This window comes from Protopterus annectens, chromosome 9.part0 (assembly GCF_019279795.1).
Source record: "Protopterus annectens isolate FY-2018-M chromosome 9.part0, PAN1.0, whole genome shotgun sequence".
Classification (NCBI taxonomy): Eukaryota; Metazoa; Chordata; order Ceratodontiformes; family Protopteridae; genus Protopterus; species Protopterus annectens.
The window spans coordinates 1,513,192,328-1,513,264,416 of record NC_056743.1 but is presented as its reverse complement, the minus strand read 5'-3'; the positions used below and the strand labels follow the sequence as shown (position 1 = coordinate 1,513,264,416).

Sequence of the window (72,089 nt, the reverse complement as noted above, 5' to 3'; positions counted from 1 at the left end):
AGGTAAAAAGGAAAAGAAGGGATACAGCATAGACCCAGCTGACAAAGAAAGGATATCCAGGTCAAGGTGCAAGCAATACCACAGCTGACAGCAGGGGACCAAATGGTAGGACAGAATGTCCAAGTCAAAATGTAACGAATACCATATTAACATTTCCACTGCAAATTTTAATTTTTTCTAGTTCAGACTTAAGCATTTTTCAGTACTCTACTTGAAATGATTCCAAAGCTTACATGTAGCAAGAGAGTAATGAACATTACCAGATTTACTTTTTATTTGTTGAATTCTGACCAGCTTACCACAGATAGCCTAAATGTGTGCTGCATAGTCCTCCAACCAATAACACTGGAGAGGACAGTCATAAAAAGAAAGATATTTATCAGAAAGGATTAATTGAAAAAGAGAGAAATGATGGTTAAATTCTAAGCAGTACAAATTAATTGTTCATTGCTGTACAGTGATGGCTCTTCCTGTGATGCCTTATAGAAAAATGTGCTACTTTATTGTAATGAGGGGTGGTAGAAAACCTGCAAGAAGAGGGCATAATGCAGATGAGATAGAAGAAGGAATTAAATAGATGTAGACAGCCTGGCATTAGGTGAGACATACCTCAAAATCAAACAAAACTGTATGGCATCTTTCCTCAGCCTATTTTGGAAAATCATTAAAAAGATTGCTTATTTCACCAAACATAATGCAAATAAGACACTCAAACCACTTCACACTCCTCTCCTTGAGCAGATTAAATCATTATTTAGCATCCTACCTTCTCCTGAACCTGCTACTGCCCTCAGCAGCTTTCCAAGTATTCACTGGCCTTCTTTCTCAACTTGCAAGCCACGCAAAATACATAAAAAGCCTACACAAATCTATAATAAGAGCCCAGCATTTTCCAGTAAATATTCCCAAATTCATTAAAAAATTATATATGGAAAGCAAATCTCTCTCTAACCACTACACAAGGTTCCACTTTTTTCTCCAGCTGCCATTCTCCTTAAAAGTAAGGCCATTTGCCCATATATTAATTCTGTCCTTATTCACAGGAATAGCCTTCTGCATTTTAAAAATCACATATTATTCCCATTCTTAAACAAAAACCCTCACCATCCAAACCCGAAGGATTTAGGTCCATTTCCATGCTTAATCCAGTTACCAAAACCTTCAGAAAGTTGATCTGTAATCAATTAATTGAACATTTAATAAGTTGCTGTTGATGTTTGTCTTTCGGCTTTTCCCGGTTAGGGGTCACCACAGCGGAACTCCGGTCCGCTAATGATTGGCAGTAGCTTTTTACGATGCCGAGTTGCCAGCTCGACACCCAACCTTCAACGAAGGCACACCCATTCACGCATATCTTTCGGAACGCCACTCAACCGCGGGGAGGACATGCAGACTCCACACAGAAGGCACTCCCCGCAGTCCAGCCGAGAATCGAACGGGAGAACCTCTTGCTGTGAGGCAACAATGCTACCGCTGCACCACCACGGATATACAGCTTGCTAACTGACACCTAATTTTTTTTGTTTTTTTTTACTGCTGGACATAAAACATTATTTTGTGTGTGTGTGTGTGTGTGTGTGTGTGTGTGTGTGTGTGTGTGTGTGTGTGTGTGTGTGTGTGTGTGTGTGTATGTGTGTGTGTGCATGTGTGTGCGTGTGTGTGTGTGTGTGTGTGTGTGTGTGTGTGTGTGTGTGTGTGTGTGTGTGTGTGTGTGTGTGTGTGTGTGCGTCTCTCTCTCTCTCGCTCGCTCTCTCTCTCTCTCTCTCTATATATATATATATATATATATATTATGTATAGACATATTTATACAGCAACAGGCAAGATCTAACTTAACAAGGAAAAGGCTTAGCTCTCAGGTACCACTTTCATCGACTGACTCATTTTTCCAAATTGAGCCTAGGTGTGCATTTGAAAGTGCAGACTATAACTTACAATAATGAAAATGGATCACCCAGGGTTTAATAACAGCATATTAACTTGGTTCAGTAGCGGCTTAGCTAACAGAAACCTTAAGATGCAGTCTTACCAAACTGTCACTGAAAGAATCTCAGTCTGATCTGGAGTCCCCCAAGTATCTGTCCTTGGTCGACTGCTATCTTCCTTCATCATTAATGATATCAGCACAAAAACAAACCCTACATCAATAACATTCTATGCATATTCTATCATCGTAAACAGATATGACCCAACTCACCAAAAATATTCAGACTCAGTTACAAAATGACTTCAAATAATGTCATTGGTCCGCAGATAATCATCATAACATGAACACCACGAAAGCCACCTCAATGCCCATAAACACCACGAAAGTCACCTCACTGTTATTCAGTATCCAACAAAAACCTAGTGAATGCCAATCCCATAGTCATTATAACCCTTTGCAGTAAACATGCCTGGCAAAATACTTCAGTTTAATACTGTATTTGACACTGACTTTCAAACTATACAGACAAATCATTACAAGAATAGTAGGCAGGCAGTTAAAATACCATAATTTATTCCCAACCACATAACTGACAAAGCAAGATGATCATTATGAATAACAGCAATAAATACTTTAATCCCTCGCCTTGAAAATGTCCTATCGATAGTTCTCCTCAGCTCAGAGCAGAGAATGAGATAAAGTTCTGACTGTCACCCAGGTATCATTAGCTTCATGAGTACCTGATGGAGTTGGCAGGAGGGAGGTAGAGCAAAGCTGGCTGCAGAATGCCACAGTCTTCTTAGAGGAGGGGTAGATAATAGACATAAGGAACCATAAAAAACTTCACAAAATTAACTGAAGCTGAAACTACCAAGCAAGATTTGGTCCACAAATTTATTCCAAGGAGGAAATGCACTCAACCACCACAACACAACACTAATCACGAGACACATAACTCTCGTAAACAGTGTGCCACTCAACCAAAGCCCCTAATGCAAAACAGCATGCCTGCTCAATTTGGTCGACTTCTCTGAGTCAGTCACCAGAGCTGTGGATGAAGGCAAGGTGGTTCATACAGCCTACCCTGATCTGGCCAAGGCCTTTGATACTATTCCCCACTCAGGAATCATAGAAAAACTCACTAGGCTAGGCATCAACCCCTATATCACTAGGTGGGTTGCAAACTGGTTCACAGATAGAACCCACAGTGTGATAGTAGCTGACCCCAAGTCAGACTGTTGACCAGTCACGATTGGAGTCCCACAGGGTTCGGTCCTGGGTCCTCTCCTGTTTGGTATCTACTTCTCTGAAGTCCAGGCCAACACAAAGGGACTCCGTCTGACAAAGTTCACAGACGATTGCAAGTTGGAAGCTGTTATTAACTCCCCAAGTGATGTTTACATCCTACAGAAAGGCTTCAATGAGACCAACAACTTGTGTAAGAACTATGGCCTTAAGCTCAATGCCATAAAATGTGTCATCATCCCCCTTGGGAAAAGCCCAGTTCCCTTAAATTACCACATCGATGGTAGTCCACTGAACACAGAAGGTGTTATAAGAGATCTAGGAACACAGGTTGACAGCAACCTCTCTTTTGACCACCACATTGGCACTGTGGTCAAAAAGTCCTTCTACGTGGCACATCTCATTACTAAGGGTTTTGCATCCAGAAAGAAAGAGGTCAGTGTCTCCCTCTACTCTTCCCTCATTAGGCCAATCATCAAGTATAATGCCTCATTTGGCATGTACTGCACTAGACAGTTGGAACAACTGGAGAGGCCACAAAAGTACCTCGAAAAGAGGATCCTAGGCCTTCAACACTTGTTCTATAAGGACAGACTCAAAAAGCTCCAACTATTCTCTGTCTCATATCGCCTACTTAAAGGCAATCTCTGCTTGACTTACAAAGCCATGTCTGACCCAGCTCTGTTAGAAATGCTACATCTAAAGAAATCCCAATCCCTCTACACCACATGCTCCAGAGACCTCAACTTTATTACCACAATCAACAGAACATGCTGGAGGGACAGGTTCATAACCCAGAGACTGCCCATGTTATGGATAGACTCCCCATACATGTCAAGCAGAGCACCTCACTGGCCGTCTTCAAGAAAAATCTTGATGAGTGGAAGGGAAATAGAAAATGCACCCCAGGGATCACTCCAGTGGCTCTACTCGACAGAGGTACTAAGAACTAAGGTTGGGTGGCATGATGCCAGGGTAATCCTATGGGCTAGGCTTGTAAAGGCTCCAGGGCCAGTAGCCTAGTACACACCTAAGAACCTATGAACCTATGAACCTGTTAATAGCTTAGCAGTTTCTTCCATAATGTGTAATCAGGACTTTTTAGAACTATTAACATAAATTAAAGTGACATGTAAATAACTTAATCTAAAATGTGATAAATTAATTTAAAGCTATACAGCATTGGTTAATTTTGTAATTTTTTCACATTTCTTTCTGTTGTTACTGCATGGACACCTGTTTTTATTTCTTAGTCAATATTAGACTCACCAAGCCACTGATGGGTGGTAGTCTTCATAGGGGCATGCAGGAATGGGCATCTACACTGGGAAGGCTTTGTGAATCCTAAAATGATATGGTTTGCGTGCCCCTCCACAAGGTTTTGGGTTATAGCCACCATCATTTTTTTCATGGCTGGAATGCTGGTGGGGACAGAAGTAACCCTAATGTTTGGCTTAAAGATCCCCCACCCAAATATCTGTCGTGCAATTATAGGTACTCTCCATCATTGACAAATGAATGGGCTCAAGTCCAATTGAGAATTGAGGGACTTCTGATGGTCAGCAGGCACAGGGGCATAAACAACACCTAGTAAAAAAAAAAAAGAAAGAAAAAGAAGTTTAGTTGATTATTTTAGTTGATTATGAACTATACAGCCAATGAACTATACAACCAAGAAGCTTAAGAGTACAGGTTATGTGAGGATGTAAGGCTGATTGATTTAATGTATCACCAACATCAGTGACACTGGAAGAGTAAAAGGCTAAAGCCTGCGAGTCCTTGGAGGAGAAAAGTATTTGCTTAGTCGGAGAGATATTCATGAGCAACCACACTGCATTAAGTCATAGCTGCAGTGAATGAAGGCTAGACCGCAGCCATAAATTATCACAGTCAAGAGTAACAGCAATGACTCCGATAATGGGATCATGTGCATAAGAAATGAATAGGGAATCTCTGTAGTGGTTAAGCATTTCTCTCAGAAATAGGATGTCGGTCTTATACAGTGCCAAGTCTTACATCAGTGATGCACAACCTTTTTGTGGAGAGGGCCACTACACAAATTTTTAATGCATCTGCAGGCCTCCTCAAACATAGTAAGTCGGTAGGAGTTAACAGTAGGTACAGGTGACTGGTATTTTTACTTAAGACAGCAGTCATGAAATTGTCTGTTTTCTACATCAACTTTGCATTTAACTTTATTCCAGCTTGCAGCCATGACTTATTACAAACTTTTCCAGAAAGTTACTGCTGTTTACAGACTACAAGTTATAAACAACAAAGAATGGTTACTTCCATAGCTAAAATTAGAGATGTGTGCAACTTCAGTCAATTAGGTAAGTAAGCACGTGCTGTAAAGTTTGCGTGACTGGAGTAAGGCATAGCATTTTTTCACTTTTTTTTTTAATTTTTGGTTACTCTCTGGGGGCCGGATGGTGTTGTGTCGAGCGCCAGATTTGGCCCCAGGCCCAGACTTTGTGCACCACTGTCTTACATGAACTGGCAGGAACAGAGTGGCTGACTTGTTCTATTTATGTCTGCAATCTATGTGTCATTTAACTAGAGAATCACCTCTTAGAAGTAGAAGTTAAACTGTAGCCTTCAAGGACCTGCTTCAGCTCACAGTGGCATAATGTGTCCAGCACTTTTAACAGGTGCAAAATGTAGCCAGTCACCAACCTGCTGCAAATGACTTTGCTGCAGACATACCCAACAACTTGCAGGAGGGCAGAACAACAGCATTTGTACTGTTCCTTGTTGTGAAGCCATACTGCATGCTGGAGACTAAGTCTGAGGTGCAGAGATATTGCATAATTTGAAAGTTGACATATTTTCTAGGATTTTAGAGTGGAGACAGTAGTGCTGTCAGATAATAGTTGATCAAATTAATCACATTAATGTCAAGCTAACATATTATCATATGTAAGTATGTGTATAACAGCCTACATACACTATATTTCCTTACTGTTTATGTAATGCATACAATGTAGATGACACTCTGAAACTGTAAATAAACAGCAAGGCTCCTACAAGTATGAACATTGTTAGTACAGAGGCCTGCACTGCCACTAGATGGCAATATGACAGAACCATATCAAAAACCTAGAGACAGCTTTAAAAGCTGTAACATACTTTGTACTGCCAAATAAAAAATAAAAACACAATGCGGCATAGGCTCAGACAACATTTATTACTATTAGTTAAAAAGATGCACACTTTCTGCCCATCATTTGCATGACAACACAACCTATGTCACAGCTTTTAAAAGTGGCAGATACTTTGCCATCCTACACTTTTTTTAACTTGTAGTACATTAGGGCAGCTGAAACTCTACATATTTTATGATAAGGTCGCCAATTATAATCATTAGTTAATATTTTCACAAAACAGATTCAAAAATTTACCTCTCAGGATTTCTCCCTGAGGTGATTTTCTTGAATACATTTCTCAAATATGTTAATACCTTGGTTATAATGAGTGATCCAGTCATAATCAAATCCTCCTATTAACTCACATGCATGTGCTTATCTTTCATCATATGTATAATTACTGTATGCTGTCAGTGTTAAGTGACTCAAACACCTATGTGTAAAATTACTGTGTATGATCATACTGAATGAAGCTAGCGTACCTACATTATATCCATGCCTTGAGGTTTGGGTCATGGTTGAAAAGGGTGATGATAACAATCCAGTAACCCAATTAATGAATGAAAAAAAACCAAAATAAAATTAAATGGCCAGCTTTGTGCAATTGAACAGTGAGTATCTGCTTCCAAATAGTGAGGCCATAACCTTCTTGATAAAAGAGTTTAATGTGAATAGAAACTGAGTAATCAGTAGAGTTAGCTACACTTTCAGGGATTTCGTAGGTAGATTATCAAGGGAAGATGACGAGGGTTTAAGTTTAACTTAGTGCTTCTATACACTAACTGTATAATGAAAGATAAACAGTTGTGGCGAGAAAGATCAAACATGCTGAATGTCTCTGGGCCTGACCTAATCCATTTTAAATAGTCATGAAATGCTGCACAAATAGGTTAGCAATCTCATCATCATTCCAGTTCAGTTCTTGGATAGAGTCCTTTCCATGTGGTATTAGCACATCCTTCCTGTGCCCATGTGAGCTACTGATACTTGTTTTGGTTTCCTTCTCCTTTTCAAACACGTTGCAAGTGAATTGACAATTTTCCAAATTGAGGCTAGGTGTATGAGTTCTAAATGTGCGTGCATCTGTGTCTGAGGGTGAGAGTGTGTGTGTGTGTGTGTGTGTGTGTGTGTGTGTGTGTGTGTGTGTGTGTGTGTGTGTGTGTGTGTGTGTTTATCCTGGGATAGGTTATTAGCCTCTCCAGGGTTAATTTATGCTTAATTTATTCAGGCTCTAACATGAGCCTGAATTGAATTACATGGTTAATTGCAGAATGAAAGAATGATTAATAATGATCTTGATGCCAATGAGCATCTCCCTGAATTTGGCCTGATCAGAAACCAGCTTAATTTCAATTAACAGGTATTTCCTCATCAGCCCTCTCTCTGCCCCCACCAGTTCCTCCAGTGTCCAGGCCATTAACTGAACCTGGAATTTCCAGGCTGTATTAAAGCATTTATCTCTCTCTAGGTCATAAAGCTGGCCAATAATTCTATAATCTGTTACAAGTAAGGTTCACTACCAAAAGATAGGCATCAAGAAATTGGGATGAAGGGGCCAAATGGTTTAGTCTGTTACAATTTTTTTCTGGGGCATACACTGACATTGTATGTTGCTTTAGCTGCCCTGAAAGGATAATTTACCATTGTTATGAGGTGGGGCACAATCAACCAACAGAACACAAAAAAACAAGATATCTCTCAGATACATCAACAGGTTCACTAAGAGACAACTGAAACTTTGGTTACAGCCATAGTAATTAAACTTGAATTACTGCCATATTACACCTCACCCAGCAACACAGGCAAAATGTTCACACACAGAATTATCTAATTGAAGGACCTCAGGGATTTTGGGAAGAAAGTCCCTAATAATATCAGGAATAATTGCAAGTGTGGCACTGGTCTACACGGTTATTGTTTACTGCTATTAAAAACTAATGTGTATGGTTTTTAATTAATTAAAAAATGGGTGCCTGTTGATATTCCAAGGATGATAACTGAGACCCTCAATTCAGCAGGCCTAAATGCAAGCAGGGGTATATTTAAATTATGCTGTCTCTGAGTATTACTTTGCGGCAGAGCAGTATCATCATTCATATGGAAGTAGCAGCGATTTTGGAAGCACATACCCCTATGTTTGTTTTGTGTGTGTTGGGGGGCGTGAACCTTTACAGGTGCAACAAAGAGTTTTAATGGTGTCATGCGTTGCTTGCTAGAATTGCTCTTCATTTTTCAAAATTGCAGGCCTCGTCATTGCAATCAATACCTTTCCAAGAATAAGACCAAAATATAAATCTGTTAGTAAATCTACAGATACCTAGTGGTCAGAGATTTGGGAGAAGAAGTGAAGGAAAACACATAGTATTATAAGGAAATGGTGCGTGTGGCAATAGCAAATCTATTTCCTACCATTAGTCAATGCAGCTTAGTAGCTAACTAACCAATAATAATAAAATGAAAGAGCAATTAAAGAGAGAGCATATTATATTTACAATTAATTATCAGCAAGAAACTATGGGTGAGTGAAAGGAAACCAAGAGGAACTATATGGAAATCATGAATGCATTATTAGTGGCCTTTCATACTAGTTTTACCGAAGGTTATAACTGAGCAGTGAAGTTGTGAAAGATTCATTTTTAATAGCATGTGTACCCAAGGTTTACAGTACTATTACTAAATGCTGTTCATTTATATACTATGTCGTGGTGGGGGGGTAGGTAAATGGCAGCTGGATATAGGGCAGGAGGACTCTGGATCTACAGATTAGCAAAAGAGACCCACGTGGATAAAAGTTCAGAAAAAGGGACATGTTTAGCCAGTAGATGTCTGAGCCAATGTATACTGTAAGTGGAGACAATGGCAAATGATGCAAACATGCTCACAAAAGAACAAGCGAGAGAGTATAAACAGTGTAACTGGGCATGCAAGTTGCTTCAAATGTAGAAATATTTCGGAGATATGAATGACAGGAAGGAAAAGAGGAAATGGGAGAAGTACTGCAATTATTTATGTATTTCTATTTGAAAGTCCGACTCAGCCTAAAATACCCCTTTTTCAGCAGAGGCCTGAGGAGAAAAGCTCCAGAGAGTACAATGTTGTAACTGAGCAATATTCATATAAGATACATAATACATAAAGTAAAATGTCCGTATAGGATACAATTTAAAAATCAAATACAAAGTAAGTTTAAGGAAAATGGAAAGCATTAGACAAAAAGAATACAAAGTTCAAGAGCTTAGAAAGCAGTTATGGAGGAGAAGAGGGAGTATTGGGTGGGGGGTAAGTTAGGTGAGGATTAAGGAGGGTAGGGAGAATAAGTAAGGGGTAAAAGAAAATCAGGGTTAGTGCAACAGCAATGCTAATTTTTATTGAGATATTCCCTCAGAAGTTGTTTGAATTTGGTAGAATTACATGTGTTGAGCATATTTTGTGGTATATTGTTCCAAACCTTGTTTAGTTTGTGTGAATACAGGGCATCTCCATAGCAATTATTTGACTTACTAACCTTAAGAAGCAATTTATTAGATGACCTTAATGTTCTACTGGTGGTGTAGGGCTGTACAAGGTTTCTAAAGGATGGACAGTTGTCTAGTTAAAAAAGGGTAGAATGAGTTAGAACAAGTTGTTTAGGGGTTAAAAGGCTATGGAAGTTCCATCCAGCTGAGTTGGTATAGTACTCTGCAGTGATGAATTCTTGCAGATTGGTTGGTAGCAAATTTGGCTACTTTATAATAGCAGGATTCTAGTTTGTTTAAATTATATTTTCTAAGTTAGTGAAAATGGGTGAGGCAAATAATAAGGATAGAAGGTGAGTTCTGCAGATTGCATGTCTGCCAGAGTCAGTTAGGAAAGGGTTTATTCTATAAAGGGATCCTAGTTTGAAATGGACTTTATAGCTAGGGCTAAGTGTGCATCAAATTTGATATCCTTATCAATGGTGACCCCTAATAACTTAATATGATCTACTGGTTGGATAATGGTGTTATTAGTTGAAAATATGGCAAAAGTAGAAGGATTAATAGTTTTTTTGCAACAGGAAAAGAGCATTAATTTTGTTTTTGAAGAGTTTAAAATCAATTTCTAAGTTGGAAAGAAAAGTTTCTATGGTAGAAGGGTTAATAGTTTTTTTGCAACAGAAAAAGAGCATTCATTTTGTTTTTGAAGAGTTTAGAATCAATTCTAAGATGGAAAGAATTTTTTCTATGTCCAGAAAGGATAGTTTTTTTTTTTTTTTTTCTTTGAGGAGAGCAGGAAGGGATGGAGCAAAACATATGAGGGAGGAATCATCAGCATATTGCACTATTGTAGTGTGTTGGGTAGCTGAACAGAGTCTAGTAGTGAAAATGGTAAAGAGTAGAGGACCAAGAATAGATCCTTGGGGTACACAGGCAGAGATGAGGAAAGTAGATGAAAATTCATTTTACCATTTTACACCTTGTTGATGGTTGGTTAGGTATTAATGAACCAGGAGAGGGTAGGCTGAGCGAGGTTAAGGGAGGCTAGCTTGTCAATACGTTGTTGGTGGGAAACAGTATCAGAGACTTTGGAAAGGTTGAGGAATATAGAGGAATTGAGTAACCCATTGTTCCTTTGTTGGTTGTGTTAATGAAACTAATTAGAGCTGTTGTTGTACTATGTTTAGGTCGGAAACTATGTTGAGCAGGGGATATAATGTTGTTTTTTAAGAGATGGTTGAGAAGTTGGATGTGAATACATTTTTCCTGTATTTTTGCTAAACGGGAGAGGATGGAAATGGGTCTATAGTTAGAAAAATCAGTGGAGGTATCACCTTTATGAAGAGGAATTACATGGGACACTTTCCATAGTGAAGGCACATATTGTTCAGTGATTGGCCAGTTTATAAGTATGGATATGGGGTAAGCAATGACACCTGCAGCCAGTTTGAGGTATTGGTTGGCCAACTAATCAGTACCAGTGGAAGAGTGTTTAAGTTTGGATAGGAGTTTATGTGGTGAGTTTGTATGGGATGAATGTGGAAGGAATCAGGATTTGTTAATGAATTTATGGGCACTACTAGATGAAAATTATTATTGTTTTTTTACTAATGATAGTTTAGAGTTAACAAAGTGATTGTTAAATTGAGTGGCTATGTTGTCAGAGGAGTTAGTTTTTGTTGGACTTGGGCTAGTGGCTTGACCGGTTTGAGCAGTTGATTTATAGTGCCCCAGAATTTGTTTTGCATTATTTTGATACCTTTCTGCATTACATTCATGGAGACCATTATTATTAATTTAAGAAGAGATCAGTCTGTAAAACAATGTGGTTCAGAAGTACATAGTGCAGCTTTTCACATTAGTGGTAAGTACTGTGCAATGGCATCAAGTCCCGTAGTCTAACAAGTTAATAAACACCTCATGGGCTGCAGGTGAGCACCTGTACGCCTATTTGCAGAATCATTGAACCATAGACAAACACCCAGATGGTGAACTGTTGAAAGTGGGCAAATAAAGCTACATGCGCATGCTAAATAGTGCCTTGGTAAAATAACATCCCGACAGGGGGTGCCAGGCTTCAATGTGCAGTCTTTTTTAATCACACTGGTGCAATTGCATCTCTATCATGGGGCTCATAAGACAAACTGAGAGATTAAGACACAGGTAAAGAGCAGACATTCATTGTTATAAATAAAATACAAAGTAGAAATACGGCAATATTTTATCTTACAGAAGCAAAACTGACTTCAGAATATGACACTGCACTTTCAATGCACACCTGCACATAGGCAAAGGGATCTGATAGTCAGAATTGCTTTACATCTGAAAACAGAAGTGTACCACAAAAAGAACAAAATGGAAACACAACATAGGATTAGCACCAACAGACACTGTTGTGCTATTTTGTGAAATGCTAATTTTAACTAAAATATGCTACTCCATGTACTTGACAAGTTTTTTGAAAACAGGCAATGGTGTATTTAGGCAGCTAAAATAAACGATAAACTGCCCTATAATAAAGTGATGTCACATGAATCTAATAAGAATATCATATAAAAATAAAGAAATCAAAGTGTATGCAGAAATACAAATAAATAAACTAGCATTATCTTAGCGTCCTGATGACTATGAATCTGTAGGGACAGGAAACAAAATAAAAGGACACTGATGGCATTTCTTTATACATCTTTGATTTATTGTGGTGAGAAAGATGACAAAGTACCACAAGAATAGGAGAGCTGAAATTTGGTCCCCATGCATGGCAAGAAAGCTTCCTAAAATTTTATAAGTCACTCGGATCCAACAGGTGCCCAGTAGGACTTGTATGTAGTAATGATGTTTTTAGCTTAAGGTAGTTACTGTATAACAAAGGGACATGTAGAAATGGAGGTGCCATTTGACTTGGGGGGTTTCAAGTGCTTTCAGTGAGCCAAGGTAGTTCACAAGTATTGGCTGAAGCAGACAAGCTGAGTTTCATACACTAACTTAAGTGGTGTAAGTCTCAGGTGCATATCTATTTGTTGTAGGTATCTGTACAGGTCTCAGTAGGGGCTGTGCAGCAGCCTTCTTAGTATTATATCATTAATAAGCAAATAGGTTAGTGAGTCAGATGCTCTGCTTAATTCTGAACTATGGTTTTAAGCAGTTTTGATTTTATTTCTATGAATGTTACAGAGGGCAGTAAAGGTAGTCCACTTTGTTAAAATGCCTTTGTGTAGATAGATATAGAGAGAGAGAGAGATAAAAGATAGATAGATAGATAGATAGATAGATAGATAGATAGATAGATAGATAGATAGGTATGTACAGGCGTATTATTGATCAATAGGGTGAACTGATGCATTACCTATGAAATGTTTTTCTAACCTCAGAATATTGTTTCTTCAAATAGAAATGGAGGCAGAGGCAAACACTCAAAACAGTATACATTATATTGGGGCAACCTTACAGCCCTCTAGACACCCTCCTAATTATGTTAATCATCTCTAAAAATATTCCCACTGAAAGAAAGTAATAAATCTCCTAAGCTGCAGCAATGCAGAAGTCTACATAGCACTTTTCAACGAAATGTTGTTTGCCTGCATAAAGAACTCACATTATCAGTGAATTGACTTGATATTTTACACACACACACACACACACACACACACACACACACACACGCACACACACATCCAACCATCCACGACCCCTTTTCCCATTTTTGCACATGGGGTCAGAGTGCCACTTCAGCAGTGGCAGTCATCAAGAGCCAGTGCTCACACTGCGGTGTGGCTAGACGTAGATTCTATTTACTTTTGTTGACTTATCAATTTTTTGTTGACCAGTATAGATACTGGCTGAAAACTACTTTCATTCTTTCAAAACACTGGAATGGGCTTTAACATGCGTCCTGTGGGAGAAAAGAGGCGTCTTCCTTGCAAAACCCATGCCCCAAAACAGCACAACAAGTGTTAACATGGGTTCTACAGGGGAGAACAAATCCTATTTTCTGACTCAACAAAAACAAATATTCAGTAATTCCAGCAAGTCAACAAAATGACAAGCTGACTAAAGCAAATACACATATATATATATATATATATATATATATATATATATATATATATATATGGGTCTACCTGACAACACCGACCCATCACAACACCGACAACGAAATCACCGACACCACATAACCGACAGTTCACAAACACGAAACCTCACATGCCCGACACACCATAATACCGACACTCAACAAACAAAACAAATCCCCTGTCCAAAAAGCACACACACAACACAAGCACACCAAAATGCTTACAAACCTACACTAAACCTCACATACACAACTATCTACAACCTTAACCCAAACCCTAACCCTAAGGTCCGTCACTATCGCACACTCACCTAACCCGCGCCCTAACCCTAACTCACTTAACCCACCCCTAACCAAAAGACTATCACTACCGCACACTTACCTAAACCGCGCCCTAACCCTAACTCACTTAACCCACCCCTAACCCAAAGACTGTCACTATCGCACACTCACCTAACCCGCGCCCTAACCCTAACTCACTTAACCCGCCCCTAACCCAAAGACTATCACTACCACACACTTACCTAACCCGCGCCCTAACCCTAACTCACTTAACCCACCCCTATCCCTACAGACCGTCAATATCGCACACTTACCTTACTCGCACCCTAACGTCCGTCACTACCACATACTTACACAGCCTTTTCCCATGTCGGTGTTCTCAGCGTCGGTGTTTTTATCCATCGGTCTTCTCAGTTGTCGATCTTCTGGCGTCAGTGTTCTCAGTGTCGGCGTTCTAAGCTGTCGACGTTGTCAGGTAGACCCATATATATATATATATATATATATATATATATATATATATATATATATATATATATGGTTCCCATTCAGAAGCCTGAAACATCATAAGCCTGAAAATCAAAATCCTGAAACCAAAAGCCTGAAAATTCAGAATCCTGAAAACTCAAAATCCTGAAAGCCCAAAATCCTGAAAGACCAAAATCCTGAAACTCAAAATCCTGAAAACACAAATAATGCTAATATGTCACTATAAAGACACTAATATCTACCAACTGACCCTGACCCTAACCCTAACCCTAAGGTCCGTCACTATCGCACACTCACCTGACCAGCCCTAAACCTAACTCACTTAAACCGCCCCTAACCCCAATATTTGTCACTATTGCATACATGCCTAACCTGCGCCTAACCCTAACTCACTTAAACCGCCCTAACCCTAAAATAAAACCAACCACACACTTACCTGACCCCAACGCATGACCTAACACCACAGGGCTAACAATAGCAAAGCCACAATGACATCAGTATGTCTATTTTGTGTTTTCAGGATTTTGAGTTTCAGGATTTTGGTCTTTCAGGATTTTGGGCTTTCAGGATTTTGAGTTTTCAGGATTCTGAATTTTCAGGCTTTTGGTTTCAGGATTTTGATTTTCAGGCTTATGATGTTTCAGGCTTCTGAATGGGAACCATATATATATATATATATATATATATATATATATATATATATATATATATATATATATATATATATATACAGAGAGAGAGAGACAGACAGGGAGAGAGATGGGTGTATGACCCTTAATCGAGAAATCACAGTAGCAAATGGCAAGTGAGTGAAAATAACTTGTCAATCACCAGTCGATCAAAAAAAAAACTTTTAATCTATTTTTTGCATGTGGCAAACCCCCACCCCCACCCCTGACACCCCACAGCCCCTGCACATTATATATACCAACTCCAAGACTGCAATACAGTGTGGAAAGGGCAAATTCCTCAATCCCCACTATATCACAATCTATCACTGAAAAAAAAACAGAATGTGAGATCAGCTGTGTTTTGATCAAGTGTACTGGCTTTTTTTTCTTTCACTAATTAATACTTTCTACCAATTGTTGGTAGATACCTATACCATTTCATGAAATACCTTAATTTACATACTTTACTGAGGGATGCTAATTTATAATTATTAAAACAAAAAAATGACATTCTGTTCTCATGAGCTGAAATCCTAGAAATGTATACCCATAAGTATTAAGTGTAATTTCTGAACATTACTGTGATTCTGTATTATTGTCTTATATAACCAAAACTGAAACAGATTCCAAGTGCACTGAATTAAGCAAAGTGGCAGTTGTACCAGTAGTGAAGACAACAAGGAATACAGGTTATACTGAGAAGAATTCTACCAAAAATGCCAAATGTCATGAAATGTGGCATCTCAGTATTCAGGCGGTCCAAATTCTGGAACTTTACAAGTATTTTTTTTCCTGGAAGGCAGAATCTCACTGCTTCGGGTTGCATTTCCTTGCCTGAACATACTTGAATAATACATAATATTAGACAGTTATTTATCTTTCTAGTGCTTTCATATCACCCCAGGAAAGAAAAACTGGTCTTAACTGGTTACCTGTTTAAAAAAAAACAAGTAGCATTTGTTACTAATCATCGAATAGTCAAACTACATTTTAATGCTTTTCATCAGATAAATAACTTTTAAAATATATGATAAACAATTAGTTCTTCAGGTGAGAACCAGAAGGTTTCATTCTGAAGCTACAACAGGCATTTTTGTTATCATTTTAGAGAATAATTGGGGAAAGCCGTGCTTCACTGTCCTTATACACAAATGTAATAAAAAAAGAAGAATTGTCCAAATGTTTTGAATGACGAGACTCATGACCAGATTTCCTCCTTTTCCTCTGCTTCTTTTTTGGTATTATCTTTCTTCTTTTTATCTACTTTGTATTTAAGACGTTGAAATGGATCTGTGGCGCTCTTCAGGGGAAGATCATCAAAGTCGTCTGGCAACAGGAAACTGCGATCAATAATGTCAGCCACTTCCTGCCAGTTCTTGAAGCAGTCTGGCCCGAGTCGTTTAATTTCATCGACAGCATTCATTGTTATTACATCTCCATTTGGCTTCAGCACAACCACAGTTGGAATATCATTGACATTGAACATGTACTCTAGGTCTCTGTTAATCATAAAAATAGAAGTAAAAAAGAGCTTCAGTACCATGCAATCAAATGAAAAATTTGTTGTGCATGCATACAGAAAATATGCCAGACAATAGCATGACGATGCAGTACTTTGTTTCAGCGGATACATAAAAACATGAGAACATTCCTTCATATAATGTTATATACCGCTATTATACAACTACATAGATGCACAACATTCATCCAATGCTGTCAAATCACATTCGACTCCATGAATAGCTGTCAACATCCACAGAGTTTACTAGGCAAACATTATTAATATAACTCTAAAAGAGTAAAAAATGGAATGAGAGAGACAGAGTATGTCTAATGGTACATATGACAGCTTAATAAATATTTTCAATGAGTGTTGCTTGACCTTGGAAATCAGCAAGTTGTGAAACCACAGTTCACTTTCCAATGTCAGAATGCAGGAGGAAAACTTTTGTCAAAAATTCTGTTTATGTAATACCTTTGAGTTGGAACATCAAAAATACTGTCTTTGAGGAAACACAGAGCAAGTCTAAAGCACCATAGATCTTTTTCATTTCTTTGTTAATAAAATAAAACCTGAACAATATAAGTGAATAAAATACCACTTGTGTTATATGCTGCTTCTACTTATAATGCATCCTTGTCATGTTTTGTATTTTTGCACATTTACAAAACAACCAGTGGGCATTTATTTATTTTATTTTATTTTTACTGGGTTAGTATTACTGGTAACTATCCCATTTTAAAAGGAGACGCAGAGAACCCCTAACACAGAGACAAACAAAACTATATAGATAACAATGTTAATAAAGCATGAGTTACAACTGCAATATAAAGTCCAAAGGCACACACAAGAATCATTCATTTTAAACAAAAAAGTAGAATTACAGCAAATACAGTGTCTGTGAACATTTCTGCTCAAAAGTTATGAAAGTTATATTCACAAGTGTCTCATACTATGAGCTGAGAACATTCTGAAAATGTAAAAGTAAGGTAGTTTGTGAAGAAGGGGGATCAAGTGATATTGCAAGAGTTGCACAAGAAAACAGGTGCCAAAAAATTGCTGTGAATGATTCTGAAAGAGTGAAAACTTGGAGCAGCTCATATTTTTGAGGAAGCTGGTTTCAGATAACTGTTAAAAAGATGTTAGTACTGTTGCCAGCATTGTTGTTGTTTTATTACCTTTTAAGTGGAATTTGTTAAATATTCTAAGTTCTCTGAAAGGAGAGTAGAGTGCAGTGCAAACATGCTGCTGATATGACATAGGAATTAGTTCATCAGTAACTGTAACTTGTATGCACTTGATCTTATTTTCTAAGAGATCGTTAATTTTAAGTTATTTAGAATAGTGTAGGGGTGTGCACAGGATGACTGATTTTATATAAACATGACATAAATGTTGTTGTTGTTTGTCTTTCAGCTTTTCCCGGTAAGGGGTCGCCACAGCAGAACTCCGGTCCGCTAATGATTGGCAGTAGATTTTTACGAAACGCCAAGGTGCCAGCTCGACACCCAACCTTTAATGAAGGCACGCCCATTTATGCACGCATGTCTTTCAAACGCTACCCAACCACGGGGAGGACATGCAGACTCCACACCGAAGGCACTCCCAAGCCCAGCCTAGAATCGAACGGGAGAACCTTTTGCTGTGAGGTAACAATGCTACCGCCGTACCACCGCGGCAGCTCATAAAAAATATTGTTGTGTTATTCTAAGTAGTATATGGAGTGTCATGATTACTCTCTGAAACTGGGAAACAATAAACTTGTTAAATGATTCCCCAGCCTGAGTCCCAGTCTTAACATCAGTTAGTGTTCCCTAACAAAAGATTTGTTAGGGACACCTTGCGCTGTTAAGACCAAGTCTAGGACTACGGACTGACAGAGGAGACTGACAGCTAGTGAATAACAGTGACTGAAGGTAAAACAGCTTTTAAAAGCTTTTAGAACTTCACTCTGCCGTACTTACAAACAGAAAATGTAGCAGAAAGAGGTGTACAACAACATTTAAAGCTGTTAGTTCCACATTGAGGTACTTCACTTCAGCCTGCTGTCACAGTGATAAAGGGTTTTACTGGCTTTCTCTTGTTGCTCCTATACGTTTTTTTTTCTGCAACAATCGATACATGGGCCAGGTAAAGTTTCATGTGCTGCAAAGAATTATGACCTAGTCTCTGATCATAACCCACAATTATGTGTACTTAAGATGGATGCCAAGATTCACCTCTCAGGCTTCGCTCCTGAAGTGAAATTCTTGGTATCCATGTCTTGAACACATTATAAGCTGGTTATGATAGCGGCCATAATCAAAATTCTTTATATTTTTTGATTTCCCATTATTTTAGTATCATAAATCTATTTTGAGAGTTGTAGACTTTTAGCAAGTTTCTGTTTTTTTCACAGGCAATACAGATGGGCTCATGCAGTAGACAGCTAATCAAATGATAATTTGTTGTTATCAGTGACAATTCCTTGTGTACGTCCGGTGAGGCACACTTTTTCTGCTATCTGATGCTCCTTTCAGACTAAGATATTTCAGAGAGAGATTGATTTGCACAGCTGGCTACTAAAAATAATCATTTTTAGTTTATTTTCATTGATAAAAGGTTCACTTTTAAAGTCTGGATCTGTGGCTCAAAGGGATAGAGCCCTTACTGTGACTGCAGTGACAAGGTTTGACCAGTGGCCCCAGCACTGGAGGAGCCAGGCAGGGGGGTAGAAGAATGAAGGACTGTGTCTCCTGCTACCATCACCTGGGGATTACAATTACTGAAGGAACTTACAGGGAAGTGTGAGTTCTCCAGTGAAAACTAGGGAAACCACTTCACATGTCTGAGTGGGAGGAACAGGGCTGCTTTGCAGATGGGAGGTATGTCCTGTGCATGTCCCCCTTCTGCTCCTTGAGTGAAGTATCCACTGTGAAAAGTAGGGCTAAGTTAAAACTCTCAAACCACCCCAATGTCAGCCTGAACAATGGCCTCTTCCAATTCAACCTCAACCTGCTGAAGGGAAATAAATGGACCAAATGGCCAGGAATGGGCCACAAAAAAAAAAAAAAAGTTGATTTTGAGTAATCTAGTCTTTGAGCATGCTGAAGGAAACCTGAAGTACTCTTTCCTGGTAAAAGTCTGGGTTAGTGTTGAGTGATTTGCATACTAAATTAAGGTGATTTTATTTGTAGGATTTTGCAAATCATTTATGATTATATGGAAAAGTAGTGATGCTAATACAGGTCTTTGTGGCGTTTATTCTGCTGATACAGGTATGCTGACCGACCTTCATACTTACAGTGCTCTGTTGTCCACTTTTGTTATCATACCTTTTGTCACAACATGAGTGTCTGTCCTTCTGACAGTAAAAATAAAAGATATTCATAAGGAAAGCTCCATTAGTTTGCTAGATATATTTATGCTGAATAACGTTTGTTGTCATAGAGTCCTCTTATCAGATTATTTTTTAAAGTTACTCACTTGCATTTCTTAAAAAAAAAAAAACTTTTGTTCTTCCTTTACCCATTTACATTCACAAAAAATATTTGCATGGGCTTCTTCCAAGACATGAGGAGTGCCATATTTGCATTTGTATGAGGGCAGGCTAAGCCAAAAGTGACATAGGAAGTGTCTATGTGGCCTACAGAGTGGGGTGGTTGGAACTGCCAGATTTTGTGGAACTGGCTGTTAGGTGGCTTAATAGCTGAAGCATGAAGATGGTGTATTTCTCCCACAAAGGTTATGTTGTTATGAAGGGATGGTGTAGGGAACCTCCTGACATGTTTAGACAGGCATTTTGAACAGCATGTAGGAAGTGGAAACATTTTTCTCATGGGCTAGGTTTAAGCAGAGGTTTGCTTTAATGGTTTGATATACACAGGGCTAAAAGGCATTTATGGCAGCATGAAGGCACAACCATTGGGATCAAATGTTCTCTCTGAGTGGGTGACGGTCCTGGAAGAAGCCTCCTGCTCGAGCTTATCAGTAGGCTAAATAAACTCTTAATCAATATTAATGAACCAGTGAAAAAGGAATTCAAGGTACACTGTGAAAATTGTTTGGAAAAAGACTTTTTGATACTCATTGGGGGTGGGTATATATTTTCCCCAAGGCAGCTTACTCATTCTAGAAAGTTTCAGATATTCACCTGGAAATGCCTGCATAAATACTTTCACAATGCCACCTAGCTTCCAAAATATGTTTCTTGATGTCTCCAGGCAATGCTGGAGTTGCATGGATGCCTCTAGGAGACCATGGCAGCATAAGTTTTAGGATATTCTCAAACCTTATACTGCCTCTAGGAGACCATGGCAGCATAAGTTTTGGGAATATCCTAAACTAGACAAGTTCAGAGGTAACTTTCAGGATCTAATATGAGACATATGACCAGATTACAGTTCTTTGTCTCCTTTGATTGTCTTTTAAGACATACTGTCTGTTGGGAGTTGCAGCACATGTGAACGAGCCCTATTGGGTTCCTGTTATTATTAGTGAAAAACAGTTATAACTAGAAGGTAAAAGAAGGCTGATCCCCCCACCCATATAGAACAGTTTATGGAGCTGGTGACTTTGGAGGAGATGCTCTTACCAGAAGTGGGAGATCAGCAATGGAAATCTAGCAAATGGCTTCCCTCACTGACGAGAAGAGAAGAAACATAGGAGATCTCTGGACATGTATGAAAAATTCAAGACAGGATAGGGATACGCCCCCTTGAGAAACTCCACATCAGTCTAAGGCTTAAATAAATAGTCCCACTGAGCTGCTTATGGTTTTCTTAGGTATTGGGATTGATACTGGAAGTGTGAAATTATTATTGGTTACTTAGATAAACTGCAGGGAATTATAAGCTGAAGTTTCATTTGTGTCTGGTTGTTCTACAATTAATCCTGGAAGGATGTTTATGAATGCATTTGCTTTCACAATGTTGGCTGAAATAAAAGGTTTTACAAAAAAATAAAACATGTAAGGGAATGAGCAAGATGGTAGTGGTTGGGGGAGTGTTTGTTTCCAAGAGTGTAATACACAATTTGCTCTACTTTTAGGAGAACTGGTCTGATTTTTTATCTTTCCTTCACTAATTTTTGCTCTGCTCTGGCTTCATATATTTGTTTCCATGATCTAGTGCCATTACATTACTGTGTTGGAAGTGCTGGGTTCGACATCACTGCTGAAAACTTGTGGGTGAATTGCTCAGTGTTCTATACCTTATCACAAAGTACCCTGGCTATTTTATTTGTTTCCTGCATTTCTGGAGTTGTGGTAACTTTGCTGAGTGCCTGGAATTTCTCTTACTACTATATGGACGTTTGTAAATGTTTATTAATGTTTGATTCAACCCAGTTATGCCACTGGTTGATAAGTAAAGGTATAAGTCTAACTAGTCAGCCTGGTGATGTAGAGGGATAATGTACTGACTACAGACAAGACAACCTGACTTTAACTAGCAGCTTGGGTATTGTTTAACTAAAACTTGGGTATTCTGACATTTCTGAGATTACCAACAGACATCATTGGGTAACCACAGATGCACACTCTAACATGGTATCAGAACTGGGATCCTCTCAATGAACACAAACTGAGAAAACTCCATGTCAATTATAAAAGAATGTCAAGCGACCCACAGTGAGTCTGCCAAGCTCAAAATTGAATGCTTGACAAACAAACAGCAATTTTATCTTGCAAAGTTATCATTTTACTGAATTTAAATCATTCATCCCAGAAAACAAAATTCATGCAATAATCGCAAAATGTAATCTCCCAGAGCTGTTTAATTTCTCAAAACGCTTTGGCGGCAGGGCCAGATCCAGCACAAGCCAACCAAGAGCTGTTTCCTGTAGCGCATGGTTTGATTCCCTCGCTCATTCGTCTTCTTTGTGACACTGCTAAAGTTATTTCACCAGGCAATAGTCCTGAGCTGCTCCTGAAAAGGGACACGTGCTCTGCGGGCTGTAATTGGCAGCTGGCAGATGCATTACATATTTATCTTTTGAGTTCCTACATCCTTCACATAGTGCTGACTAGTACTTCATTAATACTACTAGAGTATGAATCTTCACGTCTCATGTAGCTTAATGGGCTACCAGAAGCACTTTCACTAAATGTGAGTCTTAAGGGAAGAGATATCTGCTGTTTCTCGTGATAAGTTTTGTTTTTAATGTGGGTATTTTGTTTTGTTTAGAAAATGTCTGTCAGTGTTTTTTCTGTGAAATTTGAAATATGTTTTAAAAGAAATCGAAATGTCTGTAATAAATGTAAAAGAAAAGAAGAAAATAATATGTACACTGGCAGGTTGAAAAACGTTGACGATAACGGGAGAGACAACCAAGTAATGGACCATTGGTATGGCTGATCTGGGCCTGATTCATTATCCTGCATTGATCCCTATTTGTCCAGGATCCAGCTCTGATTCTGAAGGTGTATGCTGCAACACTACAGCATTATTAGCCATTCAAGTTGGTTAGATGTTTACTGAGTCATTTCAGAGAGGATAGCTATTTTTGATGACAGAGAAAAAATAAGATCAGAAATAAGATGTACATGTCCCACAAACATGGAGCCCCTTCACCCAGAAAAGGATGTTGTATGTAGTAATATCTCTGAGTTTTGTAGACTTGTGGTTTGTTGATCAAAAGCTGCTGTAGCCTTTATATTACCTTTAATTGTTTTACTTTATTCATCGCACTAAAGAATTAAGTCATTCATTAATAGGCCTGGATCGTGTGATATAGTCTAAATGTATTGCATTTTAGTCATATATTTTGCAGTACTGTCTTTACAACTTCCAGCAAACTCAAAGGGGTTAACATCTGTCAGGTCATAATAGTCTGAATTTTTTTTTTTTTTAGTATTGATCAGAACCATGTGATCTTCAGCATCCGTTATCTATTCCTTGCTGCATTTTACTGTAGTCTTCTCTGTGCTACAAAATTGTAAACATTTCTGTATTTAGTTAAAAACTGTTACTCTGGCACTTGGTACAAAAGACTATAGATCTGGCTTTTTAATGAGTTTCCCCCTGTGGCCAGGGTGCAGGATTTGAATCTTTCCACCTTCATTTATCTACTGTGTGACACTAAGCAACTCACGCTTTGGAGAAATGGGAATGGGGCTAGGCTCCTTACATTAGGGGAATCCACCTCCAACAGCAGACCTGTAACCAGTGATGTTCCACAGGGATCAGTTCTGGGACCTCTAGTGTTTGGAATCTATTTCTCTGAAGTACAAGGAAAAGCTAAAAGTCTGTGGCTGACAAAGTTTGCTGATGACTGCAAACTGGGAGCAGTCATAGAATCTCCAAATTATGTCAACATCCTACAAGAGGGTCTTACACAAATGATTGTTGCCAAAGTCATGGCTTAAACTTAATGCAAAAAAATGTATTATCATCCCTTTTGGTAAGAGTGATGTTTCTGCCAACTGCCACATCAATGGCAATACCCTAACTATGCACTCAGTGGTGAGAGTCTTGGGTGCACTCCCCATAAACTTTAATATAAACAGCAATGTTACCTTTGACCACCATGTCTCCTCACTGGTAGGAAGGGCATTCTATATCGCTCATCTCATAAGTAAGGGCATTGCCTCCAGAAAAAAAAAGAAGTTTTAACCTCTCTGTACTCTTCCCTCATCCGGCCAATAATTGAGCACAATGCCCTTTTTGGTATGTACCTTTCCAAGCACCTGCAACCACTGGAGAAACTCAAGGTCTTCAGCATCTGTCCTATGTGGATCATCTGAAAGCATTGTCACTTTATTCTGTTTTATACAGACTACACAGAGGCAATCTCTGCCTTGCGTATAAGGCAATTTTGGGTCATGCTTTATAGCAAATGTTGAATATCCGCAAGTCAAATGGTACACAGGTTACTCGCTCTAAAGATCTTAACATAGTATGTGACATTAATAAAAACTGCTGGAGGGATATATTTGTCTCCCAGAGGTTACCACACCTTTGGAACAGACTCCCACTTCATGTCAAACAGAGTTTCTCGTTGGCCCTGTTCAAACACAGTCTGGGCAATTGGATGGATAACCATAAATTGACCCTGGGGGTCCCACCTGTGTGCCTCTTGGACACGAACATTAAGTGCTGATCTTGGAAGTAAGGGTGGAACTTGGCTAGGTTTTTAAGGGCCCTAGAGCCATCAGTCTAGTAATTTCTTATGATTCTATGATCCTATGATCTACCTTGAATGCTCTCATAATCACTTTGCTTTCTCCCTTTCCTAGTTTTAGGATAAAGCCAACTACCTTGATTTGATTAGATTCATACAATAGGTTCCTGATACTTTTTTGCACACTCAAATGAATTTACAAAGACTGATGTGTTTTTGCTGATGTTTTGCAGTGTGTGGCTTTACTGTTTTGAACATTATTTGATCATAAAAAGTATACCATTTGTACTAACTCACTAGTTTAAGAATCAGTGTTCATTCTGGTGTTGCTTACCTAGATTGACACTCACATACCTGAGTAGACAGTGTGTACATGTGCGCACTGATTGGCTACTGCTGCTCCTCCTCTGATTGCTTCCTACTTTGCTCTCATCCTGCCCCCATCCCCCACTGCCCCCAGCATTGTCTACCTTTAGGTCTATCTTATCCACTCCTCTCTATAAACTATTCTGTCAACCTCCCTCTGCCCTTCCCTCTCCAAACACCACTGCTTACCATTACACCTCCCACCATGGTGCATCTAATGCCACTGCCATTCAGTAACATAAAACATCTATCATACCCACTACACAATCTGCAAACACCATTGCTTACCATTACACCTCCCACCATAGCACATCTAATGCCACTGCCATCCAGTAACATAAAACATCTATCATACCCACTACACAGTCTGCAAACACCATTGCTTACCATTACACCTCCCACCATGGCACATCTAATGCCACTGCCATTCAGTAACATAAAACATCTATCATACCCACTACACAGTCTGCAAACACCATTGCTTACCATTACACCTCCCACCATGGCACATCTAATGCCACTGCCATCCAGTAACATAAAACATCTATCATACCCACTACACAGTCTGCAAACACCATTGCTTACCATTACACCTCCCACCATGGCACATCTAATGCCACTGCCATTCAGTAACATTAATGCCACTAACATTCAGTAACATAAAACATCTATCATACCCACTACACAATCTGCAAACACCATTGCTTACCATTACACCTCCCACCATAGCACATCTAATGCCACTGCCATCCAGTAACATAAAACATCTATCATACCCACTACACAGTCTGCAAACACTGTTGCGTACCATTACACCTCCCACCATGGCATATCTAATCTATCTGCCACTCAGTAACATAAAACATCTATCATGCCCACTACACACATGGCCTAATAACCTCAGAAATCTTGATAAATACAAATATACTCCCACAACTCCACATAACTACTTAGTACCATTCCAACCACTCATATACCACTACATCCACCATTTCTAAGCCCACAAATATTAATATCTACTTCTGTTCCACTCCCAGTACTCCATACTTAACTTCTGTCCATCCCTTCCTGACCACCACAAGTTATAACACAGATGCCTCCGCTGGCTTTCAAACATTCATTATGCACTACCTTAGATTAACCAGCTTATCTGTTTTATGGCCACTAACACCACAAACGTTCACAGTAAAACATCCACTGGGCCACTGCACTCCTCACCATTCTTTCCATCTAAGCATGCATGTGCCCATGTCTCCCACGCATATAATCATACACATTTCTTTAATTTACAATATAATCACTGTCTCTTGAAGCACATTTTTCTCATATACACCCAGTAAGTTTGATTCCAAATCATGCAACCCTCCCACATAAAGTTACCAAAGTTTCTATTCAAATGTACCCCATGCCATTTTCCAACTTTTATATCAGGCCAGTATAGAACAAACCATGGTCCCCCACCACAGTCAAAGCTAACTCCGATCAGTCCTTTCCCACCTCTATGTCTTCTGTTCCATTGAATGCCAATAACATTAGAAATAAACTTGTTCAGGTATGCTGCTTTCTCAGCACCCACTCTCCTGATCTAGTTGCTGCCATGGAATCATTACTGAAAATTGATCACCCTAACCTACTACATTTCTTCACAGGTTGCAACTATATTTTTAATGTCAGACTTTTTTTTTTTTTTTTTCTCAAAAAACTTTTTATTGATTTATAAACAATACATTAGGAGTTGAATGAAATATACATAACTTTGTTAAACAAATTGCAACTCTTATAAGCATTTAGCAAAAGAGATAGAAATAATAATAACATCACACAATATGTACAATATATACAGTAGGTAACCAGAAAATAAATGATAACTTGAACTAAAAAAATTCTATGTATTGATAAATTTCTATTAAGGGTATAAATTATACCCAAAAACCAAGACCAGAAAAAAACATTAATTATTAATAATAAATAAAACCTTCTCTAATACTAAGTTTTTTAATGCCATTTTTTTTGGACTCAACCATATTTTTTGAGCATCAATATATAAGTAAGCCATTTTCTGGAATGAATCCCAATTTAGTTTGGTACGATCAAGCCAGTTTTGAGTTATGTAAAGTTTTATTAAAGAGCAAATAAAAATAATAACATGAGTATCCAATTTTGCGAGATAAATCAGACTTTTTGATCAGGTGGGGGTACCTGTCTTCTACACAAATCTCACATAAAGATGTCCACAGCTGCCCAAGCAAATGTTTATACTTACATGAAACCCAACCGTCTCCTAACAAACATTCACACACACACAATAACAACTGCTACATACTGGCTGTAACCTATATACCACTACTCCTTTCTTTTGAAAAAAATCCTAACCCTAATCCAAAACATAATCTTCCCAAAGTACAAAAAAAACAACAGTAAATCTTGGTGGATTCAACCTCAACTTCTTGGGACATAGCAGAACTCTTAGCAGACCTGGATCTAATCTAACTCATGCAAAAGCCCACCCCCAAAGCTAGGCTCAGTGTGCCACACACTCCTTGGCTTCCTCATGTCTTCCATTACCACTCACCCCCCCTTTAGTAAACACTCTCCCATAAACTTTAATATAAATAGCATCATTATTAAACAACCCCCAAACTAATATCCTTCAAATCTAAATGTCCTACTAAATACATCCATATTCAAGCCCAACCCTCTACCTTAGACTGCCACCTATACTTTCCTCTCACAACCCCTCAAAACCAAATGAAACTCTCATGTACACGTCTACAGCTGCAGGACAAATTTATCAGTGTTATTACAAGATTCCATAAATGCAACAAAATGACTGGCTAACAAAACATCTAAAACAACTTCTAAATCTCTTGTAATAAAGCATGGCAAAACTGAAAAATAACCCCAACCCAAGACAACAGAAACCATTTCACCACACTCTGTAACCTAGCTAAGCAATGCAATAGAAAACACAAGGCCAGACCACAAACCAAATAAGTCCTCCCTTTACACTCACTAAACTACCTCTGCAAGAAGTATACCCTCACACCAGTCAGAAAAACCCAGGTAGTTAACAAACACCAAAATACCATACATTGTACTCAACATCCTCTGACATCCTCTGTAATTGCAACAACCTCCCATCCATACCTCTCAACTATCCAGATTTTTGCAGAATGTACAGATTTTCACCTCATATTTTTGGTATTTTCTTCATAAAATGTGTGGTTTTCTAGCAAATTATTGAGATTTGAAGTCACTAAATAATACTACATAATAACAGACATTTGAGTTTCAGACTTCATATCCTTCAGAAAATACATAACAATTCAAAACCTGCTATTCTAGCAACTTTCTATGTTTATAGGAAAATTTTTAAAATCTGTCCCGATTTTTGGGACTTTGCCCCCCCCCGCCCATTATTTCTGCCTTTGTCCAAATTTCTTGTGCTGAGAGGTTAAGAGATATGCTCCCATCTCTTCTGTCCATTCCTACCTTATTCTCACTCTCAACCACCCTCAACACCAATTTTCTTTCAACACTTCTACTTTAAAAATATCAACGACAAATGCATTGAACCTCTGAGTCAGACAGCCTATGCTCATGGTTCATATACCACTGCAGAGAATACATAGTTCACCCTCTACAACATGTTTAACTTTGTCTCATCACAAACTCAGTTCCAAAATTATGGAACACTGCTCTTGTTAAACAACTCCCAAAGCAACCCAAATTTTCTAAAGCCTCTCACTCCTGCTTCTCTCCATCATCCGTACCCTTTGGAAAGTACTGCAGAAGATCATATAGAACCCAACCCTATTCTTTCTTACAGAAATACCACCTCCTCTCCCGAAAACAACACAGCTTCTGGTAAGCTAGAAGCACCATAACAGCTCCCTGGACCCTGACTGGTGGCATTCTATTTGACATGGATAATGGTATCCTTAACTAAAACCCACTTTTATTGATTTAACACATGCATTTGACCTGGCAGACTGCGCCACTTTCCTACACCTCATAATAGAAATTGGAGATTGCCCTCGATACTCATACTGGTTCCAAAACTTCCTTAGAACTAGAACTTTCAATGTGAAAATTGTAACATCCTTATCAAATGAGACACCCATCATCAAAGGGGATACCCTAACATTCTATCTTTGCCTCACTTTCTTTCTCCATCTTTATCAATAAACTTCCTAACAACCTATCCCTCAAACCCATTATACTATATGTGGATGGTATAACAATATGTAGGTCTAACCCTCCCCCCACCCCCCCACCCCAGACAGATAAACAACAGCAGCTGCAAAATTATCTGACTTTCTCTACCTGGCTTACTACCAGCAAACTACTGCTAAACTATAACAAAACTAAAACCATGAGTCTCTTAAAAGTAGCTAATGCTATTCCACCATTCAGATAAAATGCCAATATAGACAATCAACTGAAACAACAACCTTCAACTACCTAGGAATTTGACTTGACTGTACTCTAAATTTCAAGCTCACACGCATGCACACACACACACACACACACACACACACACACACACACACACACACACACACACACACACACACACACACACACACACAGATCCAACATTAACCACATCCTCTTCTGGGTCTGGAACTTCTGTTATCTCTTCCTCCCTGCACAAACCACTACAGGTAATGAATCCTCTTTGTCCAGTTGACTATTGACTTATTTTAACTACAGCTGTATTTGGCCTTCTCAATATTACCTCCAATAATTTCCTTTAAATTCCTTTAAATTCTGACATTCTTCCTCATAAATATCTTGTTTTACTGTTATCCCACAAGCATTCTACACTAAGACTCATAGTCTCATATTTTAATTTGTAATCAAGTCACCAATTCCTATAAAAAAATTCTTATTTATAAATGTATAATCCCTGCCTGTCATCTTGTAACACCTATAACTTTGAGCAGTGCCCAGTTACTCTCATAAATTCCTTGCCTTCTTCGATAATAAACTGTTTGTGTCCAAAAATAACCTGTACTGCTGCATGATCAGAAAATCGAATAAATTAATGAATAGCGTTTAGTCAACCAACGAATAACAAATAAAGCAAATAAACGCCAACAGTAATGGAATCCACCAAGAAGGGTCGCACAGATCAGAAAATCCATTAAGTGGCCCTGTTGGTTTCCTTTAATCTTTCAGAGAATACAAAAAAATACATTTTTGTCCTTTCCTTTCCCTTCATACAAGTATATTTATGTTCCTCTCCTATGTTAAGTTGAAATTGTGAACTATATCCTTTACATGCTTGAACTTTCTCGGTCACTTTCTTTTTCTTCCCCTGAAGTCTCCAAAAACCACTTTTTAAATTCTTGAAACGGTTGAATTTGTTTAGTATCCGATATAAATACATAAACTATCATGCACCTTATTATCAGACCATTAAATACAGCAATCCAATATCACTAACCTTCCTGGGCAAACAATAGTAACTTTATACATTGTAATACAATTCACGTTACACCAAGTTATGACTCCAGAACATAAATCATTACGAATAGAGCTTATGAGCTTCCCTCCCAATACTTCCTTTAACTGTTATATCTTCATTTTATTTAAATGTGTATTGAATAAATCATATTATGTCATACCACAGCTATTTTTTTCCTTTAATTTCTTATACTCCTTACAGTAATGAAACGAACAAAAAACATCCATCGCCATTTTGTATCAGTTTGTCTTTCAAGCCGTTTTTGTTTTCTTTGTTTTTCTCTAGCTAGATTGGCTTTAGCAGCATTTTTTATTCTGCTTGTTTTATGGAGCTTTTCAACCTCTTTAGATTTTTTAAATATCCCATTTCCCTGCAACCAGCAATTCTTTACCATTTTCTCCTTCGTTTATGGAAATGTCTCCCTCCATTCCCACTCTTCATTACACCAGTTAACTCAGCTTGTACAGTTTATTCCATATTTACATTTTTTACATTTTTTTTCTTTAATACAGTCGTACCACTAATGTTCATTAGATTTGCAATACCTACAATAGGGCCGACAGTTTCTAACTTTATGGCCTACCTGTCTACGTACATTACATCACCTTTTCATACAGACATTAATCAAATGATCTCCTGCACCATACAAAACACACATTTTAGGCTATCCTGAATATCTAACAGTTCCTTTGATTCCATTAAGCATAATTACACATGGAATATGTTTCATAATGTTTTATTTTCTTGCAGTGTTATCCATAATTACCATTTCCCAGTCCAAATTTTCATTTTGTCATGTAATTTGTCCATGAAGTGCACAGATTAGTCCTTAATCTCCCCTTGTTCTAGGTCATCAGACTCCTTTTTTTAACACTGGAGTAACTTAATGGAAGACATATTCATTCAGTGACAATCTTGCTTCTTTGAGTTAACTCCAAACACAAATGCATCTATTAATTCAAATGCCTCAAAAGTCGCATTACAAAAACTGCTCATTTACACAATGAGCTAAGGAGTATATTTGTAAGATATTGAATTCTAATGTCTCAGTTTTGTCCCAAATAATATTCCTGTCAATGGTCAAGTCTTTTTTTTCTCCAGCTGAGTTCTTAGCTTTGGTTACTTGGAGTTGATTTTTGTTACTGGAGCATAGTGGTCTGGAGGTACAGTAGAGCTGGAGTATATTTTGGAGGGATGGGACTTTGAGAGGATAGTTTAGTAACTTGTGAGCAAGAGGGAGTTGATTCAGGTAAAGAAGTTGAGGGAGTTCTAGTAAGTGAGATACAGTGCTGACTGCGATAGGAAGTCCCTGTTGCAAATTTGGCAATTTTGTTGTAACAAGACTCAAGCTTATTTAGGTTGGTTTGTCTTAGGTTGGTAAATACAGGAGAGGCGTAGAGTAGGGTGGAGATAAGGTGGGAATTGGCAACTGAAATTCTGGCTGTTTTGGTGAGGAATTGCTTATTTCTGTACAAATCCCCTAGCTTCTGTGAACTTTTTTTATGTTTAGAGAAATGCGAATGTCAGATTTAAGACAGTTATCAATCTCAACACCCAGTAGTTTGGTATGTTCTTTTGAGGAGCTGATGGTGTTGTCATTGGCTGTAATATTAAAGTGAGATTTGGTTAGATTAGACTTTGCTGGTTGGAAGATGAGGAGTTTAGTTTTGTTTGAGTTGAGTATTAACTGGGCATTAGATAGCCAAGTTTCTACAGAGGTAAAGTCTTCCTGTGTGATCTTATGCAGTTCAGGTAGGGATTGGGCTGAGCAGATGATGGCGGAGTTATCTGCATACTGTATGAGAGAGGCCTGTTTGATGCCAATGAATAGATTGTTGGTGAAGAATGAGAAAAGTAGGGGTCCAAGGATGGATCCTTGGGGAACGCCAATTGAGACAAGGAGTTAAGGAGATATGTCATTATTTCAAACAACATATTGAAGGCGGCCAGTTAGGTAACTGTGAAACCAGTCAGTAGCTGATTGGGAGAAGAATAGGTTAGTGAGAACAGAGATAAGTTGTTTGTGCAAGACCATGTCAAAAGCCTTAGATAGGTCTATGAAAGTTGCAGAGGAACAAGCCACTGTTTTTATGTTGGAGGATAGTGTTAGTGAATGAGAGTAAAGCGGTAGTAGTGCTATGGTGTAGCCTAAAGCCATGCTGGGTGTTAGATAGGAGGTTATTAGTTAGGAGGTAATCTAGGACTTGAGAATGAATGCATCTCTCAAGCATCTTGGAAACTGGAGAGAGAATGGCTATGGGCCAGTAATTGGATAGTTCTGTGGAGGGGCCACCCTTGTGGAAGGGAATGATGTGGGATATTTCCACAGTGTAGGGACACAGCATTCTGATAGGGATGTGTTAATCAAGATAGAGACTGTATAGGCTAGGTCATCAGCTGCTATTTTTAGGTATTCACAGGGGAGATTGTTGGCTGCTAGTTTAGTGAGTTTAAGTTTAGATAGAAGTTTTTTTTATGTTGGAGGTAGGAACTGGAGTAAATGAAAAGGCAGTGGGCAGATTATTAGGTGTAGATGTGGTGAGGGAGGGGGTTGTGTTGTGTAGCTAGGGATAGAATGGGTTCTGTGAAGTGTTTATTGAAAAAGGCAGCAATACTTTCAGAGGAGGGGAGAGTATTAGGTGGAGGGGTGCCAAGTTTACCTGGGTGGAGAATGGAGTTTATGGAGGATCAGAATTGCTTGGGGTTGTGTTGGGAGGAGTTAAGAGTTGACTAGTAGTATTGAGTTTTGTCTTGTTTTATTAGCTTTTTGACTCTATTGCTCAATTCTAGGAATTTTTGTCTAGCTGATGGGGGTTTTTGTTATGTGCCAGTGATCTCAGCTCTGTCTATGATTTTCATTAATGACTTAGTGGCTTTCTGTACCCATGGGGAGTGTTGGGCTTTGATTCTGGTATTTTGTATGGGGGCATAGGTATTTAGGATGTTTAGGAAGGTGGTATTGAAGAACTGAAGAAATAAGTATGGAGAAGAGCTGTAGTTATTTAGTAAAATGGTCTGAATTCACAAAAAATGACAGCACTTTACAGTTTCCGGAGAAAGGTACTTTTCATAAGAAAATCTTTGAAAATCCAAAAAATAAACTGAAACAAAAAGGTAATAAGGTACCTGACTCTTGTTGGTCCACCTTTAATGACTGGCAAGAAGATTCTAAAAATCAGGAAAATGAATCTGTTGTTAACAACTTAAAACTTAATTCAGCTAGGTTAATGTCGCAGCTGCAGGTGACTAATAGAACAGTAAATGCATTACAAAAATGTGCAAATTAGAAATCCCATGTCTGAGGTATGTATCAATTAAGACAGATAGAGAAATTATCAGTCAAGCAGCCAGAATCATCAGATAATGACTGGCCTCTGTTACCTTCTGCACCCCCTCCACATTATAATCCACATGTGCCTCAAGAAGCTGATAGTTCTCTCATCCAAGAGGGCAGGTGTAGGTAAATTTTGTAGAAACTACTACCAATTCCCCATATATGGCAAAAGTTACTTCTAGTCATCCCGCTGGGTTGGTTTATCATACCAAGACTCCATCAACAATGGCATTCAGTACCCACCATAATACCCTCAGATCAAATGTTAATGTGTATAGCTAATAAAGGGAAACCATTGTATCACAGACATAAATATGGAACAAATGCTAAACATATGGGAAAATTGAAAATATTTCCTAATAAGAGTTTGTCATGAACAACTAGTGCTTTGAGTAAGATTAAGCACATTAATACTCAATTCCCAATTGTTATAGACAAGAAAGAATATCAGTGGGCACCTCCTGCCAAGCAAACTGCAGGAGAAGAGACAGATTCTGACTCTTCTACTGATTCTGATATTCTTCTTCTTTTGGCTTTTCCCAGTTAGGGGGTCACCACAGCAGATCACCTGTCCGCTCATGATTGGCAGTAGAGTTTTACAGTGCCGAGTTGCCAGCCTGGCAGCCAACCTTCCACGGAAGGCACACACATGCACACACTCATGCCTAGGGCCAATTTAGAGTGTCTAATCCACCTACAGCATGTCTTTGGGATGTGGGAGGAAACCGGAGCACCCGGAGGAAACCCACGCGACCACAGGGAGGACATGCAGACTCCACACAGAAGGCACCCTTGCTGTGAGCGCTAACCACTGCACCACCATGGCTACCATCTACTGATTCTGATATATCTTCCACAAAAATGCACCCTTTGCAGGAAGTCCCAACAACTATCAAAGACCTGGAAGCAGAATTAAAACCTTTTATACCTCCTGATATTTTTAGGAAAATATGGGATAAATCTAACATAGATGACAACATTCCGAAGCATACAGATGTTGGATATCTAGCTGCTAGAAATAACCTTTTGAAGGCAATTACCACAGTGTGCCCCCTATGCCTAATTGGGCAAGAATAAAAAGCTATTGTGCAGAAAGAGAATGAATCTATTGATGCATATTTGCAACACATGACAGATGCTTTTGAAGCTTCTCTGGACATCCAGAGTCTACGGAAGGTGTGGCAGCCAGTGGGTTGTCAGCAGCTTTTGTAGAGGGTTTGTTAACACCTATACATGAGCAGATTGAAAGGTTTGGTTGAACTGGCTAAGTCTAGACATCCATAAAATTGTAAATCAGGCACAATTTATAGAAAATAATATACTTAGGGAAGAAAAGGAAGAAAAGAAAAGTTAGTAGGTATTCAACTCCAACAGTTCAGTACTGACTCCTGATGGCAGGGAAGGGGAAGGAGAAATCGTGGGAGAAGAGGTAAATTCTGATTCTTTCAGCAACCCGTAGGACAGTATCAGCAAAATTATTATTCCCTGATTTACCACCATCACTGCAAGGAGCACCACATTTAAATATTTGTATTAATTGTGGTCAAACTAGGAACTGGCGAAATGAATGTCCATCATCTGGACAGCAAGTAAACTCACCAAGTGCTCAAATGCAGCAGCAATCTGAAAAAAAAACTCCTTTATGAGCACTGCTTAACATCCACCAGTGTGGCAGCAAACTGATTAGAACAGCCATGAACAAGGACCACAGTTATTTCCTTTGCTACCGATTGATCAAGATGGTCTTTTTGTCAATGTTTCAGTGCAAAATACATCTATCCCATTCTTGTTGACACATGCACTGCTAGATCTACGATTACTTCAGCAAATGCTGAACACATTCCACTTTTTAAACTCATAATTCAGGGTGTAGGTGTGTGTGACAATATGAGGTATTGCCAGCAATGCCAGGAGAAGTAGGGCAGTGGATGTGTAACATATGCCAGTATAACTAGCTGGAGTTTTGTAAAGAATTGTATGTCATTTGTATATAAAACTGATTTGTGCAGGTGCTTGTGTTGAAAAATGTATTTGTAAAGCTGCTTATTTAAAAATGTACAGTTTGTCCTGCTGGACAGAAAAGAAATATACACGTATGTCAGATTGTACTATTGTAATGGATTAAATGTATATATTGTAACAGAAGATACTGGAAGAGAAGAGATTAAACTTAGCCCCAGCTAACTTTTAGAAAAATATCCTGAAATTAAATTACCTGGTTTAGACCATAAAGATTGAATCTCACAAGTCTCAGTGCAGCCAGAGACAAAAAGTCTGTAATAGGAAGCCTTCTGTATTGTCCTTAGCAGTGAATTAATTGCTACCCTGGAAGGCTGGAAGTGTTGAAATGGTTTTATGACTTACAAATGCTATAACACATCTTAGCAAAGCTCTGTCTGTGTGTATGGTAACACATATGTGGAAGATTCCGGTTCAGTTTCTAGTAAAGGGGGATAGTATGGGAACCAGAAGTCAGATGGACAGATGTATGTGATGTCATTCTGTAATCTAGGACTGAAATGATGTTTTAATACTAAATGAGATAGAAGTCTCTGAGCAGTCTGTCTTTGAAACCTGACATAGAAGGATCACTCACCCACGTCATCTTGCCTTGCTTTAGTAAGTAACCAGGGAATAGTAATTCCTTAGATCAGTCAGGAAAATATAGTGAGATTAGTTAAGCACTGTTTTCTGTATCTGTGTGAATCGATTCATCTGTGTTATTTTAATATTTCCTGTGATTGAAACTCTGGTGTTTGTTGTAAATATAAATAGATATTTAGTCTTTTCATGTTATTTTATTATTTATTATTATATATATTTACACTTTTCATTGTGGCTGGTACTTTAGAGAATATTTTAACCTTTGAGAGTATTTATATTTATTTGGCAACACTGTGGCAACTCCTGAAAACCTTGCTGTTTGGTCAGCATTATCATTTGTATTAATATTAATTTCACTCAGTATAATGGGGTACCCTTGTAAGATCCTTAGAGTAGCTGGCTTTGTAGTGTCTGGTGGCAGTAACTACCTTATAGTCTGGGAAAAGGGTAGCAGAGCGTGTAAACCTGTACCAGCTTTTCCCAGATGTGTGTGTGTGTGTGTGTGTGTGTGTGTGTGTGTGTGTGTGTGTGTGTGTGTGTGTGTGTGTGTGTGTGTTTGCAAATCAAATCTCAAAAAGTGTGTGTGTCAGCTGCTTGGATCAGAAACACAGAGCACTGGTTTCACAAAGAGAGTGGTGGGAGACTTGGCTTGAACACTTGGATGAGTACTCAACTGTACTGCTGTGCCAGTGGGGAGTCTTATTGGGGGACTGGAGACAGAGAGATGGAATCCCAGCCCCTGGACTGAGTGTGATCCCTGTGAGCTCTTAAGAGAAATTGTGCTTGATGCAGAGAGCTGCATCTGGAAATACTGTGTGTATCTATTTTTGTTCCAAGTAAATGTCCTTCACCTGTGTCAGTAGTGAGGATTCAGGCTCCTTGATTACTTGCCCAAAGGAGGGATGTCACAGTGTGTAAGAAGTTCTTTTAGATTATCCAGAAACTAAACGTGTTCCTATTCAAATTGGTCCACTAAAAGTTCACATGCCTTTATTGTAGGAAATTTTGCCCCTTTAAATCTGCTTGGTAAAGATTTACTATGTAAACTTAGATGTACTGTTAATTGTACACCTGATGGTAAATTTTTATATGCTTCTAATGAATCAGGATTATACGTAAATGCTATCTGTACATATGAAGATGCCCTTTTTGCTATTTTAATGTCTGATCAAACTGCAGGAAATGCTGGTATGTAGGAATTAAGCAATATCCCTCCACAGCTCTGGACTAACCATGACAATAAGGTAGGGCTCATTAAAGATGCATAATCTATGTATAATATTAAAACCTTGTGAGCTCCTGCCTATGGTAGTTCAGTATCTGTTGTTGGTAGAAGCAAAGAAGGGATCTGAACCTTTTATTTCTGCTTTTTATAACAGTCCTTGTAATACTTCTATTTTACCAGTTAAGAAACCAGGAAAAAGTACATATAAGTTTGAAAAGATTTACATGCAGTAAATGCTGTAGCTGACAACATTTCCAGTTGTTTCAAACCTTGCAACAATATTGAGTTCTATTCCTTCAGATGCCACCACGTTCTCACTGATAGATATTTCATCAATTTTTTTTGTATCCCTGTCCATCCAGATAGTCAATATATGTCTGCACTTACTAACAGGGGACAGTAGTACACTTGGACTAAATTACCACAAGTGTGTCGAATCTCCCACCTTTTTCTCTAGAGAAATGAAAAAAACCAGCTAAACAAGATTAAGTTTCTGTGTGGGCCTGCTTTGATTCAATATGTAGATAATTTGCTTTTAGCATCAAGTAGTTTACATAACTGCAAACAAGACAATACTTTCTTTTGACTCAGCAGAATTAGTTGTGTAAGGTTAATAAAGAAAAAACTGCAGTAAGGGAAATTGCAGATTCAGTACTTGGGACGTCTTATTTCAGAAGATGTTAGCCAGATCTTGGCTTCACATATTGCTGTAATCCAAACTGCACTATGTCCCTACAGTGGGTGAAGTAGATCCTCCTAGACTAGATTTGAAAGATGCTCCTTTTTTAGAATCCAGATCGAATTCTTTCCTCAGATGGCTCCTGTGTTCGTAGAGATTGTTTATTTATTTATTTATTTATTGATATTTGACTACCAGAAAAGTCTGACTGGTTAGGAGCCCGTTTTCAGCAGAGGCCCGGGGAGAAAAGCTCCAATGAATTACAAAACATTTCAAGAACAATATTACAGTTCAGAAATAATACAAAAAAACAATTACAGTTTAAATAATTATATCAAATTAGACATAATAGGAAAACATTGGTTAAGAATAGATACAAGTTATATGATAATGATTTAACAGAGAAATTTTAGCCAATTTGAGAGAAAAACAGAGTTATGGTATATTTAGGGAGAAAACCAGGTAAAAGAAATTGATAGAAGTAAGGAAATGAGTGAAGAAGGGGGAGTAAGGGGATGTCAGGCATGAATACGTATTTATTCACATTTAAGGATATAGTTTATGCTGATATTGAGCAAGTGAAAAAAAGCAAAAAAAACACACACTGACATGTTCAAGAATCAGGGCAACCACATTGTGATATCCAAAGGATTGCAAAATACAGAATTTGACAGTTTAGCACTTCCATCCAACCACACTGGCCTGGGTGAAGTCCAGTGTGGTTGGACGAAAGTGCTAAACCTTCTGCGGTTAATAAAGTGGTGTTTTACAAAGTAAAGCTGAATTCATGAACTTTTTTGGTCATCATATCGTATTTTGACTTCACTGGGTGAATTCTGTATTTTGCAATCCTTTGGATATCACAGTGTGGTTGCCCTGATTCTCGAACATGTCAGTGTGTGGTTTTTTGCTTTTTTCATTTTTTGTACCACACATTCTTCACTTCTTTTGAACTGCTACTTGATATTGAACAAGAACAGTGTCACCATTTGGCCATGAAGACTTTCAGAATAGTTTTGAAGGATGTCAGGTGGGAGTTCCAGGCACGGTGGTGAACTCATAGCAGCCTTTTCTGTTTGCACAAAAGACAGAATTTTATTAATTTGGCAATTATTTTTATAGATTCTCTTCATGGTTATGGAGTAGTTCATGATTTCAGTACATTTTGGAAAGAATTTAACAGCAACAGGGACAGTTGTTTAAAATGCTGTTTTTGTTAAAGAATTGTTAGATGCTTTATTATTACCAAGGGAGATCTCTGTAGTGAAATGTGCCACACATACAACAGATTATTCCTTTGTTACAAAAGGTAACACTTGAAGATATGGAGGCAAGGCAAGCTGCATTGTCTTACCCTGTTCAGGATATATTTTTGCAGCAATTGAATGAAAATAACTTTTTTTTACAAGACTTATTGTTTTTTGAAGATCAAACAGAGGACTCTGAGGGAAGGAGGTGGTTATGCAATGGCTGCAGTTGCTATCTGGACTTTTTGTGGTGCTATCCCAACTGTCAGCTTGTAGCCCCACTAAATTTCTTAAATCAGTTTGAAAATAAACTACCATCTTCCTTTCTATTTGGGCAAAAATGCATTACTAAAACAAATTTCCACTGATTGGTATGTCCCTCATCTCCAAGATGTTGCTCAACAGTTTGTAAATACTTGTGCATCTTGTTTAGTTATTTTAATTTCCTGATTGTTTCTGTAGACTTGCACATCTGTGAAATCAGGGCCAGCCCTTTTCATCATACTATGCCCATACTGTAACTCAATAACTTAATTCTGTCTCCTCCACTAACCCCACTCTTAACCCAGTAACAACCCTCCCATAATATACTTAAAATCCCCCACCTATCCTTTAACAAACCCACCTCCATCTGACCTCTCTAACTTTGACATAGCACCCCCACATGTACAACTCCAGAAGTATTGAGCTATTCCCATATAGATACCTCCACCATGCTAACCCCTCAGTAATACCACTAAAACAACCACTAATACCCCCCAAAACTTTCACCCCAACTACAATTAAAAAAAAACTAATCTTCATTTATGCGGGGACATACACACCAACCAAGGGCGCCCGCAGGCAGGTGCAAGGGGGTGCACTTGCACCCCCCTGGAACCGGCTGGCTGAGAATTTAATTTTATTTTAATTAAAAAAAAAACTTTTTTTCGTTTTTTTTTTTTTTAAACGGCGTTCCCCTTTAAGAATGCCCTTTGCATCCTTTCCAGTGCGATCATTGGTTTACGTCTTTTGTCTTTTGCGCGCCCACCAGGGATTTGAATTGCAGAGGACGTTTGGACTGTGGACGTGCCAGATGAATGTAGAAGGGAGAGGTAGGTGTGTGCGTGTGTGTTTTAGTATTTAACAGATGTGTGTGTGTGTGTTTTAGTATTTAAGAGATGTGTCATGTGTGTGTGTTTTAGTATTTAAGAGATGTGTGTGTGTTTTAGTATTTAAAAGATTAGTTATAAAAAAACTAAAGCAGTACTTTAGTTTATTTAAAACCAGTTCTACCAGTTTATAAATAAAAAAGCACTGCTGATAATTATGAGCTGTCACACAAAATTTTAAGAAACCTCTGGCCTCTTCTTTATAACTGACAGCACACATTAAACACAATCTGAATATCTTTCATGCAATGTTTTACCACAAATGTAAAAACAGTTTACTTGTTTTGGAGATATAAGTATGGTTATTTACTGACCAAAACAAAATTACATGAACTGTTCATGTGCTGTGCAAGTTGCTTATGTGCTGTGCAATCAGTTTTTTAATTTTTTGTGCCCCCACCAAGATCTTTCCCGATGGTTACTGATTCCTTGCCCAACTGACCCATACATAGAGCAGAAGCCAGGTAATTCTGGACTAGTTCAGAGCCTTATGTCATATTCATTCCTGCCCGTAAATTCATGTCAGTCTTCCATTTCCCAGCAAGAACTAGGCAGTAGGGAGCAGGCTGGCTTGCTGGTCCTGGGAGGCAGTCGACATTCTCCCTATGGGAGCAGTACCTCATGCCTTTGTATCTCCTCTAAGCCTAAAATCACTGCCTCCAAAAAGGAAAGGTGCTGCTGCTTGCTAGTTTCCCTTTCAGCTACTTACTGCAGATGCACTATGATAGTGTGAACTTGGCCAACTTGAAACTCCATTGGTTGAACAACTAGCACTCTTGCAAAGTGTCACCCAAGTGGCAAGCCACAATCACCTTCCCCCAGTACAGGTATGATGACAGCAACACTTACTTCCACTCTCCCTGGGCATCTCCTCCAGGCACCTGAGACACTAATGTCTCTTATGTCTCTCAGGTTACCTGTAACATAGTCAGGGCTTTATAACCATTACCCCATAGAGCTGACTATCTCAGCTGAATTTTTTGCAGTACATAACATTCTTGCTTATGTTGTTCTGTACTGTTTGTCAAAGAGACATGACTAAAAATGCATTATCAATTGTTTGCCAAACATAGGGAAAAGACAGTATGATTAAAAAAAAAGTTCCTTTTTTCTCAGTTGTGTGATCTCAGATTTAATATATGTAAGTAAGTGTGTGAGGGTAAAACCCTCTACATTAGGAGTGAAGACCCCCTACAAAAATGATTACAGCTAATGTTTTGTAGGGTTTATTTTAATGTTTTTTTTCCTTTGGGATGAGAGTTGGGATCTCTAGTAAATCAGTTTAAACAAGCTATATATACAAACTACTCAACAAACTAAAACCTTCCTCACTAGGAGTAGACCAACTCCTAATGAGATGGTACACAATGTCTTCATGTTCATCCACAGATATCTGAAAAAGAATATCTAAGTTGGCAGTCTTTTAATTGCCTTTGACATTAAATTGTGGCATTTTAATGTTTAATTCCTGCTAATGGATTACCATATGAAAAGACTGTTGACCTTGGTTGCTTCTGTTCTTCATAAAATCTGTGGTTTCTGTATTTTTGTGCCCTTGCAAAGCCAGTAGTGCATTGATGCAGTGGTACCAGTGTTACCTGACAGCTACATGTTCTTTGGTTTGATTCTTGGCTGGGGTGCCTTACCTACTAAAAGTTAGCTTTTGTTCCAAGTCAGACGTTCCTGGTTAACAATGACACGCATTTGAATATCAGACTTCATATTCTTCAGAAAGTGCATGGTAACACAAAAGCTTTTATTCTAGCAATTTTCTAAGTGTATAAGATGGTTATTTGAAATGTGTCCCTATTTTTGGGACTGTATTCCCCCATTATTGGCTTCATCCAGGTTTTGTGCTAAGGTTGAGAGCTATGGTAAGAACTGAATATGTTTGGGGGCAGGGGGCTATATTCCCCCATTACTAGCTTTGTCTGGTTGTTTTATGCTAAGAGGTTGATGAGAGCTATGGTGAGAACTGAATTCACTGAATGTTTGGGGGCTGTATTCACCCATTATTGGCTTTGTTCAGGTGTTTTGTGCTAAGAGGTTGACAGCTGTGCTATGGTGAGAACTGAATTCACTATATGGTAGCCATTTAAGTTTCCATCTTCCTCTTTCACAAAACAGCTTATTTGGCATAGTGGTATGTTGCTCTGTTTTGCACAGGGTCCCCTGGGTTCAAGACGTGGCAGTGAAATGTATGGTGGTAACGCAGCATTTTATTCTAGCAACTTTCCAACATTATACAAGCAATGTTTAAAATGTGTCCCTGGTTTTTGGCCTTTTGTCCCCCCCCCCAATAAATTTTGGCTTTTTCCAGATTTCTTGTGCTGCAAAGTTCAGAGATACAGCTGAGTGTCAAGTAGATTTTACAAGGAGCTGAGAGCTGCAGGGGAACAAAAGTTTAGTGCTGCTTATGCTTAGTCTGCTTGCATTGTTAATAGCACAACAGCTAGTGTACTTGCTTTTGATGCTCAAGGTTGTGGGTTCTACTCCCACAGTAGATAGATGCATTGCTGATACTGTACTGTGTTATAAAGGGGTGGATGCTGCAGTCCTTTTGGCAAAGATACCTAGTAACTATGAACCTGTTATCAGTTTGCTATCCATTCCCTATTGTGGTATTACTAGCTTATCATTTTTTAATGCATGCAACATAGGCAATTTATTCTTCAAGGGCAACAGGCACTTTATTGTAGATGAAACAATGACATATAAAGTTGTTTGCTAGCAGCAACCTCTTTATTAGTTACAGATTTCTTTAATGTGGATTTTACTACTACAGAGATTGTGCATATTTACTGATACTGGTGGACTATAGAAGGTTGAGTAAACTTTTTATGATGGAAATGTTCTGAATTGGGCAGTTTTGTCATTTGGTGTATGCATTTTGTTTCATTGTTTACTGGAAAAATGCTCAAAACAATAAATTTAAAATGCCCTCTAACAACTGTACTACATTGTACAAGAAATATAATGTAATGCAGTCGGGAAGGTGTATCAAAGAGCATGTGTATGTTTCATGTTCATGGGGCCTATGATTTTGAAAATAGCCCAAAGTTAATCTTTATCTGCCACTGGCAAAATGTATTTTCTTTGAATATGGGTTTCAATGCTGTTTCAATGCATGTGAGTTTCAAAGGCAGAGAAGTTTTAATGCTAAGTCTATTTTTATTGTGAGACTGCATTGCTTTGTTTAACAGATATCTATTAAGGTTTGTGCTGTAAAATGCAAAATAAAACTTTCAAATGAAATCTAAATCATAGCAGAAGTAAAGCAGTATGCACATTACAGTGCTTATGGTAAATGGGGCAAAATAACCAAGGAATGCGACATTGGAATGGCTGCAGGGGGGAGGCTCCATTCGACCATGCTTTTGTGAGGGGGGGAGGGTAGCAATCTCAGAGAGCCCTGGTTGAACTATACCTCTCAGTTGTCCATATTTTTGCAGAATGAATAGATTTTTGCTTCTTATTTTTGGTTTGTTCCTCATACAATTTGTGATTTTCTAGCAAATAATTTAGGAATGAAGTCACTAAATGACAGACATTGAGTTTCAGATGTCATAACCTTCAGAAAAATGTATGCTAATGCAAGACCTGCTATTTTATCACTTGTCTTACGTTTATACAAGAGCAATTTTTAGTAGTGTTTGTATATTCCCCCAATATTTGGCCTTGTCCAGATTTCCTGCATTAAGAGGTTGAGAGGTATGTGCAAATCGCTTTGTAGAATTAGAAATATCCAAACCTCTACATTGTCCCCAATTTTGGCTCAAAATGTTGATCTCCCCTAATAATCCCTCCTCAAAATGGCAATTTTGGAAGAAAACGTGATTGAAGTCTCCTAGAATAATGGTGTTGGCTTAATGCATAGGGACACCATATTAGTTAGGTAGGAGATATGGACTGATGGGGTACATAGAGAGTTAGGTATGACACAGTAAGGAGTTTTGTTAATGCTAAGTTGGATGTAGAGGAATTCCATGTCATTATCTCACCTAGCAAGTCTGGAGATGAAATGTTCTTTAAGAATATGTAGACACCATCACCCTTTCATCTAAGGTGATAGGCCTGAACTTGTGGCAGGTATTGAAATCCTGCATTAAAGGAGTGCTGTCATCGGTCTTGAACTAGGCCTCTGTGATGATGCATATATAGATGTTTTCCAGGGGAAGCAGTGCTTGTAAGCAGTGGACCTTTTAGCTTAGGCTCTGAAAAGGAAATTGGTTATTTTCTAATTCTTGTAGCTATAAAATTCAGTATAAAAACTGTAACAGTTTCTGAATGCAAACACACTATTTATTAAAGCAGCATCATGGTAGGGAGTACTTCAGTACAGAGAGATTCAACTATATACATAGACATGAGTTCCTTTATACCTTTCTGTCAAAAACAAACACACACCATGGTCACACAGAGTTTAAAGTTGTTGTAACTTTGAAAAAATCTATTTATGTATTTCTTGCACTAAGAAGTTGAGGTGTGTGTGACAGATTCAGAGAGAGAGAGAGAGAGAAATGCCCTAGTTAGATCTAACAGGAGGAATTTATTTTCAAGTGCATTTTCAAGGAATTGTGAGCTTCAAGGGAAGCAAAGGTTACTGCTGCTCATGCTAAGTCTGCTTAAAATGTGCAACTGTTTTGTTTAGCAAATGGTATCATTATTGTGGTATAGAATTTTAAAGCAGTGTTAGGACAGTAGGTAGCATACTTGCATCTTGATGCAAAGGGCTGTAGGTTCTATTCATACAGCATGTACATTTGTATTTTAAGGGGGGTATGGTACTGCTGTTCTTAGTATGTCCTCCTTTGGATGAGACACCTAATAACTATGAACCTGCTTTTCAGCCTGCCACCCATTCCCTATTGCAATATACCAACTTACCATTTATTTTAATGTAGCACAGGCAATTTATTCTTCAAGGGCAACAGGCACTGAATTTGTAAATGAAACACTGAAATATAAAGTTTTTTCTAGCAACAACCTCTTCATTGGTTTCAGATCTCTTTAATGTGGAATTATTCAGATGACTTTTACTTCTGCAGAGATTCTGCATATTGATTGATATTGGTGGATTGTATGACAGACGTTTGAGTGGCCCTTTATGGTTGAAATGTTCTGAATTGGGCAGGTTGTCATTATTGGTTCATATGATTTGTTTCATTGCTTAAAGGAAAAATGCTCAGAACTATAAATTTAAAACACACTCTAACAAGTGGTGCTGTATTATATAAGGGATATAATTCAATTATTATGTAGTATAATTAATACAGTCAGGAAGATGAATCAAATAACTTTTGTATGGTTCTAAAAATGTGTGCAAGGAGCCTATGATTTGGAAACAGGCCAAAGGTAAACTTACCCTGCCACTGGCCAGATGCATGTTCGTTGAATATGGGTTTTGATGCTGTTTCAGTGAATGTGGGGTTCAAAGGTAGAGAAGTTTTAATGCTGTTTGTTTTCATTGTAAGACTATTGCTTTGTTTAGGTTTAGTAAATGTCTATCAGTGTTTGTGCTATAAAATTTGAAATAAAAGTTGTAAATGAAATCCAGATATCTGTAATCACTGTAGAAGTAAAGCATAAAACAGTATGCACACTGAGAGATTTGAACAGTGTCTATGACAAATGGGGAGACATAGCCAAGTAATGGGACACTGGAATGGCTGCGTGGGCGGGGGGGGGCTGAGTGGGCGGGGGCAGCAGAGGGGGTGGGGCTGCATGGGCTGGGCTTGGGTTTGCACCCCCCCTGCAAAAAATCAAGCGGGCTCCCTTGACACCAACCCTGGTCCTACTCTCACCCAACAAAATACAGCCATCACAACCAATTCCCCCAGACCAGTAATAACTCATACCTCACCTCTACTATCCAACATATTTGAAAAGAGTTCTGATATCATTCTCATAAATATAAACTTCATAAGTCTCTTAAACAAAATACATGAACTCCACACCACCCTATCACTACCTATACATGCCTGACATTGCAGTACTAACTGAAACCGGCTTAAACCCTTAAACCCCACATAATCTGTAATGATGTCATTCACATTGCAGTACTAACTGAAACCTGGCTTAAACCCTTAAACCCCACATGATCTGTAATGATGTCATTCCCCCTGTCTACAATATTCTCAGACAAAACAGGACAACAAAACAAGGTGGAGGAATAACAATTCTATATAAAGACACCCTTAATTTCAAAAAACTGCAGGTAAATGTCCCAGATATAGATAACAGAACTTTTAGCATCACATCTAAAAATCAATAACAGCAAACATATCGTCTTACTAGCTGTATACATACCACCAACTAACAACACCTCCACAATAGCCACATTTAGCCAAGAAACTATACTAGTTGGTGATTTCAATACAGATTGGAAAACCTACTCTTCAGATAACCCCTCAAATCATATCAACCTACATGGTTTCACCCAATTGATTCATTCACCAACTAGAATCGACAAAACCAGCAACAAACAATCCATTCTTGACTGGACTGACTAACAAACCCTCTCTTTATCCACCTTCCAGGCTGTCTACCTGACAGCCTAAGTGACCTCTTACTAACCTTCTTTCTAAGATACCATAGCTCACCCACAAAACCAGAATCATATAAACAAATACGTAATACAAAAAATTTCTCCATAGACACCTTTAAACAAATACTACTAAGCTGTAACAGGTCCCCATTAAAATACCTCTAACTAGATGCACCAGTAAATTATTTCAATAGCATATTTCTTGATGTTCTAAACACACTTGCCCCCACAAGACACATAAGAACAAAAACTAGCAACTGTCCATGACTTTCTAAAGAAACTAAACAGTTACTAAAACAAAGAGATAAACACTGGTGTCAACACATAACCAACAAATCAAACTTTCCCTAGACAACTACCGTCACCCGAGAAATGTCTGCAAAAAGCAAATCAGAGCCGATAAAAAACTGTACTATACAAACATTCAGTCCAAGCATCAAAACAACCCACAAAAATTCTGGGCTTCCATCAATCAGCTTATCCATCCAGGCCACACCCACACCCCATCCCCAAATATCAGAAATACAGAAGAAAGCATAGCATCCCATTTTAACTCATTTTTCATAAACTCCATTCTTTCACTCATAAAAAAACAAAACTAGCCTGCAAGAAATCACCCTCCCTAATACTACCAACTCACCTATCTCAATCTTAAACCGATCCAGACAAGTACCATAAAGAAAGCCAGATGAAACCCACAACCCTTGCCGCCGACAATCTGCTGAACAACTACCACAAATTAGCAGCTGATGTCATCTGCTACCCAGTTTCAATACTGATTAATAGATCTGTCACCGAACAGTATGTACCTAAAATCTGGAAAACCTCTTACGTAATCCCACTCCACAAAGGAGGCTCCTCACTAAAACTATCTAACTATAGGCCAATATCTGTACTAACCCCCTTTCTAAAATCTTAGAAAAGTGCACCCACTCTCAACTGATGCAACATCTGCTATCTAATAATCTCCTTTTCCATGCATAACACGGATTTCGACCAGGCCATAGTACCACCATAGCACTCTTCAAATTTACCAGTACTGTCAACCAGCTAAAAAAAAAATGACCAAATGGTTGCCCCAATATTTCTTGACAAGTCAAAGCATTTGACATAGTGTCCCATGAGCTTGCATCACTTGACATATCTGAAAACACTCTCATTTGGTTCCAAAATTGCTTAACTGACCGCTATCAATGAGTCAAATGGCAAGATGATCTCTCCTCCCCACTTCCCATTAAACTAGGTATTCCACAAGGCTCAGTTCTTGGGCCTCTGCTCTTCACAGTTCTGACCAATAGCCTACACAAAGCTACTAATCTTGCTTCCATCATACAATATGCAGATGACTCCACTGTCATCTTTACCACACCTTCCCTAAAACAACTACAAGACAATACTCAAAAATCTTTTACTGCCATCAAGTCTTTCTTAGAAAAATACCAGCTCATCCTTAATCCCAACAAAACCAAACTAATACTGTTCCCTAACCAATGTCACAAAACAAACTCCCTCCACCATGACTTTACAATCATCTCATCCAATCACACTCTAATCAAACCCACCTTAGAAACCAAGCTACTAGGTATTATTCTAGATGAAGACTCTCCTAGTGTCTTGGATATGCTCTTGTAATGACCCTACATAACCCATTTCTCCTCCTAAAATTACTATCACAGCAGCCTTTTTACTACATGCCCCTCTCTGCCACAGCTCCATAAAGACTGATAGCTAATTGATCCTTTTAGCCTTACTATACCTGACAATAAATTATTGTATGCAGCTCTGCTTACCATTGTACATAGCTCTATTTCAAAAAAGTTACTTACTATGAATATCTGTTTACACAGACTTGTACACAGTATAAATCAATCTATTTGATCTTTTTACCATGTTGTTTTGTCTTTCTCTTTGCTGATTTGTAATTTTATAATTGTCTTAGATTTTGTTATTGTTGCTCCTTTATTGACTTCTTTTGTTATTGTTACTGTTCATGGAGCTTTTCTTCTCAGGCCTCCACTGAAAAGGGGCTTTTTTTGTCCAGGCGGACTAACTCGGTTAACAAATGTCGAATAAATAAATAATAGATGATAAGTTAAAATTTGGCAAACATATATATCATGCCATCAAAAAGGCCCACATTAAATTAGGTTCCCTTTACAAAATAAAACCTTTTTTAACAAACTCTTCCAGACAAGCTATTGCCAGGACTCACCTGCTATCCACTTTACTCTATGCCTCCCCTATATTTTCTAGCCTCAAAAAATCAGACTTAAGCAAACTTGAATCGTGCTACCATAAGATAGCCAGATTTGCCACTAACTTGCCCCTCAGAACCCATCATTGTCTTGCTCTGAAACAACTCAAATGGCTAGAGCTGCCCAACCTACTAACCCTAAACCAACATACCATAGCCCATTCCATAGTTTATCTACCTGACAAATGTCCATCCCTACAGGACCTAACACAAACCCACCTCAATAGCAGGACTCTATGATCCCCAAATAAAAACTACTACTCAAAGTTAAAATCCAACAACAGCTTTGGAGACTCACTATATTCTAACTACATAACTAAATCATGGAACTCCACCCCCCCCCCCCAGAACATACTAAACACAGCAAACCTAACGCACTTCAAAAAAACTGTTAAAGTCCCACCTAAATGACAGCTGGTTATGCTCTTGCTCCTCACCAGGCTGAACCCATTTCTCCCCTCCTCACCCCCCCCCAATCTCCACTTTCAATATCTCTCTATTTGTTTACTGATCCTATGTGACTGTAGGTATAACAACATTAAGCATAACAATTTACAGTACCAAACAGGCATCTTTGTTACACTACTCCATTGTATATTAAGCTATTGTATCTCTGAGACACTACTCCACTGAATGATTTCTTGCTACTAAGTGTAACTGCCAAATTATATGTTACTAAGTGATCCTGTTAGCTTTATTACTAACTTGAACTGTGATAATGTGTACCATGTGATTTATTACTATCATTTCTCTGATTGTTTCAAATACTGACTGTTATGTTATTGTTATGTGGAGCTTTTCTCCCCGAGCTTCCACTGAAAATGGGCAGACTTGCCCAGTCAGTTTTCCCTGGTAAACAAATGTTAAATAAAATAAATGATGTGTCTAAATCAGTACCTGCACCTGCTCAATCATTGATAAAGCCTTGGGGACCCTTCTGCATCATGCAGTGGGACTTGATTGAACTTCCACAAGTGCAGAAACTTCAATAAGTTCTGCCACTGTTTTCTGGATGCATAGAAACATATCTGTGTGTGAAGAATGATGCTCACAGTAGCAAAAAAGTTTGTGACAGAATTAATTCCTAGGTTTGTTGTTCTGTGTTGTATTGTCTGATCAGGGTTCCTGTTTTACTAGTCAGGTAATACAGCAACTTTGTAATATCCTAAATGTTAATTTGCATTTCTACTCTACCTATAGACTGCAGGCTTCTAGGATAGTGGAAAAAGACAATCAGACAGTTAAGGTTAGGCTAGGTTAAGTTTGTGAAGAAACTGGTCTTAAATAGCAAGAAACATTGCCTTTAGTTTTATTTAGTATTAGCAGTGTAGTAACCCTAGAAAATTGTCCCCTTCTGGGCAGACCCATAAGAATGTCTGCTACCCCTCTCCCTAAGAACTTAGAACTGCAAAATATTGCTGAAACCATGTTTTAATATTGTAAATCCCTGTGTTCTATTTTGCAGAAATACAATAGTATTGTTCATCATACAACCCAATGACCAACAGAGCAGGACCATCAGGACCTACAACCTGGAGACTTTGTTTACATCAAAGTACATTCCTGAAGAAACTCACTTAGCCCTAAATCGAAAGGAGCATACTAGGATTTGCTCACAACTGGTACTGCCATCCATTGTGAGGGCCTCCCCACCTGGATCCATGTATCACATGTCAAGAAGACTCCCCTTTGTAATGAATACAACCAATACACAGACCACATGAACCAGCAGAACCAGACTACAAACCAGGGGCATTGTTGCATCCAGAATTGGCAGCTTTGATATTATGCCAACTGTGAACTGTTTTCCATCCAACTTGATTCCACATCCACCATCCCGATCACATCTGGAGCTGACTGCAGTTACATTATCCTCGCTACCAGATCAGGAAGTTAAATGCCTTGATTCTGCTTCTTCATCCTGGTCTGGTTCAACCTGCAGTTATTCTTCTTCTTCATCATCGACAACATTTTTTCTTGCTTCAGATTCCAGCATTAATGATTCATCCTGCCTTTCTAACACCAATTTAGACACTGCCTTATCTAGGCAATGTTCCTTTCCAAGGTCATCTGCAAGTAAGGCCCTTGGTCAATGGCTTCTCAGTTATTGATTTCATTTGTACAATGGACAGCCCACCCAATGTCTTGTTTACAGTTTCTTCAAAACCCTCTCCAGCCCCAACATGCTCATTTTTCCTATGGACTAACTTATCATAATGCTAAAGAGATACACGTGTATGTTATATCCTATGAAGAGCCTATTCCAGTGAGCCTGATATGAGCATATGCGTACGAGAACATGATTCCATCTGTGGTGCAAAGACAGCTCCTGATGAAACTGTTAGAATCATAGTCAAAAGAAAAGTAAAATTAAAGCATATATTGATTAAAACAGACATGAAAAAGAAATGCAGTTTTGACATAGGGCAGACAGTCTTTATGCAAAATTGTGGTCAGATAATCATTCTTGTAGTTAGTTCTCTAAGCTTTATGTACTCAAAGACAGAGTCCTACAGTTAATACCTCAAATAACAGACACATTCTGACAGCATGCTGTTCATTTTTAGAACTTTTTGGCAAACACCAACAACATGTAAATGCAACATATAACCCTGGCTGGGATTCAGAAAGGTATACTGCAAGTGAGAATCCTTAAATCAAGTGGCTTTCCCCTCATGGTAAGCCTTTCAGATTCATAGACCACCCTACTATTAATGGGAAAAGGAAATTAGCCATGTGCTCTCCTACAACAATGCTAGCGGCTCCTGGTTAATGCTAATAAGAATTCAGAGAATCTGGCAGAGTAAAATATCACTGTTGGAGACAAAGGTAAATGCCATCAAAGGTAGCAATCTCCCATTCACTTCTATTGAACATCATCTCAATGGAGATGTGTGGATGGAGGTATGTTAGTACAGGTATACCTGTGGACATGTATGTGAGTGTCTGTAGGGATATTAATGAATTTTGATGAATGTGGGGGGGTGCATTTGTGAAGGAGTGTATCTGTCTAGGTGGTTGCATTAGGGCACTAGGGGTTTTAGGTAATGAATCGAGAGTCTTTATTTCAATGAAGGGGCTTGTTTGTTATTGAGTAGATATGTGTGTGGGGTGTGTGTGTGTGTGTGTGTGTGTGTGTGTGTGTGTGTGTGTGTGTGTGTGTGTGTGTGTGTGTGTGTGTTGCAGTGTAAGGGTTAACAAGCTAGCTATGATTTCCTTCACTGTCTAGCGCAAACATTATTCGCATTGCCATAACTTGCGTGTGTGAGAGGGTGGTGAAAGTGGTATGTAGTGTATTTAAGAGGAACAGGCTGACCATATTTTCTTTCACTTACTATCACAAACAAAGACCTTACACATGGTAAATGGCTGTCTTTGGTGGTTTGGCAGAACCAGGATATCAATTGTTTATTGTCACTGTGGCATAGTGAGTAGCAATGCCATTTCACTGTGCTTTGCTCTGGTTGAGTCCTTAGCTATTTTTTTCCAAGTGAAGGTTGCATGTCCTCCCTGTCTTTGTGTGCCTGTCTATCCTTGTGCTCTGTTTAACCCCAGCATCTCAAATACATGCAGCAGGTGAAATAGAATTCCTCCAATTTCCTTGAAGGTGAACATGTATTTTGTGTATGTGTGCACGTGTGTGTGTGTGTGTGTGTGTGTGTGTGTGTGTGTGTGTGTGTGTGTGTGTGTGTGTGTGTGTGTTAAAAATATCACTTAGTTTTATTTGTGCATACTTATAATAATGCCAGTTACATGCATTATTGTATTCTAGTAGCAGTAAAAAAATGCAGTTAACAAGTAAATATATTTCAAAAGTAAGGCATAAAATATATCAAAGAACATTCAAATGTTTAGAGTTTCTAGGAGTCTGGAGGCCCCTACACTCCAGACAGTATAAATGGATTTTGACATGGACTTAGTGGTGGTCACTGCTCTGAACTACACTCATTTCTAAAACCAGCCTTGCTTAGAAATGTATACAGAAGGTTGCTGTAGATTATGTGGTGGACTGGGGATGGTGCAGTCATTACTTCTTTAATTTTCATCACAATCAAACCTTAGAGGTGTGCAAAAGAGGTCATTATAGCTTGTGTTCAGGCTGGGGACTGTTGTCAATTGTTTTAATTTTCTCACAGACCTTAGACATTTACAAAGAAAGGTACTCTAACTTATGTAGGGGTAATGTACTGTTTAGGAGCAACATAATAGAATACTTTACTGTAATCATTTTTCACTTTCCTCACAATCGCACATCAGGCACATACGAGGCTCTGAGGGTAGGAGTGAAGAGGAATACTATGTATAGGTATGCACCACTCACTTGAAATACATGACTGTGGCCATTTGAAACTCTGGTTTCATTTCAGTTGGGATGCATAGACATTGGCTGCCTTTTTGGGGGGTAGTAAGGCAGGCAGTATTCCCAGATAGAATTTGTATATCCTCATAATTGTCTTGTTAGTTTGTTGTGAGCTACTATTTTGTCAAGTTTAAAGATTAAGACTTGGGTGCAATTTTCAATTTTAAACATTAAGATTTGGGTACAATTTATGTTTTCCTTGAAAGAAAAAATTAAGAATGAAATTGTTTTCTTACTCATGATTTTTGCTCAGGACACAATTTAATCAAAAGGTTAGGAAAATGCTCTATGCATCCCAGAGCATCTATAGCCCCATGGCTTCTGGGGGTACCCAGTTTAAATTGAGTTATTTCCTAAATGGTTATTACTATGCTATTTTGGTCAGGAAATGTGTGCTAAAAGGTTACAAGGAAAAGTAAAATTTAGCAGCATTACTGATTTTTCCTTAATCATAATTTCTATTCGAGCCATCATTAGATGAAAGGGTTGTGTAAAAGAAAAAGAAAATGTTAAAGTTCACTTAAAAGCATATAGAAAGGTATAGCTTGTTGAAAAATCTGAATATGAAGTCAAAATGTGAGAAAAGGAAGAAAAGTAATCTGCATGGTATGGGGAGCCCAGTATGAGGAGAAAACAGAGGGGTATCACTGGAGGATGTGAGTATGGGGGATTGAAACAGCAGGTAGTGCCTAGTGTACCATTTCCCAAAAGTCCAGCCCTGTACACAGTGTTGTTGTAATGTATCATTGTTGCAAATAAATGGCAGTAACTGTGAATTTCCCACAGTGAGATGAGCCAACATAGTGTGGTACACAGCCTAATTATAATGTAAGAGCTCTGTAACTATAGTTCAGTTTGTGCATATTACTCCTAAAACTCAGCAGCATGAACTAAAAGGTTGCTTAGGAGGGGTGGCAGTGACAGGGTGATACTTAGACTGGGAGGTGTCCAGGGGGCTCCCAACTTGACATTTACTTGTGTGTGTGTGTGTGTGTGTGTGTGTGTGTGTGTGTGTGTGTGTGTGTGTGTGTGTGTGTGTGTGTGTGTGTGTGTGTGTGTGTGTGTGTGTGTGTGTGTGTGTGTGTGTGTGTGTGTGTGTGTGTGTGTGTGTGTAAAGGGGGGTGTCCCTGCCAACACAACACAAGGAGAGCCAGGGAAAATGCTACCATTGTCAGGTATGACATTGGTAACTTTTTACAAGGGTACCTCAGTGATATGTTAATGAGAATGTAATGAGGTCTTTCTCATTGCAGCCACAGCTTTTTTGAATCACATGTTCTCATTGTCATGTAAACTGAGCTATCTGCAATAAGCTAAAGATATTTCTCAATCCCAGAGCCTGTCTGGTACTATACACCCAAGACAGGCACTAACTAGACATGCTAGTATTTCTAAAAGGTTACGTTAGCCGAACAGAACAAGATTGCCTGCAGAGAAATGACACAACCTGTGAACTTAAAACCAAGTCATGATCTTTTCATGATATAAAGCCTTATAATTTTTAACAATTTTGTTAGACTGCGTAATCGAACAGATATAAAACTTGCAGAACTAAAAGACTACATATGGGTTTTACTTTAGCCTGTTGCATTCTAGCTACTTGTGGGCTGACTTCTCATCACTGAATGCTCGTTTGTGTATTTGAGCTCAAGATGACTCAGATTCATACCCTAATCACATTATATGTACTTTCTGTGAGTAGGTGTTATGTACAGAGATCTAGTGTTGGGACACAGCCTTGATGATGAGAGATTCAAAGGAGCTTGTCTCCAGCAAAAATGCTGGTTTGTAGTCATTTTGCAAGGAAGAGTGGGCAAATATTGCCAAGTCAAGATGTGCCATGCTGATAGACTCCTAGCCAAGAAGACTGAATGCTGTAATTAAATCAAAAGGTGCTTCAACAAAGTATTAGTTTAAGGGTGTGCACACTTATGCAACCAGCGTATTATACATTTTTAATTTTTTATATTTTCCCCTAACAATAACCAGCATATTGTACATTTTTTTATTTTTTATATTTTTCCCCCTAACAGATTTGTTTGTTTTTCAATTGAATTGTACAGGTTATAGGTCACATTATAGGTGGGAAAAGTTTTGAAATGATTTATTGTGGTCTCGTTTTTTATATATCACAAAAACCTGGCAATTTAACAGGGGTGTGTAAACTTTTCATATCCACTATATATGTATGTATGCATTTTACATTAGGTCTGTCCACCTACGTGCTCCTCTTCCTCATCATTTTCTAAACCACCTGGCCTGGTGAGGGTAGCTGTATTAGCAAGCTGTGCAAGGTAAACCAGACCTCTATTTTCCCAACACCAGTCCCAACTCTTAAGCTGACAAATATAATCCTTCCAACATATCCAAGGTCTGCCATGGGGCCTGGTCCCAGTGAATTATGTCTGGTGCACCTTATGTGGGAGGTGCCCATGGGGCATCCTCACAAAATACCCAGACCAACTCATCTGATTCCTCTCAGCATAGAGGAGCAGTGGACACACTCCCAAGATTCTGCTATATTGCTGCATTCTTCACTCTACCATACAGAGATATGAAGGAAGCTCATTTTTGCTGCTTGTATGTGTGATCTCATCCATCTGGCCGCCACCCAAATTTTATGACCATTGTGAGGATGGGGACATGGACTCACCAGCATACTGAGAGCTTTGTCCTATGACTCATCTCTTGCTTCAATACCACAGTCCATCGAAATGCCTGCAGTATTGCCAGTGATGCATCCATCTTCTGGTCAGTTACCCAAACCCCACTACCCTTACTTGTGAACAGCATCCCAAAAAAATTACATTCCTCCACCTGCAACAACTACCATCACCACCTGCAGAGAATAATCCACTCTTTTATTTAACACAATAACCTACATGAATATAAAAGTTCACATCTGTTACTGCGTTTTCTCCTATGTATGCAAATATGTGTAGGGTTTTATGTGCCTTGTGTTAAGCACCTGGTAGTGTGAAGCTGGGCCATCAAATCAGTACATTACCCCATTCAATAACTACTAAATAAATAAAATAGTATACGTAGATTAATCTATAGGTTGTCTATATTTATAACAGCTCCGTGCTGCATGACATTCATTTTAATGAAATGATTCATATGATTTTGTATGACATGCCACCTTCTTAGAAACAGCCTGATTTTTTTTTCTTTTATTCTGCCATCACCCCTTACCTCTTCAGCTCATCCTCAAAGGGTAAGAAGAGCCATCGTTTGGGCATTTTTTTCAGAAACTTGTCCTGCTTCTCTTCTGTTTCATCCTGTGAAATGTACACCAGTACAATCTGGGAGCATCTGTTCACATAGAATTCATCTGTTAGCTTCACAAAGAAGTCCTTTAACACAGGAACAAATTCTTCACAACATGGACACTCTCCTGAGCCAAAATACAGCAGAACGACCTTATTCTCTAATCTGAGATAAAGTTCTTTATCTGTGTCGATCTCATCCCTGTCCCTGTTGTTTCGAATCAGAATCTTCCCACTGAAAAGATCCACCATGTTGCAGGCATGTAGGAGTCAGTTTAACTCCATAAGCTGTCCCACTGGGAAATTATTATGCTTTTTACATGCGATAGCACACCTGGAAGTGCAGGTAACGTCTGCATCTGAATGGAGGGTCATAGGATTCCATAACCTTCTGAGGCTCATTGAAGAAATGATGTTCCAAAATGCTCCCTGCATCACAGACAGGATGCTGTACTTGTTTCAATGTTTTTAGCTCAATTTTAAGCTGAGTGGCACAGTATTCTGTGTACTCTATTAAATTCTAGCAGCTTCTATTGACCAGACACTAAATAAACATCAGCATAGTTGTATGAGACTCTGAGCTGCCTTGATCTTATTAGCTAGGATTAGGAACAAGGGCAGGCTCAGTCCGACAACTTGTTCGTCATACCAAAAGAAGGTTACTTTAACTGAAAGTGTGTCAGAGTAAGATCAGACCCATTGAAACATTTCTTAACTTAAGAACCTCAAACTGCAGCTGGTAAATTACATTTCTTCATGGATATAATTTCTGAAGTAATGCATGCCTGTGAAGTAGATTATTACTACCACTTTGTGTTACTCTCACACACCAGTCCCACATTTTGGTGTGACTTGCAAAACATCAGTGAGAGGAAATATATTAAGCAGTAGAGCAGCTCAGGGTCAAGTGTTTTCCTTACAGTTGTATTCTTTAGTATCCAGTCCTGATTTCTGATCACTATGTGCAGTTTCTGTTTTCTCTGTGAGTTTAAATATATATATATATATATATATATATATATATATATATTTATACTGCATTTACCTTTGCCATTGTGGTCTGTGCCATGGCTGAAAAATGTGCAAGAAGAAGCAGTTTACTTATCTAGTAAATAAATACAAATATCTGTATATCTAAGCTGTATGCCACTGCACCAATGTTTCTGGCAAATTAATGAGGATTGAAGCCAATAAGTAATGGCAGACATTTGTGTTTCACACTCCATATCCTTCAAAAATGAATGTTAATGCAAACCCTGTTTTTTCTAACCATTTTATGTGTTTACAACAGCAATATTTAAAATCAGTCCATGATTTTGGGTCTTTGCCGCAATTATTTTTGGTTTTGTCCAGAATTCTTTCCATAAGAGGTTGAGCAGTATGATTGTCACAGTCTGACATTAGTTCTGACACCAGTGTTTCATTATCCTGTGACTATGACTGTCGTCAGCCCTGCTGATTTCATAAACAAAACAAATTCTGTCTTAACTTGTGACCTGTAATCCTAATTGTCTCCTTATATGTACACACACACACACACACACACACACACACACACACACACATATATATATATATATATATATATATATATATATATATATATATGTGTGTGTGGTTCCTTTTCATTTAGTCAAACATCCGTTTGGTCAGCAAACACAGGGGGTGGTGTTTAATTTTAATGATGCAAATAGCTGAGTGGTCCACCTGTCAACAGTATGTTTCATCATGACAGCTGAATGGTGTTGGAGGGGGTGAGAGTGTTTGTCCCTGTGTTTGAAAGTTAGGGTTGGGGATAGGTGAGGGATAAGTGTTGTATGTTTGTATGCAAGTGTGTGTATTTTAGGGTTAGGGTCAGGGTTAGGAAAGGGAAGAGATGTAATGTCATGTTTGTGTGTGCAAATTTGTCTTGTGTATTGGCAGTATTACAGGAAGGTTTTTATTAAGGTTGATTAGGGTTGAGGGGGCAGTTTTAGGGTAAGCGTTAGCATCCATTGTTAAGGTGCTGAGCCCCCCTACCCAAGTTAGTAATGGATATTAACCCTGATCCTAATGCTGTCCCTTCTTCACCATAACCCTGCACCTACCAAAGTTAGTAATGGATATTAACCCTGATCCTAATGCTGTCCCTTCTTCACCATAACCCTGCACCTTACCTTAATAAAAACCTTTCAGTAACACTGACACTATTCAGATGAATTTGAGGCTAGTGTTATGATGGGTTTTAATGTAAACATTGGGAGAGGAAATAGTTTTGCTTTCTTGATGTTTTTAGTTCATTTTTAGTGGTCATGATATTCTGTTTGTTTAAACATACTTATGCCCATTTTTCTTCGACATTAAATATGTCCAACCACACATAACAGAACTATATATAACCATATACTTTATCTGTTACTGTTGTCATTGGGAACTCTATTGTGTGACACACACATGCCCTACTCACCAGGTTAGACAAGGAGAAGATAATGGTTAGCTGCCTAGGATCCAGGTGCAAGGAACCCCAATATCATGCATGCTCTCAAGTCACTGCTCCCCAGATACCAATATGATTCTATCATAGTTCACTCACCATGTTGGACAAGGAGAAAGTCACGTCATCTGCCTGTCTGGTACCAGGATACACCAAATCACGCATGCACTCAGGTCTCTCAGCAACAAGTACTGGTATGACTCTGTCATAGTTAATCTTGGTGTGAATGACCTGAGAAATCCCTCACTGGACTATATGAAGAGAGATATGGCTGAGCCTTGAGCATAATACTATCCTCACCTAGAATGATGCCACAGTATAAACAAAAAATGATTGATTTCAATACTTGGCTTAGTTTTTGGTGTCATTCCAAGGGGATCCAGTTCCAGTCTGCTTGGGAAGCCATGGTCAACAAACCTCGCTGGTTTGCCAGAGACAGTTTGCACCTGATACCCCTAGGCTTTTGGCTGCTGGCAAAGGCTCTTGCCTCCCCCATAGTGCCTTTTTAGGCAAGGTCTCGAAAACAACATTGCCAACGTGAAATTAACCAATCAGAACAAAATAATGGTCATGCTGCTAAATGCTAGGAGGTTAAACTAAAAACTGCCATCCCTGGAAGCACTTCTATCACTAGAAGATGTAGATGTCTGTGCAGTCACAGAAACCTGGTTCAAGGCCTCAGACAGTACCCAGCTCTGCAAGGCTACAATGCCTTATATACCTTTAGACTGCAAAATGAACCAGTGAATGCCAAAGGAGGTGGTGTTTCAATCTATATTAGAGATAAATTCACCTCACATCTAGTCAGACTGGACAACTCCATGGAGTTACTCCAGGTCCAGATTATGGTGGGAAAGACTCCCATTCAAGTCCTAGCCAGTTAGAGATCTCCCTCCATGGGTTACAACACCCATGAAGCCTACTTAACCAAACTGAAGACAATCCAAATTTTACCAAACACACTGGTTACAGGTAATTTCAGTTATCCCATCAACTGGGAAACCTACTCTAGCCCCAACTCGCTAGCACAAAACTTCCTTGACTTTGCGAATTCAAATGCCCTGGAGCAAATTGTCTATACCTCAACAAGAGAAACAAACATTCTAAATCTGGTCCTCACCAACACGTCAAACAGGTGCACTGCTACAACTGTTGGCCTCTCATTAGTTAGAAATCAGTCACCTTCGAACTGACACTGACACCAGAACTCACAAAGGGTGAAATCAGACTAAAAAACTTCACCAAGGCAAACTATACCTTCCTAGGTGAAGGTATAAACGCATTCCAAGCACCACTCCAAGCTGAAAGTGGTAACTACACCGAAGCTTACACTAAAGCCCTGTACAATCATTTGCATAAGTGTATAAACTAGGCTGTACCAGATAGAATCAAAGCCAGATCCCCAAGTGAAATCAAGCTGCCATGGTGGACTGGACTTCCAGCATCAACACACTACATTAAATGCAAAAAGTGGCTGTCCAAGAAAACAAAGACAAGGACCCAACAATGGAAAAGCTTTAACAGGCAAATAAGACAACTTGTCAAATCTTCCAAGAGCTCCTTTGAGAGAAACCAGGCAAGTGCTGCCAAGGATAACCATAAGGTCTTTTGCAGCTACGTACATAACATAAAGGGTAGGACCCAAGCATGTGCAGAACTGGTGGCCAATGGTATCACACACACACTGACCCCACAGAGATAGCGAACCTGATAGCAGATAGGTTTGGTGAAAATTTCATTCCCTTACCTCCTCGTAACTTACAGCAAAGCCTCCCCCAAACTTCCCTCCCACCTTACATATCTGAAGCCCAGGTCCTCAAAACCCTGTCCAAGGCAAAGAACATGGCCTCTATGGGAACAGATAACATCCCAGGCTGTCTTCTAAACAGGCCAAAATATGAACTAGCATCAGCACTAAGTACCATTTTCAATCATAGTCTAACCACAGGCTTTGTTCCTGCAGAATGGAGAACAGCTACAGTTATCCCCCTCCACAAGGTGGCGTAGCAACAGACCCAGGGAATTACAGACCCATAAGCCTGACCAGCCTCATCTGTATGGCCATGGTACATATATCCTTATGGACCTCATAAATAAAGACATAGGTGACCTCCAAATCCTGGATCCTACCCAATTCAGCTTCATGAAGGGCAGATCCTTCCTGTTAAATATGGTGGGTTTCTCTAAAAGTGTGACCAAGGCCATTGATGAGGGCAAATATGTGCACACAGCATACCTCGACTTGCCAAAGGCTTTCAACAAAATCCCACATTCAGGCATTACCGATAAACTTAGCAAACTGAATGTAAACCCCTTCGTTGTAAGATGAGTTGCCAACTGGCTCACAAACCAGCCACACACACTATCAAAGTGGGTAACTCCACATCAACCAGCAGACCTGTTATCAGCAGGGTGCCACAGGGGTCAGTGCTGGGCCCCGTACTGTTTGGTATATACTTTTCAGAAGTTCAGGTCAAAGCTAGAGGGTTGTGGCTGACCAAGTTTGCAGATGACTGCAAACTAGGTGCAAGCACTGAATCCCCAAATGATGTCAGTATACTCCAGAATGGTCTCACACAGACCAACGACTGGTGTATTAGTCATAGTCTCAAACTTGAATGCAAAGAAATGTATCACCATTCCCTTCGGCACAAACAATGTCCCTTCACACTATCAAATCAATAAGAATACCCTAAGTACCCATGAACAGGTAAGGGACCTTGGATCACAGGTTGACCTCGACCTTAACTTCAACATCCTCATGTCTACCATTGTAAGGAATGCTTTCCATGTGGCTCACTTGATTAGTAAAGGTATCACCTTGAGAGCAAAAGAAATTATAACCCCCTATACTCAGCACTTATCCGGCCTATAATTGAGTATAGCGCCCCATTCGGTATGTACTGTACTAAGCACCTACAGCAATTAGAGAGTCCTCAGAGGTTTCTAACAAAGAAGATCAAGGGCCTCCAGCATGTGCCTTACATGGACTGACTAATATCCCTGTCACTATACTCCGTATCGTATAGACTTCTTAGGGGAGACTTATACCTAGCCTACAGAGTAACCCAAGATCCAAACCTAATGAACTTACTGCATATCCGTAAATCAAATGGTTCTAGGGCTACCCATTCCAGGGACTTAAATAGATATGGCCTATGACTTAAATAGGACATGCTGGAGGGACACATTTATCTCCCAATGACTGCCACGTCTTTGGAACAAGCTACCAATTTATGTGAAACAGCGCACCTCTATGACACTGTTCAAGAGGAACCTGGATGAGTGGATGGGGCATCTTAAATTCTTACTGAGGATAGCGCCCAAAACCTTCCTGGACATGAATAGTCATCACTAAATGCAATTTTGGGTACTGTCTAGTACCTCTATGGTATTACATTGGGTTGAAATGGCTAGGCTTAAAATGACTTCCAGGTCGATAGCCTAGTAATCTCCTATGATCCTATGTGGGTATAAATGACTTTTGACATACCTCAGTGGACTATATAAAAAAAGACATAACGGGTCTCTCAGAATATGTGTCACAGACAGGTATGAGCCTTGCATTGAGCAGCATTCAAACTTCACCAAGGATGATGCCACAGTAAGAACATAAAATGATTTATTTTAATAAGTGGCTTAGTTTCTAGTGTCATTCCAGGGGATCCAATATTTGTCAGAATGGGAGGACATGGTCAATAGACCACATTGCTTTGCCAAGGATGGGCTGCACCTGTCCCACATAGGCTTTTGTATATTGGCTAAATATTTATCCTCTCCTTAGAGTCTTTTTTAGGCAACATCAAAAAGTCATACCTACCAACACAGTAAAAGTCTCCAAGCAACCTTAAAGTGTTACTGCTCAATATTTGTAGCCTAAATAAAAAACTCTACATCCGTCAAGTCTGCCTCACTCTGGAGAATGTAGCCATTTGTGCCATGACTGAGATTTGGTTTAAAGTCATAGAAAGTAGGCCAGCAGTGCAAGGCTACAGTGCCTTCCACATATTTAGACCAACAACAGCACAGACTGGGGCCAAAGATGGAAATGTCTTGATCTTTGCTATCAACAAACATGCCTCCAAGTTGGTTAAACAGGATGATACTATGGAGCTCATCCATGTGCAAGTCGCCGTAGATAAGGTCCTTCACCATAGCATGGCTTGCTAGATGTCATTATCTATGCCCCTAGAGTCTCACAACACTTATCTAAACCTACTAGAGACACTCACCATCTGATCAAACATCCTATTCATGGGTGACTTTACCTACTTCTCTATAGACTGGGAAACTTACAGTACCTCAAACTCACTGGCACAATGCTTCCTGCACTTTATTAACATAAATACCCTGGAACAGACCTGGAACGGATAGTACACACTCCAACCAGAGGATCAAACAAACTGGATCTGCTGCTCACCAACATGGGAAAATGTTGCTTAATATGCAAATCCATGGATGAAATTACTATGAAAATGATAAACAATTTGACTTAAAGTCACAGACTTTTGGCTTTCTTAAGGAAAATGTCATGCCTACTTAATGGGGTAAACTTCTTTGACAGGGTCACCAAGGTAATGGATGAAGCTAAAACAGTGCATACTGCATATGTTGACCTGGCCAGGGTATTTGATCCAATACCCCATTCAGGTATCGCTGACAAGCTCTCTGAGCTAGAAATAAATCCTTGCATAACTCACTGGATTGCCAGCTGGCTAACAGACAGAACCCAAAAAGTCAAGTTCAGTGAAACCACCTTCACTAAGAGACTGGTCACCAGCAGAGTACCTCAGGGCTCCATGCTGGGCCAGCTCCTGCTTGACATCTACTTCCCAGATGTCAAGGATGCCATTCAAGGCTTCTGACTTACCATGTTCACAGATGACTGTGAATTGGGAGCAATTATGGATTATCCCAAGATACCAATGTCTTGAAAGAGGGTTTATAACAGACAAATGACTGGTGCCAAAGCCATGGCCTAAAGATCGATGCCAAAAAATGCATTATAATGCTTTTGGGAAACTGCCAACCCAAGTTAATTACTCCATCAATAAAGCACCCCCTAAGGGTCAACCCAGAAATAAGGGATCTGGGAACATATTTAGACAGCAATCTGGCCTTTGACCAACATGTAGTCAATATAGTAAGAAAATCATTCTTTGTTACCCAACTTATTTTACGTTTACTTAGCAGGAAATTCCAACTGGGACAGAGATACTTTTCAGTGGAGGTCTAAGGAGAAACACTCCTGACACATGTCTTTGGAATGTGGGAGGAAGTCAGTGCACTCAGCGGGAACCCACACAAGCACAGTGAGGGCATACAGACTTCACACAGAATGCATCCCAGCTAAGAATTGAACCAGAGAACTTTTTGCTGTGAGGTAACAGCACTAACCACTACACCACTTACAGGTCCAAGGACATTATCGTGCCATTATCTATTTATTACATTATCTACTTGGCCCTTATCAGACCCATCATTGAGTACAATGCCCCATTGGTATGTACCTAACCAGACACTTGCAACAATTGAAATGCCCACAAAAGTTTCTCACCAGGAGAATTCAGGGCATGAATACGCTGTTCTACACTGATTGCCTAAAGGCTCTGTCTCTGTCTCTGTATTAAGTCTCCTAAAGGCTGCTGAAAGGGGATCTTTGGCTGGCTTAGAGGGTTTCCTTACACCCAGTCATAACAGATGTGTTGCAGATGTACAAAACAAAAAGCTTCAGAAACACTAGATCCAGGAATTTGAACTTGTGACATAAACAGAACATGCTGTAGAGTGAGTTAGGTGTCCCAAAGCATCCCTGTGCTATGGAATAGGCTCCCCATCAATTCAAACAAAACCTTGACAATTGGATGGGAAATTGCTTATGTCCAGTCTGGTCCCATATCTGTTATGGACAGTGGCCATCAATAAGAAAAGTATTATCCTAACTAACCCCCCACACAAAAATCCCTTAGTTATCTCCCTGTTTACATGCCCATGATACTCAGGATCCAAAAGGTTTTGGGGTGCGTGGCTAGGCTTGTAAGGGCCCCAGTGGTTGTTAACCTAGTAACAACCTATGAACAAGCTATAATCTAAAAGCACAAACAGACATCAGATAACTTTAACATAGATTAGTACTAGACTAACTGCCCTTGTGGACCATTTTAAGCCTAACCAATTAACCCATGTGAGAATCAAACCCTGCACCTTGTGTCCGGAAGGCAAATACCTTAACCCTTATGTCAGCTTCCCACATTAAAAGTCACAACTGCCCTGTGTAAGGGATTAAGCTCACAACCTTCAGATTATGAGTGTGACACACTACCTACCATGCTAACAAGGTTTTCTTCATGCCTCAGGGACACTATTACTGACATGAATGATAAAAGTCCTGTATCTTACCACCAGGGAGTAACACACCTGCCGAACAGTTGCTGTGCCGCACAGCTACTGCACTATTGAAATACTTGTGCTTGAAATATTATATAGCACACTTGCAGTAAATATATAAATATATATTCAAAATTTCAAAATGAAGAGTAGTTGACACTGACTGTACTGACCTCTTCAAATTGAAACTCACTTAACCAAAACACAGTAAAGAAAATCAGACCTTAACCGATCACAAAACAAAAACAACTGCCCTCCTTTTTTAATCAGTTAAGAAATATCCTATCAATACCACTAGACAAATTTATCTGTAAAGTGGTACTGTTATGGAAAAGGGATTTCATAAGTTAATGTATAGGGTCAATGTCAGATCCAGTCTGAGTTAGTATGCATTGCCTTGCAGATCAAGGATTGATATCAGAATATAAGCAAAGAGAAAGAAATAGGGGGATCATAAGTGAAAGACCAGTACTGGTAGAGTTTTTAGTAGAATGTAGAACAGAAGCTGCTGTTAAAACGGGATGATTAGTAGATCATATACGATATTGCTTGATAACTATAAAAGTCAATCAGAGTAGGTTAGAAAGGATTTAGAAGAGCGATTGGATAAACAAATCACAAAAAACAATTGGGGGATATATGTATTTCTCCCAAATATGCAACAAAGTCTAGAAGATTTAAGATTTTTGCTTGGAAGTGTTTACATAGGTATTTTATACCCCAAGTAGACGCCAAAGAATTTTTCTTCAGGTAGACAGCAAATTTTGGAGGCATGATGGGGAAGTTAGACTTAATTGAGAACATATTTTCTGGAAGTGTAATGAGTTGGCAGACTTTAAAAACTCCCCTGCAGACTACCCTATCAGAAATACTGGGTGAGCAAATTGGTATAAATAAGGAAATTATTTTGTTTTCTGAGCTATGATACAGAATCAGAATTGTTTAAACATAATAAGGCCTTGCTAATTATGGTAGCTGCCAAAAAAGCAATTATTAGAAAATGGAAATCAAAGTCTAAACCACCTGTACTCAAACTAGTGAATATAGTAACAGAAATACAACAGCTGGACATAGGATCTTTAGAAAAGGGTAGGAGCAAATTACATAGAAAAAAATGAGAATTGTGAAAACAATACATGCAGAATAATGTTTTAGAGGAGGAAAGAGGTTTTAAAAAAGGTAAAATCTGAATCAGCTATGTAATGTTTGACTGACAATGACTGAATAGATTATAAGTGATGTTAGAGCTGGATCCACCACTAGGCAACTTAGGCAGCTGCCTAGGGCCCATGTTGTCTGGGGGTCCAAGTTGGCTTGGCAGTTAAAAAAAAATAAAAATCTCTTCTGTAAAAGTCTGAAGACCTCTGTAAACATGGGACAGCTTTAGGATTTCACAAGAGACTTTTTGCAAGAACAGCAAGCCTCAGAAACTTCACTGTTAGGAAAACATCCTAAAATTAACACCAGGAGATGTTCATGGCAGAGTACATGAAACAGAAGTGTAAACTGAAGCTGAAATGGATGCCCATGCTAACAGAAGATAAAGCAGAATGAATGCTGATGCGAACAGTGCAGAAAAAACTGAAATAGTGTGTGTGCAATGCCCTAGTTAAGGATGGCAGCTTGGTTAAGTAATTCACTCAGGCTCAAACCCTGAGCCTTAGCTGTAGGTGACAAGAGCCTGAATCCTTTAGGCCAACTATCAGGCTGCTCAAAAATTTGTGAGTTTCAGTGCATTATCTAGGAAATTAGTTTCAGTGCTTTATCAATAAATTGTGAGTTGGTTTTTAATGTGCAACTCTTCTGCTTAGCAAATGTTTTTGTGCTACAGGATTTGAAAGCATTGTCAATAGCACAACAGGTAGCATGCTTGGTGCGTAAGGCTGTGGGTACTGCACGCATGCCATGTAGATCGATTCCTGATCCTGCAGTGCACCTTAAGGGGGTATTGGATGCTGCACTCCTTAGTGTGTCTTCCTTTAGATGTGATGCCTAGTAATGATGAAGCCTGCCAGCCATTTTTTTAATGCAACATGGGCAATTTATTCTTCAAGGACAGCAGGCACTGAATTTATAGATGAAACACTGAAATGCAAATTTGTTTGTCAGCAGCAGCCTCTTCATAGGTGAATACTAGGCTAACTGCCCTGAAGGGCCATTTCAAGCCTAGCCAATAACTCAAGGTAAGAATCAAACCCCATGCCTTGAAGACCTTAACCATGGCGCTGAACCCACCCCTTCATAGACTAGTACTAGACTAATTGCCTTTGTGGATCATTTTAAGCCTAGCCAATTAACTCATGTGGGGATCAATCCCTGCACTTCATGTCTGTACTGCAAATATCTTAATCATTATGCCAACCGCTCTCTCATTAGTTACATATCTCTTTACTATGGAATTATTCAGATTACTTTTACTTCTGCTGACGTGTATATTGACAAATATTGTAGATTGTAATCATACCTCTGTACCACTTAGTGCAAGAAATTTCAACAAAGCCTGAAAAAATGAGGGGGGGGGGGAGACAAAGGCCCAAAACAGAGACAGATTGTAAATATTGCTCTTATAATCATAGACATTTGCTAGAGTAACAGGATTTTTGTTAACATACATTTTCTGAAGGGCTGAAAGTCTGAAGCTCAAGTGTATGCTATTATTTAGTTACTTCAATCCTTAGATTATCCCAGTGATTTATCAGAAAACCACAAATTTTATGAGGAACAGACCAAAAATATCAAAAATCTGGACATTCTGCAAAAATCTGGACAGTTGAGAGGTATGGTTGTCATGACAGGAGTTTTGGTGGCCTTTTATGGTTGAAATTTTCTGAAATGGGTAGTTTTGTCATTATTGGTTCATATATTTTGCTTCATTGCTTACTGGAAAAATGCTCAGAACTACAAATTTAAAGTACACTCTAACAAATGGTGCTGTATTATATTAGGAATAGGCATGTACACATGGTCCTAAAAAGGTGGGCAAAGGGCATATGGCTTGAAAACAGACCAAAGGTAAATTTAATCCACCACTGGCCAGATACATTTACATTGAATGTGGGTTTCAATGCTGTTTCAATGAATGTAAGTTTCAAGGGCAGAGAAGTTTTTTCATGCTGTCTGTTTTTACTGTGATACTGTATTGCTATATTTAGCAAAAGGTTATCTGTGTTTGTGGTCTAAAATTTGAAATAAAAGTTTTAAATGAAATTCAAACATCTTTAATCATTTCAGAAGTAAAGAAAATAGTATGTAGTATGTACACTGACAGGTTTGAACAGTGTTTATGGTAAATAGTGTGCACACTGACATGTTTGAACAATGTTTATGGTAAATAGTGTGCACACTGACGGGTTTTAACAGTGTTTATGGTAAATGGTGTGCACAGTGACAGGTTTGAACAGTGTTTATGGTAAATGGTGTGCACACTGACGGGTTTGAACAGTGTTTATGGTAAATGGTGTGCACACTGACGGGTTTGAACAGTGTTTATGGTAAACAGTGTGCACACTGACGGGTTTGAACAGTGTTTATGGTAAACAGTGTGCACACTGACGGGTTTGAACAGTGTTTATGGTAAACAGTGTGCACACTGACGGGTTTGAACAGTGTTTATGGTAAACAGTGTGCACACTGACGGGTTTGAACAGTGTTTATGGTAAACAGTGTGCACACTGACGGGTTTGAACAGTGTTTATGGTAAACAGTGTGCACACTGACGGGTTTGAACAGTGTTTATGGTAAACAGTATGCACACTGATGGGTATCAACAGTGTTTATGGTAAACGGTGTGCACACTGACGGGTATCAACAGTGTTTATGGTAAACAGTGTGCACACTGACGGGTATCAACAGCGTTTACGGTAAACAGTGTGCACACTGACGGGTTTGAACAGTGTTTACGGTAAACAGTGTGCACACTGACGGGTTTGAACAGTGTTTACGGTAAACAGTGTGCACACTGACGGTTTGAACAGTGTTTATGGTAAACAGTGTGCACACTGACGGGTTTGAACAGTGTTTATGGTAAACAGTGTGCACACTGACGGGTTTGAACAGTGTTTACGGTAAACAGTGTGCACACTGACGGGTTTGAACAGTGTTTACGGTAAACAGTGTGCACACTGACGGGTTTGAACAGTGTTTACGGTAAACAGTGTGCACACTGACGGGTTTGAACAGTGTTTACGGTAAACAGTGTGCACACTGACGGGTTTGAACAGTGTTTAGGGTAAACAGTGTGCACACTGACGGGTTTCAACAGTGTTTAGGGTAAACAGTGTGCACACTGACGGGTTTCAACAGTGTTTAGGGTAAACAGTGTGCACACTGACGGGTTTCAACAGTGTTTATGGTAAACAGTGTGCACACTGACGGGTTTCAACAGTGTTTATGGTAAACAGTGTGCACACTGACGGGTTTCAACAGTGTTTATGGTAAACAGTGTGCACACTGACGGTTTCAACAGTGTTTATGGTAAACAGTGTGCACACTGACGGGTTTCAACAGTGTTTATGGTAAACAGTGTGCACACTGACGGGTTTCAACAGTGTTTATGGTAAACAGTGTGCACACTGACGGGTTTGAACAGTGTTTATGGTAAACAGTGTGCACACTGACGGGTTTGAACAGTGTTTATGGTAAACAGTGTGCACACTGACGGGTTTGAACAGTGTTTATGGTAAATAGTGTGCACACTGACAGGTTTGAACAGTGTTTATGGTAAATAGTGTGCACACTGACAGGTTTGAACAGTGTTTATGGTAAATAGTGTGCACACTGACGGGTTTGAACAGTGTTTATGGTAAGTGTGGAGAAATACCCAAGTAACAGGACACTGGAATGGCTGCTAGGTGAAGGGCTGCTGCCGAGGGTGGGGATCCACTTCCCTGCCTACACCCCCATTTGACCATGATCTGGCTCTGAGTGATGTATCATGTTTGCAACTAAAAGTATGTCAATATGGTTTATTTTATTTATATAAATGCATGATTGCCTATGCCATAAGTGATAATTTAGTAAGGATGTATCCTGTAAAAAAAGCATGCATAGAACAAATGTATCATTGTAAAGCAGACATGCTATAGCGCAGTGGGATATAGTTAAAAGAGTCTCAGCCTATAATCACTGACACTGTCATGACAGGATAATATTAAACTAGTACATACAGAATGAGCTAGCACAGTTGCTAAAGACATTCTTAACCATGCACTTTCCATTGTCTTTGGTTAATCAAAACTCTGGTAAACCCCAAATAATTCCTGTACAATTTGTGCCATGGCATGAGAAAGAACAAGTTTTGTGGCAACTTCAGCGTTCAGGAATAAATTGTACGGTAGAATGTCAACTAATAAGTAGATCGTGATTTTTCAAGTTACCTTGCAGCAAAAAATGCAGATTACAGAAGCAGAGTGTAGAAGGATGAAACAGAATATAAACTGACGTTTCCAGTGGTCTTGAAATGTGAAGACTTTAATTCCAAGTGCTACAGCTACGAATAATAAATGATGATCTCTTAATAAGCAATGGATGCTGACACTCACTGTGACAACACTCGAGCATTCTTATAGAGGGTTCCATTTCCTGCATCCCTGATGAGGGAACCATATGCACCTCATCTACCATCTTAAATATACTAATGCCAAGATCCCTCCATCTTGGAATACCTTGGAGTGGAGCACTATACTCCACAATGTCACAGTCTTGTAGTCAGTATATTGTGCCATGTTCACAGTAATACTCTCACTGTCTTGGGGAATACAAATATGGTCCTCAGAATTTCAACATGCGCCCATCTATTTTTATTATTATTTTAAATTATTTCCTAACTAGGTG

The 72,089-nt window shown here is 38.9% G+C and overlaps 1 protein-coding gene across 1 annotated transcript; it reads right to left on the bottom strand.

The window, feature by feature from the left end:
• Positions 1 to 16,259: 16,259 nt before the first annotated feature.
• On the bottom strand, positions 16,260 to 57,649 carry NXNL1 (nucleoredoxin like 1). The gene is made up of 2 exons (XM_044082491.1): positions 57,324 to 57,649; positions 16,260 to 16,786 (listed from the first exon to the last, which is right to left on the bottom strand). The coding sequence occupies exons 1-2, from the start codon at positions 57,647 to 57,649 to the stop codon at positions 16,486 to 16,488; spliced, it is 627 nt and encodes a 208-aa protein (XP_043938426.1). The 3' UTR covers positions 16,260 to 16,485.
• Between the last annotated feature and the right edge of the window lie 14,440 nt (positions 57,650 to 72,089).

Coding starts and splice junctions, on each gene's coding strand:
- NXNL1 (XM_044082491.1), bottom strand. CDS start 57,649: ATGGTGGATCTTTTCAGTGGGAAGATTCTGATTCGAAACAACAGGGAC. Junction 16,787..57,323: donor TTTGAGGATGAGCTGAAGAG/GTAAGGGGTGAT, acceptor TATGATTAACAG/AGACCTAGAGTACATGTTCA.